Genomic DNA, 72,089 nt, shown 5'->3' with positions numbered 1-72,089 from the left:
CCAATTCTTGCTGCAAATTCAGTTTCATCCTTGCATGCCGCAAATTCAGCTTACCAAAGCACTAGAATATGCTTTTAGGGGAATCAATTAACCAAAATACTTTTGATATCCCCTTAAAAGTGTCAAGGTAAAGCATTTTTAGGATCTCAAGGTGTGTTCATCACATTCAACCCATACGACAGGATCATTATACCATGATGATCATGTGAGCCCAAAAAAATTAAGTCCAATAATCAGGTGGGCTACATATGAATTTGAAGGTCTTTGGGTGGTTTAGGCCAATCTTTTATTCCATTCCAATTCAATAAATATTAGATTTAGCAGACGAGGTGGACAAATATTTGACACTTCAGGTGATTAATAGGCCATTCACCAGGGAATCATGAACCCTGTATCATCGTCAGGGCTGTAAACGAACCGGGCTAGCCCGGTTAACTTGCTCGACTCGGCCCGAAAAAGCTCCACTTAGCCTGACCCGGAACCGAGTTCGGGTTGGGACGGGCCATTTTCTTCAGCCCGAAACTGAGTTCAAATAGGTTCCAGTTCGGCCCAACTCGGTCCGAAACCCGACTTGGTCGAGTGGTGTGTGTGTGTGTGTGTGTGTATTTCAAAACCCTACCCGTCCCTTTCTTTCCCCTTTACCCTTTTGAGATCACCCGACCCCAGCAACAGGAAGCCCAACCCCACCAAACCCTACTCCCTCTCTCCCTGCCCGACAGCCCAACCCCACCAAACCTCTCTATTCTCTCTCTCTCTCTCTCTCTCTCTCTCTCTCGTCTAGACGTTGGCTCTCACCTCTTTAATCTCTCTCTCTCTCTCTTATCCGACCAGCGGGCGGACACTGTCCGACCACAGTCCGGCGCCCGACCCCACCAAACCTCTCTAATCTCACTCTCTCGTCCAGATGTTGGCTCCCACCTCTCTCTCTCTCTCATTCGACCAGCGGGCGGACGCTGTCCGACCACAGTCCGGCACCCCCCTCGACGCTCTCCTCTCTAATCTCACTCTCTCTCGTCCGACTAGAGGACGGAAGCCGTCTGACCATGGTATGATTTCTCTCTCTCTCTCTCTTTTAAATACACTGTGATTATCAAGCTATTGGACTGCCACCTCTTCTCTCATCTTTTTATTTTGTAATTTATTGTGTATTTGTGTGTGTGTGGCTTGTAAGTGATAATCATGGGAGAACTTTCTAATTTTGGATTAGTGAGGCCCACTTGAGATTAGGATCTCTCTACTATGCAAATAAATTTGAAGGAATCAGGTCCCACTATATTTCTATGATACTTCCCCTCATGTATTGGATGTCATTCCTCTTTGGGCTCCCTAATTCCATACCTGATCTCATACTAGACATATTTAGGTTATGTTGTTAGCTGGAGTCAATGTTCCTTGCACATTTATGCTGGTCTAATTGTTTTATTTACTCATGATAGTTTGAAATCTTATCATACATGGCTGATCCCTTACATTAAAAACACTTAAATCATTATAGCAAATCATTATATCCATCTCCAATCAAGCATAGAGTCAGAGAGAGTTAACTAATTCAACATTTGGTTCATTAATACGACATCAATAATTTTAATATGCTCTAAGCAAAGAGAGAGTTAACTAATAAAATTTATAATATCTAACCTGAATGGGAAATTGCATGGAAGTCTAATATACTTTTATGAATAAGAAACTTTCGTGAGCATCTACTGAGTCCAATTAGTTTGAGAAACTAAGGAATGAATATGATTTTAGGAAAATGAGGATAATGCAATTAAATGGTTTAAACTAAATGTGAGAGATGAATTTTAATCCATTACTAGTTTATTCACAATTAGAAAGTGAAGCATTGACATCATAACGCATAAAACATATACAACATAAATCACAAGATTAACATTCAGACCTGTGCCGTAAGTGAAATAATGAAATCATTTGGCTCTTCTGCATCTTGATCATTCAAGTATTCTCTATTGGTCATTTCCTGTGTAAGCCAATATACTTTTGAATTTTGTTATCTCATTTCAGTGACATTCTTATAATCTTCATCTCAGTACAAACAATTGTGTACCATGCAAAAAAAAAGAAAAGAAAAAGAGTCAAAACAATTGTACAAACTGCTAAAAAGATTAGATACCTGCATATAGAAAATAGTCTCCAACTGCATCTCTACACGTTTATATAAAAATGGCTACAGTTGAAATTTCTCTATGGTCCACCATGATGTTTATATGTTATCCAGAGTAAGTTTAAAGCTTTTATTTATATCTTGCAATTGTGATTTGAATTGTGATTTATTTATATCTTTCATTGCAATATTTGATAATTGATTTCAGTTTGACTAAATAAATGTGCATATTAAGTAGTCATTTATATTTTTGTAAATGTTGTTAATAGTTAGTTTGATGATAAATGATACTTGCGATTAAGAATGACAATAAGCAACTTTATATATATATATATATATATATATATATATATATATATATATATATATATATATATTTATATATATATATATATATATATATATATGGGGACATGATATTCTTGCAGCCTATGGTATGGTGCCCCAATACTGCTTGTACGTTACTAGTATATAGTACATATTATTAGGTTAATTTATCAAAACAAAATCTGTTTATTCAGTTTAAACATATTTTGTTATTAGTTAGCTAGATGTTGAATGTCAATTACGATTGATTATGAAATTGTTTAAGTATAGGATTATCAGTTGCCAATTATAGAATTGATTTCTTTAGAACAATAGCCCGTTTGGTAGAAGAGGTAATACCTCTAGCCATGCTCTTTGAGCAGTAGCTCCTTTGGAGCTCGCTTTCACGTTGACTCAAGGGTCCTAGCATGGAACTATTAGATCTGCCCATTGATTCTAAAAGAGACACAATGTTTTTTGTTTTAGTCTTAATCTATGCTTATACCAATTGCCTATTGGATATATTTTTATTTTTTTTATTTTTGTTGTAGTATATGATAATCAGTTGCCCATTTGAGGATTTCTATGTTGCCAGACATAGATTGAGTGTGTTCATGGATGCATAGAAATTCTCAAATTGTCTCTTTTTGAACAGTTCAATGTTGGATAGACAGTAATGTTTTCATTTATTCTAATTTAAATGCACATGCTTGTTTCGGTTCGTCTCTCCTAATTCAATCTGAATATATTTATTGCATTTACTTCCTCATCATATATCTACACTTTGTGTGGATAGTTGATGTGTGAATCAAATACAAGATTAATATATTTTAGAGAGATAAGGGGAAATGCTACCGAAATTTTGGCGTGGCATTTAAATTGAATAATGAAAGCATTACTATATATCCAACATTGAATGGGTAATTGATTTAATTATTTTTTATGTTGTTGTTATAGTATAGGATAATCAGTTGCCCATTTGAGGATTTCTATGTTGCTAGACATAAATTGAGTGTGTTCATGAATGCATAGAAATTCTCAAATTGTCTCTTTTTGGACAGTTCAATGTTGGATGGATATTAATGTTTTCATTTATTCTAATTTAAATGCACATGCTTGTTTCGGTTCGTCTCTCCTAATTCTCTCTGGATATATTTCTTGCATTTACTTCCTTATCAAATATACTTCCTCATCAAATATCCACATTTAGTGTGGATAGTTGACGTGTGAATCAAATCCAAGATTAATATATTCTGGAGAGATAAGAGGAGATGCTGCCGAAATTTTGGCGTGACATTTAAATTGAATAATGAAAGCATTACTATCTATTCATCATTGAATGGGTAACTGATTTATCCGCTTATAAAATTCTTTACTAAGGTCTAAGGATAAATGAAATTATTTCATATCTCTAGAGATTGCTAGTGAGGATGATGTCTCAACTACCCCTAGTGCCGGTGCGTCAGCCACATCACCATTTGTTGTTGAGGGAGAGGAGTCTTCAGCTGCAAATAAAGGAAAGAAACGGTCAGCTGTCTAGGATGATTTTGAAGAAGTAGTAGTTAAGAATGTCACCAAGGTCAGATGTCTGCACTGCAAAAGTCTATACACCAAAAGTGTTAGGGGGTCGACGTCTCATTTAAACAGACATAGACAAAGTTGTGTAAGGAGACCTAGACTTTCACCTTTAGGCCAACAATTGCTATTGTTTACAAAGTCCGAAAGATCTGCTTCTGAAGGTACACTTACCACTCATAAGTTTGAAAAATGGAAGCTGAATGAGTGATTTGTAAAGCTTATTATCATTGATGAGTAGCCATTTAAAATGGTAGAGAGTGGAATATTTATGGGATATAGTAAATTCCTTAATCCTCAGTTTGAGGTCTCTTGTGTTACTGTGAAGAGGGAGTGCATGAAGATGTATGCGAGTGAGAAAATGAAGCTGAAAGTAGTTTTACATTCGGTTTCAAGGGTAAGTTTGACGTCTAATATGTGGACGGCGCAAAATCAAAGAAAGGGTTACATTTCATTGACTGCACACTATGTTGATGAAAATTGAAAACTCTGCAAGAGAATATTAAACTTTCGCCACCTTCCACCTTCCCATTCCGGTTTGGTTATTTCAGATTGCATTTACAATTATCTACGAGATTGGGGCATTGAAAAAAGTCAATTTATTAACTTTAGATAATGCTTCGACAAATGACAGTGTAATATCATTTTTACGTAACCTGTTCAAGGCCAATCCAAATTACAACATAAGAACTATGTAAACTTGGATAATTCAATCCTTCCTGTATTAGAGAAACAAATTTAATCATCTTGACTAGTTCAAGTTTAGTGATGAAAAATACTTGCAAGACATTCACACGATGGTCCTCGTCATCAATTGAAAGCTTCTTTTATTAAAATAAGCGATGATACTAATTTTATGAAATCAATAGAAAACATAACAAGAGTATTGGCCAGCTTGAAATACATTTTTGTCTAGACCTGTTTCTTCTTTGTTGTCCAATTTTAATTGGATCTGATATCCGATTGTCATTGGAGCAATGGATCTAAAAATCGAACCATTGTGCTTGCATACCTGAATCCTGTGCACTTATACCTTATGCACATGAAGTAGTTAGTAATTGTCATCTGCAAACCTGTTTATGTTTTGGCATGTTGTCAATTCAATTGCTAGTCATTGCAAGTGAATTTGTGTCAGAGCAACCTAAATAACCAGATAAATGATGAGCATGTCTATTAGGATTCCCATAACATACACCAATCCTACCAAATCCAATAGAGTAACAAATTACCGGTTTTTGAAAGAAAACAAATCACAATAGGAAAAAAGAAAGAAAAAAAAGAGTACCTTTTATATTATTTGATTCAAGAAAATGAGAGTAAAACCAGCTTTTGAGGCATTACCCGACATCTTACGCTGTGCTTGGCTTGTAAGGCGTGCTTGCAAACCCATTTGCTGCATTCCCATCTCACCCTACATGACATTCCCATTCATGATGACTATTGGCAAGAGTAGGATTTCATTTCCTATCCACTCCATTCATTGAACTAATGGGCTATACCATCTAGAGTTGTGGCTCAGATATGAGGCTCATGTCTATGAAAGAAATGAACGACTAATTTTTTTTACAAACTATCAACATTTGCTATATGCATTCAGTAAACTTGACCATTGTACCAGTCCGATTTTGTCCACAATACATAAAAAATGCATTCAGGAACATAATCGATAAAAAAAAAAAAAAAACCTATTGATTTCTTTCCTCAATAGAAAAAAGCATAATCCTAGATAGTGAGAGAGAAGATATATATCATTCCACCTAAGCTGTCCAGAAAAGTGAGAGAGAAGCATTGTAACTTCATCTCAACACTTACATTTTCACGTCTTAGGTGATGAAGTTACAATCCTGGATTTGAATTCTTAAGCAAGAATCCATCTCCATGGTACTCAAAGCTCAAGCTACATGAGTCTACATCTCAATCATTTGCAATGTAATGTAATCGACATTCCAAGGAGTACAAAATTGGCCTTTCTTAATATTGACAATTTTAAGAATGGCCAATTTTGTGCTCCTTGTGGAAAGTGTTAGGACATGGGCCACATTTCTTTTAACCATTGGCACTAAATCTTGATGGAGACGGTTCAAATTCAACATCTCTGAGGGTGAAGCTTTTGGTTGAAGCTCCAGTTCTGCCATGGGGCTCCTTCTTGGATAATTGGGGTTCAAAACTATGATTTTCTGGCAAACCAAAGGGGCTTGGAGCTCAAGAGTCATTGGGGCAGAGTAGACTAGCCTATTGTCAAAGGTAAGAAGCAGATATTGTCATTTATGCTGCATAAGAAAGAAACAACGAAGGACAAAATAGCATGGAGGGTTTTGAATGTAAACAGTGAAAACAGAGAGAAGACAATATGTTTTCTTGTATTTGAGACAACCCTAAGGGGTTGAATATATAGAGATCTACAGTCATCTATACAAGGTAAATGATAAAATTAGAATCCTCTATCTATGGAAATGAACTGTGTAAGTATACTAGCTATATAAGGTATACAAGGCATGTGGCCTGTCTAACATCCCCCCTTAAACTAATGCTGGTCATCGACAAGTAATAGTTTTCCAACTAGAAATGAGTGACATGTAGAAGTGAGGGACTTTGTGAGAATGTCTGCAAGTTGATCATGGGATGCGACATGTGGAAGAGAAATAAGCCCAGACTGAAACTTCTCGCGGATGAAGTGACGGTCAACCTCAATATGCTTTGTCCGTTCATAAAAAATCGAGTTAGAGATAATCTGAATGACATTGAGATTATCTACATAGAGTGGAGTAGGATTCTGTAGATGAACGCCCAAGTCGAAAAGAAGTCCATGTAACCAGACTTGCTCACTACAAGCAGCTGGCATTGCTCGATACTCTGCTTCCGTGCTTGATTTCGAAACAGTGGCCTGCTTCTTACACTTCCAAGAGATGAGAGAAGTGCCGAGAAAAACATAGTAGCCAGTGGTAGATCTTCGTGTGAGAGCGCAACTAGTCCAATTAACATTCGAATAAGTACGAAGGTCCAGAGATGTCGTGGAGGAGAAAAATAGTAATCGATCTAAAGTTCCACATAGGTACCATAGGATGCGCAATACCGCCGTCATATGAAGAGTCTGAGGAGCAGATACAAGCTGGCTAACTACTTGGACAGCGTAGGCAATATCAGGGTGAGTCATTGTTAAGTAAACCAACTCTCAACCAAACGACGGTATAATGTGGGTTGCGAAGGAGATCACCATCGTCACAGCTATATTGAACATTAAGTTCTAAGGGAGTCTGAACTGTCTTCTGATCCGTTAATGAGGCCAAGGCGAGAAGGTCCTTGGTATATTTACGCTGGTTGACCAGGATCCCACGTTGAGAACGTGAAAATTCAAGTCCAAGAAAGTATGTCAAATGGCCGAGGTCCTTCATCTTGAAGGATGATTTCAGAACATCCTTTAATGCCGAGATGCTAGTAGCATCGCTACCAGTCAGGAGTAGGTCGTCAACATATACGAGAAGAATGACAATTCCATGATCAGTGGTGCTCGAAATAAGGATAGGTTATAACCACTTTGAGTAAAGCTAACACCCGTAACAACATCGTGAAAGCATTGGAACCATACTCGAGGTACCTATTTGAGGTCATACAGAGCTTTTTTTAGGCGACATACATTATTGGCAGGGATTAAAGAGCCAGGAGGAGGTTTCAAATATACTGTTTCTTGGAGGTCTCCATGAAGAAAGATATTTTTCACATTCATCTGAGTGAGTGTCTAAGAGCGAATAGATGATATTGCTAGAAGAGTATGAACAATTTTCATCTTGGCCACATGAGCGAATGTCCCATCATATATAATCAATTCCGTGTTCCTATTTGTATCCCTGAGTGACAAGTCGAGCCTTGTATCGATCCAATGATCCATCAGACTTGAGCTTTACAGAATAAATCCATTCACTACCAATTAATTGTTGGTCAGTGGGTCGAGTGACAATGTCCCACATATGATTATCATCCAATGCTGCAAGTTTTTCTACCATTGCTTTTTTCCAATAATAATGAGTGACTGCCTGAGAGTATGAAGTAGGAATATAGACAATATCCAGGGTAGCAGTCACGACAGACATAGAGTATATCAAGCAATCAAGTTGTCGATGTACACGAACGGAACGACGTATCAAGATGGGTTCTAGATCAGCAACAGGTACAGTAGGGGAGTAATAGGAGGTGGATCTGTACATGTTCATCATGAGTAAACCTGTAACGGACGAGGGAGTGTACTCGAGGCAAAAAGAATGTTAGAAAAAGCGGTAAGACCAGGAGATTTGGTGCAGGCAAAGGAGGAACAGATGAATGAAAGGCAATATGATCAAGAAAAACAACATGTCGTGATACCCGAACACGACGAGAGATCGAATCATAACATCGAAAACTCTTATGAGTTTCTCCAAATCTCAAGTACATACATTTGACTGATTTTGGGGAGAGTTTGTTACGTTCACGTGATGCCAAATGAACATAACATACACAACCAAAAACAAGAAATGTGGAATATATAGGAAGGAAGCCGGTGAGAACAAAGAAGGGAGATTTACTTTTCAGAACTTTGGTTGGCATCCGGTTAATCGAGTAGATGGAATGCAATATAGCTTCTGCCTAGAAAGAACGAGGAACACTCATAGCTGTCATTAAGGTGTTGGTAGTTTCAACAATATGACAATTTTTCTGCTCAGCCACCCCATTCTGTTGTGGAGTATCAGAATAGGTGGTCTGATGAATAATCCCATTACCCTGAAGATACATACGAAAATTTGTTGAAAAATATTCTCCCCCTGAGTCAGAACGGAGAGTTTGAATTTTTACCTGAAATTGAGTGTCCACCATAGAATGAAATATCTTAAATTTTTCAAAAACATGTGACTTAGAGTGTAGAAAGTAAATCCAGGTCTAACGTGTGAAATCATCAATGAATATAACATAGTATCTTAATCCAGAAAGTGACATAATTGGTGAAGGACCCCAGACATCCGTATGCACTAGTTCAAACATAGATGATGATTTGGTAGTACTTAAAGGAAAGAGAATACACTTACTTTTTGAAAGACAACAGGAAGAACAAGAATAATCCAAACTACTTTTATTAAAAGAAATATTTCCTAACATGCCAGAAAAAAATAACTGAATCAACCGACCTGAATGTGGATGACCCAGGCGACAGTGTCAGGTTTCCACATTTTATTTACAAAACAAATATCTGAAGAAGATAGAGAAAAGAAACGAGTCAAAGTCACAGATGGGTCAAAATCCAGCATGTACAGACGACCATGCCGCTCCCAAGTACCTTCCTCATTGCCAAATCCTGCACAAAACAACAGTTTGGAAAAAATACGATCAAGCAGTTATTGGTTGTAAGTTGACCAATAGAAATTAAATTTGAGGAGAGTTTAGGGACATGAAACACATCATGAAGGGTGAACTGGCGATGGGCTGAGGGAGAGAAAGTCAATGAACTAACGGACTGAATGGGTAGTCTAATGTCATCCATAATAGAAATAGCCTGATTTCCAGTGTAAGGACAAATGTTATGAAGATGTGATACGTCACCAGTCATATGATTAGATGCACCCGAATCGAAGAACCATGTAGAAGATGAGGATATACCTGACATACTGGCAGTAGAAAGGGCCTCCACGATCTGTTGGAGCATCGTAGGAGTCAAAGGTGAGGAAGGCTCTTTAGCAGAAGCGGGAGATGCAGTATCACTAACAGAAGGCTCGAAAGAAGTAGTGGTAGAAGTAGTAGAAAGAGCATGACCACGGCACGACTTGGACCAACATGTCCACGGCCGAAAGAGGAAGCATAGGCACGTGAACGACAATCCTGAATACCATGACCAGTCCATCGACAATAAGCGCACTAATCTTAATTTGCACTGAGCGATGACATGTCTCACTTTGTTGCAACTGCGACAAGTTAAAGGAATAGAACCACGATTTTGTATAGATGTGGATACAATGAGTACCAGATCAGATGGTCTCTGAGTTGGGACGTGGGAGAGAGAACTGGTAGTCATTGTTCATCAACTAATAAATCATTAATAACCAAATTCAAGGAAGGAGTTGGGCTACAGTTCAGGAGAGAAGCCCTGCAATGCTCAAATTTCAGACACAGCTTCATAAGAAACTATTGAACTTACGCATTATCATGAATTGTGTAGAATATCTTAAAGTCATGGGGAAATTCCGGATCCATCATAGCCATTTATGTCTAGATTGCAACAATTGTAGAGTAGAATGATTGAATACTTTTGTCACCCTGAGTAAGGTGAACCAGATCTTGTTCCAGGAGGTATAACCGAGCCACATTACTTTGTTAATAAATTGTCTGAAGATGATCCCACATTGCCTTAACAGTACGATGTGGTGTGAGGCCAACAGCTATTGACCAATCGACTGAATCGAGAATCCAAGTAATAATCTGTCCATTTTTAATTTCTCACTCAGCCATTTTTTCGGCATATGTGGAAGTGGGGACAGTAACAGATCCATCAATTAGTCCCCACAAACCACGACCCTTGAGGAAACTCTAAAAGTGGATGGCCCATAGATTGTAGTTGGTACCATTAAAACTACATCGTGGGGCATCTTTGTCCATGGATTTGAAATGATGTAAACCAAACCAAACAAGGAGATACCTTGCAGCAGAAGGGCTAGTCGCAGCTACAGCAATAGAGCAACAACAGTAGGGATGGCCGGACACAGCAACAGGGGTGGCCGGACGTAGCAGCAGGGACGACCAGAGTAGCAGAAGTGGCCGGACGCAGCAGCAGGGTCGGCCGGAGCAGCAGAGGTAGCCGGACGCAGTAGTAGGGGTGGCCGGACACAGCAGGGTGGTTGGACGGGATGTGTGACACGACAGGGGAGATCGGATGGGGCTGTGCGACACAGCAGAGCTTAGATCTATCAGGAGGTAGTGCCAATAACAAAGGGGGTGCCGGATTTGAATCGGTATGGCTCTGATAACATAAAAACAGTGAAAATATAGAGAAGACAATTAGTTTTCTTATATTTAAAACAACCCTAAGGGGATGAATATATAGAGATCTACAGTCATTTATACAAGGTAAATGATAAAATCAGAATCCTCTATCTATGGAAATGAACTATATAAGGTATACAAGGCATGTGGCATGTCTAACATTGAATACCCATGTAACGAATGCAATAATAAGACAGTTGAGACAAGTGGAGGAAGCAAATTACAAGGAAGCTTATCCAAATCAGTGATAGATGATGGTATTTAAATTTTGTGACCAAAGGCATTCAAAACATCAATGGCTAAAACAGTAGTGAAAATATTTGTCCTTTAAATTCAACAGCTCTATCAGGATGCAAGTAATCCAAAGTGCTTTCAAGAGCTAGTATCGGTCAAATACCTCATGAGAAGCTGGCGCCCGGTTTTAGTTAGCACCGGCAAAGGGTCAAAGGTTTGGATTTTTCAAATAATCTGATCTTGGGATTGTGACTTCGCGACAGTGGTTGCACAATTTAGAAGGTTTTATTTGAGTTTCTGGATGCCTGCGTATCATGTGTCATACACAACCTAAGTATCATATACCTCATCGAGTTATGTTTATCTCTGGGTGAAAAGAGTACACATAGACTTCAGGACACCCTTCCATGTGAAACAATAAAATACATTTCAACATGGAGTTGTAGGTAGTAGAAACCATAAGCAGAGTTGTACATTACATGCTTTACTTCAGAACCCCACCTGAGTTCTTCATAGCAGAATAAAGCAGTTTAACCATGAGCCTCACATGTAGAAGCTGAGAGATAAAGCATATTATACGTTTTATGGTCTCAGATCAAGGACCAATACATTCCTCTAAAAATAGCAGTACCTGTGTTTTCATGGGTGTAGAACAAAGTTCAGGAGAGCAAGTTCTTTGTGTCCATTCAAACATCTCACTATCGAAAATATCTGTAGCTTTGATTTACTGCCAGCTTCCCCCTTCACAAAGTAAATAAAAGACACAAGTACCTTGCATCTAGGTGGGCGTGGATTTAACAAACCTGTTATTGCTAAGATAAGTTTGGTCATGGCCAAACTCAACCCAACATAGATCTAAGTCAATCATAGTTCTTTTAACTATTGATCTAGGACTAGAAACAACAAAAAAATAACAGCATGTGTCTGCAGGTAAAAAACCATGGCTAAAGGCCCATTTTCTTATAGTGGCAGCATGTGTCTACAGGTAACACTCATTCAATTCCCACCAACTCTATATCAATGCAAGCTGATAAAAGGAGTCACTTACCACACAACATGTTAGTTCCTCATGACAAGGATCTGCTACTGTAGTTGTGGTCTGCAAATGGAAAATTAGTCCCTTGCATTCAATACATTACTCATATTCCTACAATGCAGCAGAAATGCGTAATTCCAAGGTTCAGACACCACCTAGCAACATGAAATAAAGTGGAAGATAAAAGTGATAATGGCACAAACTGGAGGTTGCTAATAAGGCCCCTAGAGAATGCAAATTACACAAATGTCTGCAAGAGAAGGTATAAGCATGGGTCATTCACAGCCACAACCTATGCTTATACACCATTGAGTACCATTCAGCCAAAATATGGCCTTTTGATTTATTTCTCTTCTTGACCATCTATTGTATACTACAAATGGAAGGATGAGGATTGTCCTCTCCAAGAGATTGTCAATGCATAAACCTTCCATGATCACACGCAATAGACTAATGGTCTGAGCCATCGGAACACAGGCCCAACTTGTCAGAACTGAAAGCCAAAGTATAAATGTGCATAGCCCAGGGGTTGAACGATCCTATAAATCCTCCTAGAAAAAAATCACAGAGAAACAAAAGAAAACAACCATCAAATGCATGTACATGTATAGAAATGGCTCAAGAAAGTAAAAAGTCACAGGTTTTTCCCAAGGCTACAACATTGTACAAGGACAGGTGATTTCCATGAATTGGCCCCGCAATAGAGAGAAGCAGAATTCACGTTGAATGTTGAATAAATCATATCATAGATCATCTTGCCACTAATCTATAGTATAGCCTTCTTATTTGATACTTCTCCCTTTTCTTATATCTGCTGATCTAGTCCTTGTATTGATAATTAGAAATCAGAAATCTATATTCTTGTATCAGAGAGAAGAATACAAACTCTGTTGATGTTCTTGGTGGTTTTGGGTATTTCATTCTACTTCATTATCTATTGTGAGATGAAGTTTCATATGGTCGACAATACATAATTCGCTAGCAATTCTACTTGCATATAGTTTCAGATGTTTTTAAAATGCAGTGTTATCTGATAGATTAGTATGCTAAGATTCTCACTGGGTAAAGTTGAGGGAAGACAATGTGCAGGGAAAATGCTTCTGATATGAACCTGTTAAAACTAATGCATAGAAATCAAAATGTCATAGGTAAATTAGCTGCATAATACTAACCAATGTATAGATGTGGACAATTTTACAGCACGGTTTGACCAGATGGAGTGGTTTGTCCCAATTCTCTATTTTAAAAGTGTAGATAATGTGATGACTAGAAACAATAAAGGCCTTCTAATTAGACCTGATCCAGCATATTTATTCACATGGAAGAAATTTTACAACATGGTATGAGCACAAAACCAAATGCATAAACATAACATTTGATAATCTCCACAAACCTTGATAGGTGAGTCGCCAGCATAACCATTGCTAAGAAGACGTTGAGAGTGCCAACCCCGCATAGCACGAGCTATAGCATCCCTTCTAATCCTAACTGGCCCTATAGCTTGACTTCTCCCCACCTGAAAGGATCAACTTCATGAGGATCATGGACCAAGAGTTAAAACCATTATCTTGGAAGCTCATTGCATATCCTGTCAATGATTTTGTGTGCCTCGAATGGGCCATGTTCTGAAAACTACATTGATTGGAATCTGGGAAGGATCTTATCACCAGCCTTAAAGAGGGGGAGGCTAAACGAGAATGATGAGTAACAGGCCACATTCAATAGGGAAAACTCATGAATGTACATGTTTTTGGCCTAGTGCCAAACTATGTGGTGACCCACCAGATATACTGCCCCAATTACTATATATCCAATGCATGTTGTACTACATTCATGTAAAGCCTTATTAATCTCTAATATAAAAGATTAATAAGGCTTTACGTGAATGTCTTCTGCTACACCTCATTGTTAGATTAGATGAAAACCATTGTTTACAAACAAGAAACTAACATTTGACATTTTGCAACTAAAAATCACAAAATAAATAAATAAATAATCAGAGTACCAAGTTTCAATCAGTTACTTGTCCCATGGAAGGGCGCATTTCTAGCCTTCTCCTAACACAAAAGTACGTTGTCCTAGCCATATGGTACAGTTCGTATGTGTCGTAGGATTTTCCAATATGAGGATTAATCAGTTCATGTAATGCAAGCTTTTCGATCAGCACTTCTGCCTAAAATATAAGTAAAAGTGTAGATATATTTGTCGAAATCAGGACACAGAAATTCATAAGGCCCAATTAATTTAGCAATATCTGACATCCATATGTAACCAACATCTGCAATGCATTCCATAGTAAAAGAGGGATTGAGAATAAGGAATGCTGTCTCTGGACATCCATCTTGAAGCAAACAACACAAACGCCCCCACATGTGCTGACATGGCATGTGCTAGAACCATATTGTTCATAGGGTGATCCCAAAAAGTCTGTTCCATAGCCCAAGAATCAGCTGGTCCTTTCATCAGATGAGCCAAAAGTACATGAAATGAGCAGTTAGAAAAAGAGAACCAGCAACCTACATTCAATATACATTTTGCCACTTGTTGATTCAACTGGCCTGATTTTTAGGATAGGACACTGACTCTTAGTGGACCAACTGATGAATCTCAGGGATCTTACAGATATATGCCATGATAAAGAGTGTGGGGCATTTCTCTTTCACAACTTAATTAAAAAGAGTTTGTGACCAACGGATATCACAAATTTCATACCCATTGAAGTAGAGACTGGCTTTGCTCTTCTTGATTTTCATCGATCACATTGCATCCTGATATCAGTTGCAACATAACAATTCCAAATGAATAAACATCTGTCCTTACATAAACTATGCCATTCTCTGCACACTCAGGTGCAAGGTATCTGCACAAGATAAATGCCGATAGCTCAGTTAAAAATTCCCACCAAAACCCAACCCAGAATCCATTACTCTCTCACCCAATCGACTCAGTTAAAAATTCATCAAGTCTAACTAGACTCATTTAACTGTAAATGTGCCAAGCTCCACTGACCCTTTTACAGATTGGACATACATGCATTCTTAAACCTGATCTCGTAGGTTGAACATGAATTCCAACATTCAACCTGATCTACCAAGATAGAAAGAACCATAAAACAAACCCCATTACATCATCGCACAGTCCATTTTTGGAAACGAGTCCAAGACTTAGAGAGCAATTTGGCATCATCCTCCAAGGAATAGACGCTTTGGAATTTTCCATTAAACAGTAACACCGCATGGCAAGAAAATACCTGATTACATCATCATAGTCCATTTTTGGTAAATATAATGCATTTAAGATCCTCTAATCCCCTTGTTTTACTAATGCAGTTAACTTTAAAGAAAAGAAAAGAAAAAGGAAAGTATTTGAGATAGTGAAGAGTGAAGAATTTACAGATTCTCCCAGGTCAAACTATCTTTTGCTAATTTTAGACAAATTTATATAGGAGTGTGGGTAACAAATGCAGATATGAATGGTATACTCAGTCCCTTGAGGTTCTAAATAATGATTAGGCATTTTCTTTTTATGAGTTGTTTCTTCTTTCTTTTTTTTGGCCAATCCAATTTATGATTTGATCCGTTCATTTTAATTGGATGATCGTGAACTTAAGGAATGATCTTTTAAGTTTTATGTTTGAAGCTATCTGTGGCCCACAATTATATTATTGTTGTGCGTTATTCTAAACTTTTTTTTCTCCTACGTGGTCTATTTATGGTGAGTTTTGCCCTTAAACTTGGGCCGGCGATATGAAATTAAAACTCCGTACATATGGACGGGATGAATTTACTTCTAAACAACCCAGTGGGCTCTACATAAGATATACATAGGTTCAAAATGTGGGGTCCATCTGCATGAGGGCCATTTGGCAATTTCTTTCTTTCTTGGTTTTTTCGCAAGAGATAAGGATGGTGTTTTTGGCTCCCTTCTTCCTTTTTCCTTCATTGGTCTCCGTTATAGTTATTTTTTAGTTTTTTTTTTTTTTTTGTATGAATGTTGAGAGTTTGTAAAAGAGAATAGGACATGGAATAATAATGTAATGGATGACTTCTTATAATGAAATGATTTGTAATGGATAAATTTTGTAATAGAAAAATGTTGTAATGCATGAATTTTTATAATGGACAAATGTTATAATGGATGAATGTAATGAATGTTAGATTAGATAATTGTTGTAATTGATGAATTTTTGTAATGGAAGAATGTTAAGATGAAAGTATGTTGTAATAAATAAATATTGTATAGTGGATCATCAATATTTACTGTGAATCGCCTAAATTCACTATGGATCATCGATATTTTCATGGTAGATCGCCAATATTCAATGTAGATCATCGATATTTACTATGGACCACTGATATTAAAAGTGGATTAATGATTTTTACTGTGGAACGCAATATTAGGAGCGTACCGCTGATATTTCACTATGATTGCCGATATTCACTGTGGCATACACATCCGATGAAAACAAAAATAACTCCCTTGTTATACATTTGATTTACGTGATTTTATGATCATTGGAAATGTAATTTAATAAAATTTCAAATGAATTAAGAATCAGTTCATTTGGACAGCATTTGATTTTCCAAAAGTAGGGCCAAAGTTCATCAAGATCTCTATGGATTGTTGATATTCACTACGGGTACTAGTCCAACGAAAATGACTATAACTCCCTCGTTAAATATCCGCTTTAGGTGATCTTATGCTCTTTGAAAAGGTAATTTGATTAAATTTCAAATGAATTTGAAATTATTTCATTTGGACATCATTTGACTGCTAAAAAGTGAGCCCAAATGTAGGCCTCAATGAATATCAAAAATTCAAAATAAATGATGAACTTCGGGCCCACTTTTGAACAATAAAATAGTATCAAAATGAGATGATTCTAAATTTATTAAAAATTTAATCAAATTGCATTTTCAACGAGTGCAAAATCACCGAAATCGAACATGTAATTAGTGAATTATGACCGTTTTTGTCATATTGATGGTCCACAATAATTTTAATAAATTTTAGGCTCACTTTTTGGCAATCAAATGGGGTCCAAATGAGATGATTCTAAATTCATTTGAAAGCTTATTAAATTACATTTCCAACGAACATAAAATCATCCAAATCGAGCAAGTAATAAGGGAAATAGTCGTTTTCGTTGGACTAGTACCCCATAGTGAGTATCAACAGTTCACAATGATCTTAATGAATTTTTGGCCTAATTTTGGGCAATCAAATGGTATCTAAATGATCTGATTCTAAAAATATTTGAGATTTCATCAAATTACATTTACAACGAGCATAAGATCAATCAAATAGAACATGTAACGAGGGAGTTATGACCATTTGTCAGACATGTACACATAGTCAATATTTGTGATCAGAATGAAAAATCAGCGGTACACTCTACGGTCTACGGTGAATATCAGCGGTCCATAGTAAATATCAGTAATTTACACTGAATATTGGCGATCCACAGTGAAAATATCGACGATCCATGGTGAACATAGGCGATTCACAGTAAATATCGATGATACATCATACATCATACTCTCATCTTAGTATTCTTCTATTACGAAAATTCATCAATTACAATATTCATCCATTCCAACGTTCATCACATTCATCAATTACAACATTATTCCATTTTTTTTATTACAAAATTTATCCATTACAACATACATCTATTATAAAAAGCCATCAATTATAGTATTCTTTCACACCATTTTCTCTTTCACAAACTTGCACAACTCATACTAAATTTATTTAAAAAAAAAAAACTTAAAAAATTACTATAAAGGAAACCAATGAAAGAATAAGGAAGAATAAATGGAACCAAAAAATACAATCCTTCCTTCTCGCGAGAAAAACTAAGGAAGAAAGAAGGAAATGGCCAAATGGCCCTCATGCAGAAGGCCCCCACATTTTGAATATATTCACATCTTATGTGGGGCCCATTAGGCTATCTAGAAGCAAATTCATCCCATCACATGTATGGAGTTTTAATTTCATCTCGTCGGCCCAAGTTTGAGGGCCAAACTCATCACAGATGGACAACATATGAGAAAATAGTTTAGAATTAACGTACAATGTTAGTATAGTTGTGGGCCACAAATATCTTCAAACATAAAATTGAAAAAACCCTTTTGTAAGATCACGACTGCCTAATTAAAATGAATAGATCAAATCATCCAATGGGTGGGCCGGATTTCAATTTTGAATGGGGCACACGTCCCTTTTTAAAATGACCTTTCACTTCCCAAAATGAGAGTCTGCCATACCAAGAGCAGTGTGGGCAGAGGGGCACTTTCATTATCTGGAAAATGAAAAATTAGTTTTGGGCTTGAATTCATCGGTCTGTAAAGATTCGTAAAGAGCTCCTGGCACAACCACGTCATCTTACAAAGCCACCTGGACCAAAAACCCAATAAAATTATTACCCTGGTACTACCCTCACCAGGACCTAGCTATAGATGGGCAGTCCTATCAGGGGCTCATGGGGCCTACTGTGATTCTTTTGGCGAATCATTTTAAGGCATGAACTACAAATGAAGGTAGATCAAAGGCTCAAGTGGAGCACACCACATAAATTAATGAGGATTGAAAGACTTCTTCAGGTCACATAAGTTTTGGATGAAGCTGGTATTTATGTTTTCCCTTCATCAAGGTCCACGTGACCTTAACAACATCCAGGTCTATGAGACCTTAACAATAGGTTTGATGGCAAATAAACATCACAGTGGGCTTATTTACTAAATGGTGTTGGCCATACATCATACACATGGCATTCACGTAAGGAGATCTGGATCGTTCAATATGAGGCTGTCGGGACCTTATCTACTGAACACGGGTCTTTTTAAGTTATCCAGACCGTTTCTATAATGGGCCTCATCCCTGAATGGGCATGCCCAAAAACATTGTAGTGAAATATTTCAACCTTGGATTATTCAGAGGCTAAGAAGGCCGGCCAGAGCGTATTCAAAGAAAAGGAGTCAAATGATCCAACAGATGAAATATTCCTATCTGATTTTATCTTTTTATTATTTCTCAAGCATCCAAGGTGAGGACAGTTGTACCAACGGTCTTGATCATTGAAAGATGAACCCACATCCAAAGGCCAGAGCGCTGGAATATTGTGTCACACGTGATCCAGATTTTGAAAATCTGAATATAATTTATCAAAAAATAGGTAAAATATTACTTTTGTGATATTTTAAAAAGAGAAATTTACAAATAACTATCATATTAATATAACATTTACATCCCAATACCTTCTTCAAAAAAGTTTTCAATAAGATACCTCATTAATTTAAGTAATTGTCAAATCCAAACCGTTCATCATGTACGACACCTCCATGTGCATACCCTAGCCAAAAGATCAGGTGGTTCACTGATCATGTGGCGGTAGTTTTATATTGCAAATGGACATCCAAAAGAAAAGGAAATGAGGTTTTTGCAGATTCCCACATCAATATACCAGGATATTTGCGAATACACAATATATATATATATATATATATATATATATATATATATATATATATATATATATATATATATGTGTGTGTGTGTGTGTGTGTGTGTGTGTGTGTGTGTGTGTGTGTGTGATTTGTAGCTAACCACATTGTTATTTCACTTTTATTGGTTTTCAACTAACCAAAATCTCCATATTCCATTACTTTAAAAAAATAATAATAAATAAAATAAAAACTAAAATTGTAGCAAAAGTTAGGCCCGTGGATTTGGAATACCCGGATTGGAAATCCATTGATTTTAGAATACCTTAGATTATGAATTCTTCAATTGTGTTTGGCATCCTGGATTCGAAATCTCTTGTAATCCAAAAGTAGCCATGCACTTAAATTAAATAGCATATTTAAAAGAGTGTAAATTTAATTAATAAATCAACTTTAATATTGGTAATTAGTGTATGTATGTGATGTTTGACACAATGAATGTAATAAGCGCATTCAAATATATACTATGGCAAAAAAAAAAAAAAATGATGAAATTCCATGCCTTAGATGGGCCATGAGCATGGGATCACAACCGAGTGACTAACCAATGATTTTTAACCGTTGATTTACATGGACAATGTTTGGACTGTTGAGATCATTCTATTAAAATAATTTTAGTGATGCAGATGATAGTCCTATTGTTTTGGAATATCATTACTGGGTCATGTGCACAATAGATTAATAGCCTAGTGAAACATATGTTGCATGTGCAACTCTTCGTTTTTTTTTTTATTAAAAAAAAAAAAAAAAAGAAGAAGAAAAGAAGAAGAAGAAGAAGAAATCCAAGCAAAGGGAGGGATTGTAAAACTCACCAAAAGCAAAGATTTGAAATCCCTTGGATTTGGAATACCCTCTAATCCATCCTGCCTAACAACCAAAGAATTTCGAATACCCTCAAATCCCCTCAAATTTGTGGTGCCAAATGACCCTTTAGAAAATGAGAAAAATGCCCATATGGAATAAATATTTAAATCTTCCTCCATATGAAACATAAGTGGAAAAAAAATAGTAATTTTAATTAGAGTTTTTTGAACTATAGAGAGGTTTTGGTATAGTAGTTTCATCATTTTCTAAAAATATGAAAATAAAATAAAATAATCATAACCACTATGAAAAATCGATATTTAAAATAACCATAGATTAACAATGCAATTATCGGTATTTACAAATACCCAATAATTTCGATAGTTATTTGAAAAACCCTAAAGAAATTAACAACATCTAAGCTGCGTATTTGCATTCTAATGTGGCGGTCCATCTGATGATCAGCACAAGTTTGATTTTTGCCCAAAATCATCTGCAAGGTGGGACCCATATGATGGATGGGCTTGGAGGTTGCACCCATGTGCTACATCAATGCATGTGGCTGCGCGTAGACTACCTTACACGTGTACCAGGCGAGCAAACCTCGCCAATTCATAAAAGAGGTTTCAATTCTAACCAGTTGGACACAAGTTGGTAAAAATCAGCCACATGAAAGGTTGAATGGATTGGATGCTGCACACACATGAAAGATTGGTAGTTATCCGCTAGCTGGACCGTAACATGTGGTCCAAACGGTTGGACCTGAGACCTCATATATAAAAATAGAGATTACATAGATTTTAGATATCCACTCACAACACCAAAAATCAGTTTCCATTTTTTATAGAGATTAATACATACATCAAGAAACAAAGCAGCTAAATAAAGCCACTGTCAGTCTAATACTCTTATCAAAGCACACATCAAACAAACAAATCCACATATATATATATATACAGAGCTAATGTACCATATGAAGCTCAGCCCAACATGGTTGGATGGGACCCACCTTTGGCTTGGACACACCATGGGATGGAATACTACCCAAAATCTCCCCCCATCAAATGATCCTAGCCATCTGATGAAAACAGACTTTAAAGCCAATGGTCCACATTCAACACTGACCAAATTGGACGATTAGGATAACTTAAGTCGATACGTCCCTTCCACCGTGCGGCCCACAGTATGAATGGTTTGCGTCGCCTGGAGGGAGCATTTTAATTTACAATGCCAACACTCATGTAACTAAAACATTATAAAAGAAAATGGATTGGGATCTCAACCCAACCTCAGATTGAGCCTGACAACAGCTCGGCCTCCTTACTCTTCTGCTTGATCTGAATCAGCTTGTCGTAGATGCACCATGGGAAACTGATGAAGTGGTCTCGTTTCAGCCCTTCATTGTATGTGCCAAAGTAGTCAGGATGATACGTTACATGGTACCATGCAGATGCCTTTGCGTATGCTTCATTGTCTGTGGGTGGGTCCACCTCGCTGCCCTTTTCATAGAACCACCCCCTCACTTCCTTCTTCAAGGACTGCACAGCCAGGCTTATCACCTTGACATTGTCTTCCTTTTTGTTCATGAAGGATTTTTCCAGCTTCGTGATACTGCCACTGATGATCTCTGCCTCTGTTGTAATCCCGTAATGCTCCATCAGATTACCGAGCTTGAAGTCGTACTGTTCCTTGTGCCAGCACGCCTCATCGAGGTAGTCCTCGAAGCCATCGACTTCCATGTCAGGGTCATATGACTGCTGGGCAACCTCCCTAGTGAAGGATTTGATTTGACTAGATTGCGGGGCGATGTCCTTTATTGCCCGGAAGAGCTTCCCAAGCACTCCGGTTGATTCATAGGTGCACTTGTTGGGCTTCTCCATGAAGTCGGGGTATTCCTTGACATGGAGATAGGGTGGGATTTCAGCCAGGATGCCGGTCTTGGAGAAATCGATTGCAATCGAGAAAAGTTTCGCGAGCTTGATGCACGGCTTGCTGTTGGCCTTGAGTGGCTCCTTGTCGGCAAATACAGTGTGGGTGTTCGCAATGACACGGAAGTTGTCATTGACCATGTAGTCTGTGAAGTACTCCTCGACTTCCTGCATGGGGAGAACAAATGCCATTCATGGACAGTAAAAACATAATTAAAGGGTCCAGATTCAATAAGCAAACTTCCATTAATCAGAGGTCATGATTTTCCAACTGATCTGATTTTTCGGGGATATGACAAATCTATGGTCAATCTGATTACTTGGGTGATTTGGATTTTAGTGCCTGTTTGGATAGTTGTAATTGACTGTATTGTAATGTAAAAGCGCCATTATTACGATTTTACAGTGATTGTTTAAACAGGTAAATTGGCACGTAATTCAATGGTCAAATGTAGATAAAAGATAGGCAAAGGAATTTGTAATTATTACAAAGTTACAATACCTTACAATAGAAATCGCTTATCCAAACATCAGATTAATTGTATTTTTTCCATTGATTTGACATCTCAATAATATAAAAGTATCATCATTGCACTTTTACCATGCCTATCCCAACATGGGAATTCTTGATATTGTTGACTAGGAGACATGTATTGTAATTTGTAATCATTACACTTTTACAATTCATTACAACTATGGCACAAGTACGGTAGGGGAGCTACCCCAACACTTAATTGAGGTATGGTGCCCAGCCCCCTATCGCTCGTGTCAGGACCAAGGACCGAAGTTTTAGGATTTTTCGTTTTCTAAAGGGGATCAAATGTGCTACATCGTTTTCTCTGCCCAGATGCTCTATGACCCACCTAACATTATCCAGATGGGAATTTGGAGCAGGAAAGCACCTATTTTTCTGGAGGAAAGTGGTGGCAAAATGGCAGGCATTGATAGTATGTCTATTTATGTAACCCCATGCACCGATAGCAATGTCATTAAGTCTCACAGCAGACCATAATATTCATTTTCTGTGTATATAGTTCTTTTTTCTTTTTTTCTTTTTTTTATACCAATTACAGTGCACATTACAATAAAAAAAAAAAAATGCATCAATCATTGAGTTTCTCCCAAATAATAAAACATTTGTAGTAAATTTATGAATTTAGGATGTGTTTCGATGTCCAAGTGAATGGAATTGTGAACATTCAGTTAATTAAAGGATGCGGGAACTATTAATTACCATTCCCATTATTCTTAATGAAGAAGTTACCCTTCAAATTACAGAAACATAACTTCATTTTGGAGCCTGTAACCTCGATACATAACAGCAATTCAATTCATTAGCATATCCAAATGCACCATCAATCCACAGAAGAGAAGCAGTTCAATCACAACAACTAACAAATTGGCACAAGTCCATATGATTTTAACAAGAGAAACTCATAAAAATGATTAAAAAATGGCTCAGATGACATTGCCAACTCAATGAAAAATGAGCATCAAAACATGAATGGAATAGAAATGAATTGCATATTTGTTAGGAAAGATTGCAGTATGGAAGACTTGTACCTCAATTTCAACATCGTGATCCAGCAAAACAGGCGGTTTGGCAATGTATTCCATGGGTGGGATTTGACGAGGTGGAATAAGTTTGTCATCCCAGCTTACAAAGTACACGTCTCCATCCAAATCGCTTCCCGAGCATTCATTTGGGTGTGGTCTAAAATAATAAATCGACAGACATTTATAAGCATTTTGAGATGACAAAATGTATGTGCACCAAAAGAAGCAAACAGTAGCAATGCAAAAGGTTGAGAAAATTTCTCTCGCGCATGTACTGGACTTATCTCGTGTGCTGATGTGTTAGATTCAAGCCAATCATTTCTCGTCTTGAGCTTAACATAAGGGCCTTTATGGGGAATTATTTGATACTCCAGCTGTGTATGACGCTTGATATGCAGGCCCTCAGAAATCATGCACGAGGCATATATTAACTCAAATTAAGCCCACTAAACTGTTACTCATTGTAGCAAAACCACAGTAGAGAAATCTGGTTGGTCGAACAATCCTAACCTCTTACACTTGTTCATTGAAATAGGAATGTCAGATATTTAACCGTCCAATAAATGTCCACCAATCTGATAGCAGATGATTGCATAAGTGTAATTTCGGTTCATGCTGTGTACAAACTGGGAGCCATAATTTGGATAGTTCAGTTTGATTTACTATATCGCATATGCAATTTCTAGGTAATATCTAAGTGCCTGAGTATGATCTCTCACACTCTGCTCATGACACTGGGAGGAATGATCCGAAGAGGATCTTTAGTGGTCGTGGGCAGGTTACTCTTCACCCCTACACAACCTGATTTGTGCCGGGTGTGGGCTTGGGCCTACTGTGCGAGGCCCGTGCCGGACATGGGCCAGACTTGAGCCTGGGCCTGTTGTAGCCCGGCCCAAACATGGTCCATTGACAGCCTAAATTGCAAACCAGAGAGCCAGAGGTGAGTTTGAGGACGAGGTGGTAGGGATCCAATGGGGGAGGGGACCCATTTTAGCTGCAAATCATATGGAGAGGTGTTCCATCTGAGTTGGGGGGATTAGAAACAAAGGCTTGGATATCGGAAAATGAACCATAGGTTGTTATTGGTGAAGAGATGGTTGAGGAAATTCAACATTTCCAAAAGGTTGTTCGAATGGAAGAATGAAAATTGAATTCTTTGAAGAGGGCTATCAATGCTAGTCTAGCTGGTTGGGTTGCTTGGGTATAGTTGAGATGGAAGACATTATTTCCATGGAAGCTGGATCAAAACAAGATTCTATTTCTAGTCCATTCAGCCAGGGAGAGGATAAGGATTGGCAAATCAGAAACAGGTCTTTCCCTTAGCTCACTGTTTTATCTCTTTCTGTAGGGTGTTTGGGCATTCATGGGCTGCTGCACGTGATGGACTTGGCTCACCGGTATCCCTCCCAATCCTTGGGAGATGGAGACCTTGGAATCCATAGCAGTGATGGCAATCATGGGGCTATAACTGGATATTTGTACCAACAACAACAACAATAAATAGGATCACTTTATGCTAGCAAAACTATATCTATTTATTTATTTTTTATGACAACAGGGTGTCCCTGCCTGCCCCTTTAAGGCGAGAATATTCACCTGCCAACCACCTGCATCGAGTAATTCACAGGGAGGAGATGGAAACTTGCATAGAGAGACTTAAAGAGATTACATGGAAATACTAATAGAGATTCGAGTAGTTATATTGGAAGACTAGTAGAGGATTACAAAACTAGAAATTCTCACACAAAATTTTCACTAAAAAATTCACAAGGTACTTAGAAGAAAATACTCAAAAGAAAACACTCAAACACATATATAACACTAGATCTCTCAATTTTGAGTGACACTCAAGATTTGAGACTTTTCTCTGATTATATGAAGGAAGAAAGGTGCTTTAATCATCTAGCCTTCCTGTAGAGAGATGTCATCGTACCATAATAATGTTTCCTTTCCTATAGAGAGATCCCATAGAACTCCAATAATGTTGCTTTTACTATTGAGGGATACTTGGAATTTACTTTTGCAAATGACGACACTTTACTTTTTAGAAAAGGAATCTACTATTTAGCAATTGATAGAAAATTAGCTATCTATCCTAGATGAGGTGGAGTTGGTACAGCTTCATCAAAAAAAAAAAAAAGAAACCACTTTGTCCTTTAGTAATAGGGAGCCTTGATAGTGAATCATCATGCTGCCTTTTGAAGATGCTAATTCGACTGAGGAATTCTAAGGCCGCTGTGAGAGTTCTTAATCAAGAGTAATGTTGATTTTTTCTTTTTAATCAATCTTCCCCTTCTCTCCCTTGGAGCATTGAGGTTACCGATGCTGGAGATATAACTAGATCAAGATTAAGACAATCGTCTTCCTTATCATTTCCATGGGATGCTTCTAAAAGATCCTTAGGAATTTTGGGGATACCAAGATCCATATTGACTTCCTTTAAGAGGGCATCTCCAAGTTTATCAAATAATTCGACTTTTTATCATTCTGGATTTCAAATTAAAATCCTCTATTTAAGACTTTCTCAAAGTGAATTTTTCACGGTAAGGGATTTTGAGGATACAGAAACTATCTTTTAGCAAATACTCAAATTTGAATTTGTCCCACTACTTAAGGTCAATATGCCTTTCAAGAATAGGCAGAAAGGATTAGGAATTAAATGTGAATTCCCATCTTAGAATCCAAGGAACGAAATTACCAATAAACAAATATAAAGAATTCAATCGCAATAAGATGGAGAAGAATTTAGTTTTCAATTATTTGAGCTTGTAATAAAGGGCTGAGAGAAGAAGTTGTGCAGTTACTCCAAGATTTTCCCACCATGAGAAAAACCAAACAGAGAAGCTAGAGTTGAAAGAAGAATCAAACCGAAGAAACCAAGAGTTTTTAAACTGTCAATTTTGATAATAATAATAATAATAATAATAATAATAATAATAATAACTCATTGTCCCAAGCCTTTTACATAGCCCCAGTAGTTGTAATAAACATAACTATCATAAGGAAATTTTATTTTTTAGGGCTTGTAAAGTTTATTGATTCCCCATTTAGGGGGAGGGAGAAATGATATTGGAAATTGTGAATAGGTAATTTCCGAGGCATTTTCTCCATAAAAGTGTTTGATTTGAACACTTTCTAAGTCTTGAAGGACTTTAGAATAGTATTCCTGAGTTTTACCACGTGATGGGGCTATAAGGTATTTACCTTCTAGAGGAATGCATTTTGCTACTATTTGATGAATTGGATACGAAGTATCGTTGGGTTCTATGGGTATTACGTAGAATCTGACCCGAGATGTATGGACTTAGGTTATTAACCCCTCATTTAACTATTGAGAATAAGCTTAAATTCTTATTATAGGAGACCGTCATCAACATTACTCTTAATCAAGAATCTCAAAGAGGCCTTAGAATTCCTTAGGCGAATTCGCATCTTTAAAAGGTAGCATAATGATTCACTATCAATAGTCCTCATCACTAAAGGACAAAGTGATCTCTCTCTGACGAAGCCAGACTAACTCCACCTCATCCAGGACATGTCACTAATTTTTCATCAATCACTAAAAAGCATATTCATTTTCTAAAAAGTAAAAGCATCGTCATTCACAAAAGTAGATTCCAAGCATTCATCAACAATAAAAACAACATCTTTGGAGTATTATGGAATCTCTCTATACAATAAAAGTAACATTATTATGGTACGATGGCATCTCTTTATAAGAAGGCTAAATCATTGAAGTGCCTTTCCTCCACATAATCAAAGAGAAGCCTCAAAGCTTGAGCATCATTGAAGCATAGAGATTAATTGTGGTAAATTTGTTTTTGAATGTTTTCTTCTAAGTATTTTCTTTTGAGCGTCTTTGAAATCTTTGAGTGAGAATTCTCTGTGAGAATTTCTAGTTTTGTAATCCTCTACAAGTCTTCCAACAAAACTGTTTGAATCTCTGTAAATATTTCTGTGTAATCTCTTTCAGTGTCTCTATGTAAGTTTCCATCTATATATAGTTTTGTTGGCATAAGTAGTAACTAGATACTAGTGCCGCAAGCAAGGAGGATTACTCAAGGGCATGGGCGGAAAGTTGGTTGAAGCAAGAGGAGAAGATTCTCAAATAAGCGGATCAAGTAGAAGAAAATTATTTAAGGTATTTGATATGAAATATCATGAAATTTCACATTATTTGGTGCAACCAAACACACCCTTAGCAAAGAAGGTGACTCTAAAAAGACTGGTGCAACTAGAAAGAAGGTTTTGAATATCAATATTGGAGGGTGTATCAACAATGCTGGAAAACAATACAAATAGATTGCCTATAAGCTTCACTACTTTGCTACTCCTTCGCATATCATGTGTTCATATTTTATTGTACTGATGTCTAAATATTTGAATCATGTTGGTTTTCAATGTATTTCCTAAATCCAAAATACTACTATAGCCGAAATCTCTTCGAAGACAATTCGCTTAAGAGGCTTGTATATGAAGTGTACGCCACTTATTCCTCGACTATCCGGGGAAAGGCACATTTGGTATTGAGGTAAATATATTCGGCACTTACATTCTCCATATCTACATCTCAACTATTTCATACTTACCTTTGCTACTATATGCCATCAACATATTGTTAAATTCTGCGACACAGTTGGAAATTTGGAATATTTAGCTACCAAGCCCCGATGAGGTCGAGGAGCATCATGATGCCATGTGAGTTGGTACATTTAAAGTTAGTTTTCATATTATTTTATCAAAATTGAAACTTATTAAATAAGTTTAAAATTCACAGGCGAATGGCGGGCCATGTACAGGACTAACTACAAGATTTTATAACAATTGGCTGTTTGTGTGCTCGCGCAGATGGTCTCCTACTCACCATGTGAAAGAAATTTGAGCACATTTTCCCTCATCCACACAAATAAGTGCAACAGACTGGGGTACGATAGGCTTTAGAAGTTAGTGTATTATCACTACAATATGAAGATAGGAGAGGGGCTGATCCGAGGCGAAAAAAGAACAAAAGCTTAAGAGACCCATTAGACTTGATGGTGGTCGGACATCATGCATTTATTGAGTCCGAGGAAGAGGATCCAGTTTGCTCGTGGGTTAGGTTGGATGACTTGGATACTTCGGATGAACAACCAAAGCCACATGTAACGTTAAGGAGCAACAAAAATCTTCAGATAAGGCATTCGACCCATTGACGAGGAGTCTAGATGGCAGCCCGTGACAATCACTATCACATGGGACATGTGGCGAGCAAACATTATCTGAAACCGAGACTCAGAAAAAAGAGTGATGCTGGCGATGGTAGTGATGACAGCGATGATGATGACAGTGATGGTGACTCTGATGATAGTAGCGGTGATGGTGATGATGGTGACGAGGATGGTGGCGGCAAGAGAGAGTCTCAAATGCCTTTTAGCCCATTCATCAGGGAGAGAAATTTTGATCATGCCACTTAGGACACTGACCATGGTTCTCGTCCAAATGAACCACGGCCCCGTCTTGTCATTAACAAGGCATATACTTGTAAGAAGTTATTGGAGAAGAAGAAGACCACACAACTAACATAATTAGAGGAGTGATTATTGGGCATATCCATGAAGGACACAGACGGTTGTGGGAGTATTAGAGACTCTAGACTGGGATCACGGAGGATAGAGGGGAGCTTGAGTTCTAGGCCACAACATGATTATGGATCACAGACACAGAAGAGCAGCTCAAGCTCTTTGCCACAATATAGGTATGGATATGGAGCTAGTGGATATGCAAAGAGTGACTTCACTTCCGCATATGGGCAGGGAAATGGGTAACAATATGGATATTGAGAGCAGTATGGATACCCATGAGTTCCATCTATGCCCATACCAGATCCATATCAGCCATAAACTCTGACTATTACACAGTACCCACGGATGGGCATATTGGTTCAGTTCGGAGAGGATAAGTACCAACATTATGTCAAGTATCTTAGCTGGTATCATTCTATTATGACTTGGGCACAGTACTGTCGATTTGTGGAGCAACAGTATTATTCCTAGCCCCGTCAAAATGGAGACGATGATTACAAGCCACCGTGCAACTCTATGTGGGTCTAAGCCATAGCCAGTCACATCATTGATAGGTATGTTTCTCAATTTTTACTTCTTTTCTTGCTTTTGAATGAATTAATTGTGTTTTCATACATGTCTTGATACATTTATAAATGTTATGCATTCAATTTGAATATAGTTGCATTAATTCAATCAAACAGCGCATAGCCTAGGACCCTATGCAAAGGAAACCTATTATGTGCACTTCTTTTTTGAGATGTTATGATTTAAAAGTATGCATTAAGGTATTTTTTAACAATCCCGAAAGTTTCATTGAAAAATTCAACCATTTTCCCAATGTTTCCCCATGTTTCCCAAATAGTGCAATAAGTTACCCAATACAAATGATATATCCCATGCGATAACCGATCATATATGCATCCCAAGGGTGCCATACGTAGCATGATACTGATATTTCGAACACTAGATAGCCCTTAACAAAGTTTCACAGCCGAGCAATTACATGAGTTCCACTAAAGCTCAAAAGCAAGGAATTCACTCACATTCACATACTCAAAACATTAAACAGGTTATTAGGACAAAAGAACATGTAACTACCACTTACAACCAATAAGATTCTGCACAAGCATATAATATATTGTTATTAGCATCCACAGCAAGGTTATGGTGAACTCAATAATATCCGTAATAGAAGGGTTAACACAAAACCATAGAAGCATCTGATATTTTGAAATTAAATTTTAAATGTAAGTTGCAAGAATGTCTGACCTTTTTCCTTTTTGTGGAAAAACCACGCAGTCAACCATATGGTGTAAAGCTGGGACATTGACGGCCCGCAAGACACGCACGTCACCTGGGTGGAGACATGGGCATTTAGCAACAAGTACTCTACCCTCGAGCACAGTAGACCTCTTATCAGAGTCATCTCTTCTGAATGTAAACAGTTCATTATCATAAAGCTGCTTACTCCCAACGCAAGATATTTGAACAAACACCTGCCCATATTCTAGAGTCCTAGTTTCATCAAGGCATCCCAACATTGATCTTCCATTTGGAACAAAAATCCGTGTCTTAGTCCTCATTTCCAACAGCTTTGATGCCCGAAAAGTTTGCAGCATCATTGAGAGGAATGGCTCAGCATCAGGCTTATAACCACACGTCAGCATTTCTCTAAGGACCCGATTGTGTTCTCCCGGAGACATGTCCTCGAGTGCCTCCTGTGCTCTTATCGGATCCGTTAAAATCATGTCCAGTTGTTTTACAGCTTCTTTTTGCTTAATTTCAAACACACGATCTCTAACTCCAAGCGTTGACAGAAGAGTGATCAACTGTCGATTGAGGAAAAAAGGCTGATATTTGCTCCACCCCAAAACATCCAGTTTTGTGTTGTCCGATTCATACTTGAGCATGCTTTTTCTCAAGGACAACTTAGATGGAGACGTGGGATCCACAGCTACAACACCTTTGTACCCACCATATCTAATTTGGAATGCCGATGGAGTCAAACCTCCAATGTCACACTTTATAGCCACGCTTTTAGCAAAATCAGCTGAAATTTTTCCAATTCCATCCGAGAAATTATATTTATTGTTTTTAATCTCTATATCAGGAATATGTTCAATTTCATGCCTATCGATGCTCAACGTTTCTTTCGATGACCCAAACGATTGACCCAATCGGGCCGCATATTTTGCCACGTTCCTTATCTTACTAAAGTCTCCCATCCACTTCCTTATACCAGCTGCATTGAGTCCACACCTTGCTGCAAACATCCATGCAGAATTCTCCTTTAATTGACTTGAAGAGAATGCGAGAAATTCAAACTTCTTATCACCAATAACTATGCCATTTCTCAAAGTGGAGAGTATCCTTCTATAAACATCAGTGTGCTGTTCACCATTTGCCAGAACTGCCCGCAGTACCAAATCCGTCGACCGTATTTTTTCCGAATCCTCATCAACGAAAGTAACACGAAGGAAGTTATCTATATCTTCAGCATACTCGCGTAATACACGATTCGAGATGCTGACCTCAGGCCTGCAAAAGTACACTTTCGTGGGGGTGATTTGAACCCTGTGGACATAGACCAAACCTGGATTCAATGAAATGGTGGTGGATTTTGGAGGATGGCGGGATGCACAGTAGTTTCCATACTGCTCGTGAAGCCATTTTGCAGGTTCGAAGCAGGAATCTTTTAGATGTGATAGACTCTCCAGGGCATGTTCCACATAGTGAATAGATACCAGACGAGGATCGAGCAACCTAAAGAAATCGTCATCGAGTGTGGGCCCTATGATGATCCCATTCTGAACCAAACTGTTTACCTTGAACAGAATTGTATATGGTAATTGAATCCTCTGGTGAGGCCCAACAATGGGGACAAGATTCAAACCATGAGAGAAGGAAAAACCGCTCTCCAAGACAAATTGGCCTTCAATTTCTTTAAAACATACAAAGTTCTCATGGATATCAGGAAGCCTGCAGCCGTATGGAATTTCCAAACACAATGCAGAAGATTGGCCGATTGCAGATGACGGAGAGAAATCGGTTGCTCTGACCCAATGATTGCTTGATATGTCCTTGAAGTAGTTTAAATTAGGATCTTCATATATAGATTGACTGATCAGAGGCTTCTTGTAAATCCGCAGAGCAGCTTGCAACTACAAATTAGGAAAACATATCAAACATTACCATTTAAATTTCTGCTGCAAGAAACAACAGAAAACATTGAAGAGGTTGCTGTTTGGTGCGCTGTGCATCTGCAAGTCTTATTGTGAGCAACTGCAATAATTTGGACACGTGGTACAACAGTTAATTACCCAGACCAGCCATTGGGTGGGTCCCACCATGCATCAGCATGGTAGAAAAACCTCACTGATCGGATGATCTTAACCATGCAATCAGTGACTGTCAAATGGACACTAGAAAATAATGCTGGCAATGGTCAAAACTGAACAGGAAAAGGTCTCAGTCATCAGATAGGTCCATCCAATCAATGCAATTTGGGATTTGGTCCATCCAGTCTGCAATCCACCCATTGAACTGATCAGATCACAGATTTGATCTCCCAACATTAGTAAAAAGCCAAACTTAGAAATAGGATAAAACGGCTGCTGAAACAAACATGGTCAGAATGAGGAAGGTACCAGACCTTCGGAAAGGAGACAGAATACTTGTTTGTTCTAGTATGGCTAAATGGTACAGGGATTAAAAGAAGGCTCATTTCCAAACAAGAAGAGAACCAGAAAAAAAAAACTCACTTTCCTTGCTAGGATATAAGCCCATTAAAGAAACACCATTGAAATGTTGGTTATTGTAATTGAGAAGCAAATCCATATTCATGAATTAAGGGCTGGTACAAAGCTATTTTAATTGTTTATACCGTAGTTTAAAAACTTGACATGTCAACTCAAAACTCAACTGAGTTGACTTGACTCAACTAGAATTCAAGACTCTCGACAGAAACTCAATTCATTTGATGAGTTCTAACCAAGTCTCCTTCAAGTTCTTTTTCACCTTCTCTCCTAGACTTTCTAGATTTTTCCTAAGATTGTCTAGGTTTTTCCTAGATTATAATAGATTAAACATTTAAAATATACCCCCACAACAAAAATGTGAGCAGCATTTGGCCAATTTTATCTCCGCAATTAGTCATTGAAAGGATTTTAAGACAAAAGAATATTGATGTGTTCAACCAGGGGTATTTCTCTCATTTATGATGAAAGTAGGCTGCGACCTAACCTTTTCTATCTTCTATTGGTGTAGCCCACACACATCGCAAAAACTTATGAGACAATGCAACAAAAAGCTTTTTGGGGCCGACCATGATGTCTTTGTGACATCCACTCATCCATCAGCTACGGCGGTTCATCATATGATTGGAGGCCAAAACCAAAGGCATATTTAAAACTCAAGTAGGCCAAATCACTGGAAACATTGGGATAGTGATGGCACACCTGGCCACTCCCTTCCCCTCCGATCCCTCTCCCTCTCTCGACGTGCATCCCATGTGCCACCCCCTAGTGTATGTAACTAATTATTTAATTCCGACTATTTTTGAGTTGTCCATTAAGTATTCAGTACCTCCCAACACGATGGACTTCTAAATCAAGTTGCATTTTCAAGTTTTAAAACCACATTTTATACCATTATGAAAGCATTTTCCCCCTTTGTATGAGTATGCTTTGTCTAGTCAGAAACTCAACAGAAGTAATAGAAAATAGCAAATCTCTGCTAGCAAAAACCAAGTACTTTTGTGTCTGAATACGAATTAATGCAACCAGGCCACTCAATCTCCTAGAGGGGCCTAGATATGGCAATGTGTGATCTCATCTACTTAAGATGGCAAAAGCATAATAATAGCAAAAGCAAATCTAGGAAATAATCCTCAAAATTTTCAATCACATCTTCAAATAAACCTCATATCATCCATCACATCCTCCCATATCTCCCCCAAATCTATAAATTAGTAGCTCAACATCAACACATATTGGGCCCTATGGTGGGTCATGGGCTTAGGTAGGCTGTGGGCCTGCATCAGCAGTTAAGGATACAACATGTCACCATAGGATGAGTGTAGCTGAAATGAGGATGTTGAGATGGATGAGTGGCAAGAAAAGGATAAAATTACAAATGAATGCATTCGAAGAAATATAGAACTAGAACCAATAGGCAATGAGATGAAGGAATGTAGACTTCGATGGTTTGGTCATGTGAAATGGAGACCAAGAACTGTACTGGCAAGAAAGAGTGAGTTGGTACAAATTGAATGCTCTAAAACGGCAGGGAGAAGGCCCAAAATGACATGGGTAGAGGTAGTAAGAAAAGACTTGATGACCCATGGTCTGACTGAAGTTATGGCCCTTGATAGAGTGGAATGGAGGAAAATGATTCATGGAGCTGACCCCAGTTAGTTTGGATAAGGTTAGATGATGATGGTGATGGTCAATCAATTATATGATTTTTTCCCCCAAAAATACAGAGTTTAACCTGAGTTTTGCAAACAAAGGTTCTAGCAGAGAAGTGAAGTTTTTTAAGCCACGTGCATGCGAGAGAGCCCGTTTACACACCATCATGTGTCAAAGTGTCACTTGCTGTGCAATCTAGTCAATCCATTGGGTGGGCCTGACCATGTAAATTATCTTATTTGTCCCAAAACCAACTCAAAGCCTAGCCTGGATCTAAAAACCCAATGAATGCCTGATGGGTACCTGAACCCCAGTTAACCCAGGTACGGGCACTATTGTTTACCCAACCTGAACCAAACCCATTGACAGCCCCACTAACTAAGAGTAATTACTTATTCAGCACATAAAACATAGATAATCATGCCTAAAAGAGAAATTATTGATCTCGGAATCCAGAAAAAATAAAATAGATCATGGTTTGGCAGTTCATACCTGTATCAAGAGAAACTTAGCAGCTTGTCCATGTGAGTGGCGCAGCTGGATTTGCCAAATGTTGCCATAAAAGAGTTCAAGCTTGTACTGGACACTGTGACAAGTCAGTAAGAACTTCAATTTTTGCAGATGGAAATCAAAGTTAACTTCAACGTTGCTGACACTCCAAAGAGCAGAAAAACTTTCGTCCGTAATCTGACAGCCGAAATGCAGAGTCGCAGGTTCGAACTTAAACATTGTGGTCCTTGGCTTCGGCACGATATCACGTGCCGCATCTCGGGTTTTAAGAACAGAACCCTCATACGACAGCTGCCGCTGATTAGCCATAGCGGTTATATCTTTGGCACAACTACTCGTTGTGAATTGAATGATCACGAATGTGCTTGATCTTGGGCTGATGGCCTTGGGTGGTCTAACCTTAAGTGCATAAACAGTCCCCTCACCCGTGTATCTCTCAAAAAACTCCTTCACATTTTCCGCACTCACATTCGAAGGGAAACCCAAAACCTGAATTGTCCCACCTCCCATGTTGTGAGAGTTGATCAAATATAGCTGGGGTTGAGATGGTATAGCTCAATTGGACGGTTCTTCGTGCTGCAATCACGAGGCCACGGCTCTGACCCTCGCTTCAATTGCAACAAAAAATCTACAGCAGCAAGACACATGTTAGCAAGTCAATGTCTGCTAGAATGTAAACTTCAAGTATTTGCGAGATTTAGAACAATCATTAGTACACACAAAACTCAAACTCATGCAATGGTATAGGTTTGTGTTTGGTTGCACTAAATATCAAGGAATTTCATGATACTTGATGATTAATCAGTCTAAAGGTTAGTTTGGTAGCATGGATTTTAAATCCTGTAGAATTCAGTGGACTTTGCAAATCCGCTTTGGGGTGGGAATGCCAAAAAGGGCTCTTTGGGGGGATTTTGATTCCTCAAAAATCCAAATCCCTCCCATTCCATTGTATGAAACAACCAAAAAAAAAAGAGACAACAAATCCCCACAAATCCTTCCCATTCCCTACTGCCAAACGAGCCCTAATTTCATGCAACCTAAATCACCGATAAAGATAATCAAGCCTTAAAAGAGTTCCTCAACCAAGTTACTAGATATCATATAGATAAGGACCTGTTCGGAATGTCCCCAAATTCAGATGGAAGCGTGCAGCCACTGTCCCCATTGAGAATGTGATCATAACAACCTTGTTTTCAGCTCATTCTCATTCAAGGTGGATTTCTTGGATGGGAGCGTTAAGCACATCCCGTCCAGGTGAATCGCCTCAAATCGGCTCCTTTTCTGCAAAATGCATATCAGTTGGCTCTCGTACATCCAAAGAGGCCCTAAGATGGTCATTCATTTCTACCCAAATACAGTATCGATTGATGAGGTTTGAAATATCCACCATCCCAATTCAGAAATGGGAAGATAATGGCTCAAGCATGCTTTTACTGCATCTCATTTTAGTAGCTTTTGCAGTTTGCATTTTGAGAGAGATGTCTCTGCTTCTCAAAATGCACATGGGTCAGGCAACGTTCCAATCCATTATCATTCAGAGTGCCATCCAAACAGACTCTCAGACAGATTCAAGACAAAGAACAACACAATCTCGTCGAAGTTATCTTCTTTCGCTCTTTCCACCAAAGCTACAAGTTCGAGTTGTAAAATCCCCTTCACAATTCAGAAGATAAGCATCCCTACGGAATAAAAAAGGAAGCAGTCTTCAAGCAAGACACTGGAAGATCCGAGTGGGCGAGGGACCATCTACTCAGCAAGCTTCGAAACCCATCGTTAATGGCGGATTCATCAGGTATGCATTGATTCAACGGATAGGAATTAAATCTCCTTCGTTTACATGTGGTATGAGAGCTGTGAGAATGAATGAGGAAGCAGAAGAAGATGGCTTTAATGGCGGTTTCTATTGCAGGCATCCCTCTTGAGAATTGTGTGTGGAAACAGCAATGTCGAGTACCACCGACGACAGCTGCTGCAATTCGTTCATCGTTATTACTGCCGGAGACAGGGACCTCTCTATGCCCTAGATCCTGGCACAATGCCCTCAATTCCAGCGCTGTGAAATCCATCTCCGGCCGGAATCGTTGGCAGCCGTTATGTATAACGACGGGGGTATCTGTGCAGAGGGGTTTATGTGGGAATACAAAAAGGGGTATCTGTGTAGAGGGGTTTGTGTGGGAATACAAAACGGGCGGGAGCGTATTAGGGTAGTGGACTCATTAGCTTTTTAAGTACCGAGGAAACTCTGTAGGGCCCACCGTCGATGTATGTGTCTAATCCACACTGTCCATCGGTTGCAGTTGGGGACTACCACACACCAGTACCTAGATAGAGACGGACGGTCCCTGACGCGGAATAGCTACTGAACCCGACGGTAGCGAGTTGTCTACCGAGGTGACGTCATCACATTCTTTGGTCCACGATGTATTTGTTGTATCCACATCTTAGGTCCATTTGGAAAGATCATGTTAGCGTACGAGCCAAAGGGTGAGGAAGCGGACACACCAGCTATATAGCTGATGTATTAACGTCAGCAAATTCTGTAGGTCCCATTATAAAGTATGTGTTATATCCAAACCGTCCATCCATCTATTTGGCCAGATCGTATTAAGGCTTGAACCTAAAAAAAGAAAGATCTAAAGATAAAGTGGACCACACTGTGGGGGATTGAACGTCTACCATTGAAACCCTTATGGGGTCACAGAAGTTTCGGATGAATATGAAATTTGTTTATCCTCTTCATCCAGGTATTTGTAACCTTATGAACGGATTGGATGGAAAATAAACATTATTGTGGGCCCTATGATTTTTTAGCGGTGAAAATAATTATTCCCACTGATATTTTTGGTGCGGTCCGTTTGAACTTTAGATATGATTCTTATTGTCTAAAGTTATAAAATGATCTCAAAAAATTGATAAACGGCGTGGATATAATAAATAAATCAGTGTAGGATTCATGTAAATTTGATCTCATTTGAACCATTTGGGCCACCAAAGCATGAGCTAGATCCAAAGTTCTTATTGTCTAAAGTTATAAAATGATCTCAAAATATTGATAAACGGTGTGGATATAATAAATAAATCAGTGTAGGATTCATGTAAATTTGATCTCACTTGAACCATTTGGGCCACCAAAGAATGAGCTAGATCCAAAGTAAAGCCGCCCCCCCCCCCCCCCAGCGGCAATTGAACCTTTCTGGTCTCCCTGTTATGTTTATTTGAGATCAAAACTTGTTTTATAAGTTAATTCAGACTTTGAATAAGGGAAGGGATACATATTAGCTTGATCGTAAACTTTGGTGCCCCATTTTTTTTATTTTTTTTTTAATGGTAGGCGTTCAATCCCCTCTGTGGTAGGGTCCACTTGAGCTTTGGATCTTTCTTATTCTTTTGTTTATGCCCTAAAATGATCTCTCCAAATGGATGAATGGTATGGATACAACACATACATCATGGTGGGTCCCACAAAAGTGGTGACATCACTTTAGTAGCCTACTGTCCAGCTAAGTAGGTAATCCGCCTCCATTCATCCAATTTTTTTAAAATAGTTTTTAAGGGACGAGCTTGAAAATTAAGCACATTGAATGCTGAAATTAGAGCATGACATTGATCATCCAAACCTTCTCGGGGTTAGTTGTCATCCCACTGTTGATAAAGGCCTGCTTGATTTTCCATGATGATGTTAAGTTTTTACTTTTTAACCTGTTTGAAGATGAGTGAGTAATTCCACCTAGAAAATTGGTCCCAAAATGTTTGAATTAAATCTTTGGCCCCACTGTGATGTATATGATATATCCGTGTCGTCCATCTCTTTTATTAGAATATTTTAAAGCATGAGCTGAAAAATGAAAAAGATACAATGCTCAATTGGCCAACATGAAAGAAAATAATGGATTTAATTTGTCTGCCGTTAAAAATTGATTCATTTATTGGGCCCACATTGAGGTTAATTCACCATCTAACCTGTTCACATGGATAAGTGAAAAACATAAATATAAACTTGATCTAAAACTTTCAAGGGCCCCAAAAAGTTTTTAATGGTAGGCATTTGATTTTCACAATTTCGTATAGTGTGGTCCACTTGAGCTTTGGATCTACCTAATTTTTGGGCTCATTCCTTAAATTCAATTGAAATAATGAATGGACGGTGTGGATAAGCCACACACATTACAGTGGGCCCCATATTTATTTTGCAAATTTCTCCATTTAAGTGTTTGAAAAGTAACTGGTAAAGTCGGCACTAGGAAAGATGCAGTTGATTAATCATTTGCAAGGTAATTACAATTGAGCCATAAAATCAAACAGGCCCTAAGATTACACAGACATAGACAAAGGATACACAAATATCAGCTTGACCCGGTAGAAGTTTTCAACAGCAGGTGTTCAATTCACCCTGTTTTCTTTGATATGGTACGTTTGAACTTAGTTTTCAATGGTAGGTGTTCATTTTACACTATTTTCTTTGATATGGTCCATTTGAACTTTTGATACGATTGAATTCTGGTACTAGCTCTAAAAATAAGTTCGTAGAGGAGATGGAAGGCAGGGACAAGACACATCATGGCGTGTCTCATGTTTAGTTATGTAAAAGTGTACTTATTTACTAGGTACCCAATCCCCTTCTATCCATTGAGTGGATGCGGATTGGGAAGCGACCCTATTACTAGGAAGCTTTTAATAGTGGACATCTAATCACTATTGTTTTACTAAGAGTGGTTCACCTCAGATTTATATTTCCTTTTTTTTTTTTTTTGTGTGGAGCTCACAGAGATGTCCGTGTCAAATCCACTCCATCCATAAGTTTTGTAGGACCATGATAGTATAGAAATACAAAAATCAAGTAGATCCAAAACTCATGTAGACCACACCACATGAAATAATGGGAATGAAAACATCAACTGTTGAAACCTTAATGGAGCCAACCATGATCTTTATATACTATCCAAACCGCTCACAGGGTTATTACCACTCAGTAAACTGTAGGCACAGATATCATCCTGATACAAAACTTATGTATACCCACAAAAATTTTCAATGGTGGACATTCAAACCCCGCTCTTTTGTATGGTGTGGCCCACATGAGTTTTGGATCTGCCTGATTTTAGACTCCTGTATATTGTGGTCTTCGACCGAGTGGATTTGCAATGGTCATCTCTCTGGCCCACAAAAGCTTCTGACTAACTTTTCTGGGCTAATCGGTGTATATAGGCCCAGCTGATCACCAACTAGTCGTCCGTATGTAGTCAATGGATAAGGTATGATCACCGATCACCGCTGTCCAAATCCTCAAAGTGAATTGTGCTCAATCTCTAAACCAGGCCCACTTAATCTATGCTTGAGATTCATGATCCAGATTTATTCAGGTGAGGATTGGGTGTTCCACACTACCTAGCTAGAGATGGACGGTCATGTTAGAAGCTCCATGAGGCCCACTCTAATCTACATATATAATTTTTTTTATCCACGTTGTCCATATATCTTGAAAGATTATTTTAAGATATGATCCCAAAGATGAGGTAGATCAAAGGCTCAAATAACCACACCATATGAAGCCGTGGGGATTGAACTTTTATTGTCTAAAACTTCTTAGACCCCACCATAATATTTTTCTCATATGAGAAAACATAAACATAATCATTAGATTGTCACGAAGCTTATGTGGCCTCCAACAAGTTTTGGACACTAGCTTTAAATCTCCACTTCTTCATGTGGTGGGGTGGTCTACTTGAGCTTTTGAAATGCGTCCATCTTGATCTTGATCTCATGCTATAAGATGATCTTTCAAAAGAGATGAACGGCAGTAGAGCAATTCTGCCGGCCGCAATAGCGTTCAATGTCATAGTGAAATTTTATACTTGATAAAAGTTATAATTTATCGCTATGAATTCTTAAACTTTGCTTTTCAACTTCTAACTTTCTTCTATTTCTTTCTCTTTTTATATCAAAGCAGGCCCCACATGACCAGCAGTCCACATTAAGGGTGCGAGTCCATGCAATGGATGGTCCACATCAAAAGCAGACCCCATTTTAATGGTATTGACTTAGCCATCTTTAATCAGGGAATGAGTTTATGTAATTTATTAATATTATTAGGAAAATAAGACTACCTTGTTTATGGCATCTTCATTCTAAGATCCAAAATAAAAAACCAAAGAAACTTAGAAAGCATGTTGATTAAGATTCTAATATTCAAGAGGGGACCCATCCAAAGGTGGGAAGATATGGAATGAATTCCAAGCCTAGAAAAATCCTATAAAAATAGCCGAAGCTCGATCAAGCTTTTGTTCTGCACCGTAAACTGTACATGCAGGTCCCACATGTGGTGCGCCCCATGCTAGATTAATCATAGTACTAAACGTCCAATACGGTCCATATTAAATGTGGATCATTGGTTGTAAGAGTCCATTTTGATTGGATGGCAAGGATCATCTTATAGGGGTATATTAAGCCATAGCCCTACCCATCACAGGGCCCACCATACCAATGGCCTACGTCACGTAAAGTAGACCACTCATACCATTTTTGAGTCGGACGGAATAAATGTCATATAATGCCTTTAATACTATTCTCTGCCTTGTACTTTCAGCTCCAACAATTATAAGTTATGGAATTCACATTTTCAAACAAACATAGAATTATTAATAAAAATAAAATCCAAGTTAACATCCTATCAAGTCATTGACTGAAAAAGCGTTGACTACAATTCTACGAAATACCAAGCTTGCAAGAATGCTGCTCAAAAACAGTGGTGACTCATCCACTGTACACGTGGCATGCGTGTACTACAATCCCAACCATCTAAATCAGCGGCCCATTGTGGATGGATCAAAATAGACTGAATGTCATACCAATCAAGCAACTACGCTCATCTGATTCGGTTGTTGAAGTTAGACCCAACATGTAATACAATCCAGACCGTCCAAATACGCAATCTCATTGTGGATGGATCAAATTAGCGTAAAAAATCACACAGATCAAACAGCCCCCACCATCTGATTCCAGCTGTTGAGTGGTCTAACTTCAACGGCCGGCATCAAATGGTTACGGTTGTTTGATCTAGGTGACTTCGAGGCCATGCTCCATTCACAACCGGCTCCACATTTTGGACAGTTAGGATCCATGCCACGTGTACAGTGAACAAACCACCACCATTATGAAAATCACTGCCGTCTGTCACCATAATCATCCCCAACCTCCCAACATGTCCAGTTTGAACATTTTCCATAAATAAATAAATAAAAATCCATTTTTATGAAATGCAATTCAATGAAAAATCAAAATTTCATACCTTTCTACAATCATCTCTAATACCCAATAATAATAAAAACAATGCTACGAACAATCATAAGAACTTCCACTAAATTCCAGCAGCAATGCCAGTTCAATTTCTAAAGAAATGAAGAACACCACCATTGAAAAAACATCTACAATCTCTCAGAAATCCTTCGAAAAAGAGAGAAAGAACAAAGAATCTCAAATGGGTATTGAAAGAAATCAAATCCACATCAAAATCAATCATTAGTCTCACCTTAAACTTGAGAAATTCGATTTAGACAGAGAGAGTATTGGAAGTACTTTCCCGGGCATTGTATGATTCTCAGTGCAGAGTCTCTATTTATAGAGCATCATCCTCATTCATCCGAGGATTTGAACAATATACTCAGGTTTTCAGTTCTGATAAGTGGGGTCCATGAATCTGTAATCTTGATCGTTCATTTATTTGTTTTTCATCATGGTTGGACTGTAATCCAGAGTACTCACAAATTGGAGGATGCTAGCTACAAATGTGGACTATGAACTCTGGTGGACCGTCTATTTCTAGGCTACTAATTCAAGGGTTGGGATGTGGGGTCACCGAGATTTCTGGGAATAGTCCATCCACGGTGGGGTCTATGAATTCAACCGCGTGGATCATTGAATATTTAGAATGCGGGTCCCACTTCCCATGTCTTAAAGCCGAAGTATGGTACAGTGCAAACAGTGGATCGAGGATCGTATGGTCTATACGCGGGAGAATGAGAGAAAATGAGAAACGTGTAGTCGAGAAAGGGAGATCGATGCGGTGGAGCTGGATGAACCAGTAGATTTATCTCTCTCTGCCTTACACGTGGAAACGTAATGTGAAAATCAGGTCCGTGAACATGTGGGGCCTTGTCATGGATTTTAATATTACAGTGAAAAAAATATATAATGGTCAGATAAACTGTAGAAAACGTAATGGATAAGATTACCTCCTTGGTTTTCTTTTTACAACGTGGGCATCCGTCCTGGTACCCAGATGCATTTTCATCCATCCATCCATACCGTCCAATGCACAATTGACCTATTGGACAAGAGATTAATCCAAAACTCACACCAATTGGATGGCCCTGACTTCCTATCAATGGACTTTTTGTGGGCCCTTATCAAGCATCCAAAAGTTCTACAAAAGGATCGAACGGTTGCGACAATCGAGTAGGTTTGATTCTTAAGTCCTTCTCTTCTATCTATCAGATCGATGGTCCAGATCCAATGCTCATACAAGCTTTTGAGGAGAAACAGCATGTTGCGGCTTCGGAATGTGATTAATCCAGACCGTTCAATAGATTCCATGTCATGTGGATGGGCCACCTCTAAAAATCAGATCAATATGGTCTCCCTAATTACCAAATCCGTAAAATTTCTATATCAAATGATAATACTGATAAAAATTAGGTAGCACTTTGGATGGTTGGGATCATTCGTTCAGCCAGTTATCCCTGCTAGTGTCAATCCAAGAGGTGTCCCATCTATCAAACGGTCACGATTAGCAGAAATGCTCACTGATTTGTCCAATGGATGGGCGATGGATCAGAAATCTCCTTTACTGGAAGATACCAGCCATCCAGTCCGTAGATTTTCTCCCGTCAACAGGAGAGTGACTTTCAGCCATTGATCAAAGGATTAGGATTGCTCTGTCCATCCATCCACGACAGGGCCCATCATATCAACGGCTTGAATAACCAAACCCTGGACCAATTACCCAAACTTGAGCAGCAAGTCAAAGAAGCTGATACGAAAAACACTCGACTGCACCACCAAAATCAGTACATCCTGCTCCCATTCGTGGAAACGATGCAAGGCTTGGTGGGACCCACTCATGCGCGTGATGGACCGTAGCCCTCATTTGATTTGATTTTAATGGACGGTTAAAATTTCGGAAATGGAAAATGAAAAGTTCAGGTGTAATGGAAGGTCTAATGTCCAACCTGTTGGACCATTAGTTACCGTTCATGCAGAAGATAAATTATAACTTGTCGTGTGCGCGTGACATCCAAACCGTCCAATTAGTTGGCCCCACCCCGATGATAATCTTATACCGAATTCAACCCCATCCACTGATCAAGTGGGCCACACAATATAAAATGACATATATCCACTAATTAATAACAAAATACCCACCTAATGAGTGGAGCAGGCTGATTTTTTCACATGGCGGTGCCAATGGTGGGGCCCACCTATTTAAAGGTTGGAAGATATCTACTCGGTGGATGATAATATATGGTCCAACGAGCTGGATCTGAGACCGTCTTTGGTTTAACTCAGTTTTACCTCAAAACAAAGAGTGAGAGAATAAATGCATCAACATTGTATACAAACAATATTAAAATACTAAACTGCAATTACAAATAGTTTTTAATGGCTTTAATTTTCCAATAATCCATATATAGACCGATCATTTCCTGTAAGTCTCATATATAAATATATATATATATATATATATATATATATATATATATATATATCTGTATATATAGGGAAAAGGTACTATGCGCTCGAGCTTATGGGAACGTCCCATGATGTAGAGCTGTGTGGGCCCCACTGTGATGCATTTCGAACATATACCCCATCAGTCAGATGCACCATTCCATCGTGGGCCTAGGTCTCAAAAATCAAGTCAATTCGTGACTTGTGTGGGCCACACCACATATAGAAGTGGGAAGGGGCCGTGCACCATTAAAACATTCATAATCATTTTTTGGGCCCACCGAGATGTGGTTTGCAAATCCAGCCCATCCATTATGTGTGTCCCACTTGGATGAGGGTTCAGACCAAGTTTCAACAGCATTCAAAACTCAGGTGGGCCCCACCAAGTGCTTTTATATGTTTTTGGCATGTCTTCACATGATTTTAGATGGTATGACCCACCTGAGTTCCATATACGGCTGATTTTTGGGTATCCCATAATTTAGAGGGGACCCATCAAATGCACGGTGTTGATGGTTGACACACATCACGGTGGGGCCCACACAGCTCGACCTCATGGGAGCTTATCGTCACACACACACACACACACACACACACAAACACACACATATATATATATATATATATATATATATATATATATATATATATACTTAAAAAGACCCATTTGGTAGGGAAGTGGATTGTGTTTGGAGGAGCTCTGTGGGGCCCACTATGATGCATGGGTTTTATCCACACCGGTTGTCCATTTTGCCGTATCATTTTAGTATAAGAACTAAAAAACAAAGAAGATTTAAAGCTAAAGTGGACCACACCATAGGAAGTAGTAGGAAGCACTCGTGATAATGATGCCCACTGTTGGAACCTTTCTAGGGCTCACCATTATGTGTATTTGCCAGCCAACATGTTCATGGGATTAAAAAAACACATGGATTGCTGAAAGCAAAAATATTAACTTGATCCAAAACTTGTGTCCCCAATAAATTTTCAAAAGAATTCAATCCCGGTTGTGTGGTCCACTTGAACATTAGATTTACCTTCTTTTCTTCTTTTTTTTTTTTTCTAACTCAGTCCTTAAAATGATTTTTAAAAAATTGTATGAGCAGTGTAGAAATCCATGCATCACATCATGGCGGGCCCTACAGATCTCTTGCATGAACCAATTCCATCAAAGTAGGGGGCGGGAAGCAATCCACTTCCATTTGGTAGAAACAATGAGTTAATCTTATTTTATTTAACGTTAATTATATATTAATAATCTTTATATGTGATAAATGATCAACTATCTTAAAATTATTTATGTGAGGTTTGATGGGTCTATAAATAAAATAAAATAAAATAAAATAAAGATATGTAGGAACTTTAGCCAGTAGATTTGGATTTTTCTCAATGATCCAGATCGTTTATTTGATAGGCATATGCTTGAATGTAAGATGGTTAAAAAGTAATAATTTAGGATTGAATGTTTAAACCTTTTGATTATATCGTGACCGTTTATATTTAAAGCGAAAGAATCAAATTATTAAAATGTTTAAATGATATACTGGAGAGCTTTTAATAGTTGTCTTTCCACCTTACAAAGCCACACTCATCCTACAGGCGGTTCGGATCATTCAAATGCTAAATGCCCGACGGATATTATTGCAATAAAGAGAATATATTCGTCTCTACGGTTGTCAGCATTAGTTGGAGGTGGGATCAGTCACCTTAGGTGGTCCTTTGGACTATCAATTGTAATATTGTTTATTTGTGCTATTATTTATTTATTTTTCTTTTTTCGCATTACATATTCAAATACCATGTTTAATCGAAGTCATCTCCATCGTCACACCTTTCCACGTGGATTTTCCGGAATGTGAATAATTTGGTAGGCCGCGGGCTATAAATAAATGTTAGTCATCATTAGTGTTGATTGCTTACTACAGAAGTAAATTATGCGAGGCCCACCATGATGTGTTTATCTTATCCACGCCGTCCATCTGTTATCTCAGATCATTGTAGGGCATGATATAAAAAATGAAGCATATCCGTATCTCAAGTGATCCACACCACAGGAAAAAGTGGGATGATGACGTCCACCATTGAAACCTTCTTAGGGCCCACATTGATGTTTATTTGTTATCTAAACTATTTATAAGGTAGCACAAATATGAAAGAAGGAAAAACACAAATATCAACTTAATCCAAAATTTGTGTTGCTCCTAATAAGTTTTCAACAATGAGCATTCAATTTTCCTGGTTTCCTATAAGTGCTCATTATGTTTCAATTTTTGGGCTCATGCTCTAAAATAAACTAAAAGCTTAGTACATAAGTAAACTATGTGGGGCCCACAAGATGTATGTCTTATCCACTTTGTCCATCTATTTTTTCAAATCATTTTAGGTGAGATCCCAAAACTGAAGCATATCTAAATCTCAAGTGGACCATACCGCACGAAACAGTTGCGATGATGACATCCACCGGTGAAACCTTGTTATGGCCCATAGTAATCTTTATTTGTCACATAACAATCAATTCTTATCATTTCCTATAGTGTGGTCCACTTGAGCTTTTGATATGTTTTAATTTTGGGCTCACGGCCTAAAAAAAGAGCTGAAAAATGGACGTATTAGATAAGATACATATATCACAATGGCCCCCACAAAGTTTAATCAGCACGCCGTCGTGCTGAGTTACTTGGTATGCAATCCGTGTCCAGTCCTCATATTCTCTCAGCAATGGGCCCATCATTGTCCCTTTGTGTAAGTGGGGCTGAGTTACTTGGTATGCAATCCGGGTCCAGTCCTCATAGCCTCTCAGAAATGGGCCCATCCTTGTCCCTTTGTGTAAGTGGGTCCCATCCTTCATTCGTTGGTGGCTCATCGTTAATTACTGTTTTTAGCTTGTTACAAGTGCTGCCCTGTTACATTGCCCAAACCGTTGATGCATCAAAAATCTCCCTCGTGGGAAAATCTCAACCCTTCAATCGGTGGCCAGTCGTAAGGTATAAAAATTTATCACTGATAATTCTACCCAAAAAGCCAAGTATTGGACGGCTAGGATCTTCCAATCTGGCAGACATGCACGTGGTTGCTTATGACGTTATCGACTTCAGAAATACAATTAATGCTTACGATCACGGACTCAAAAGTATTTTTCGGTTATGCTACATTCTGTGGGCCCCACAGATTGGAGAGTGATGTATGCCATCCTTTTCAGTTATGCAGCTTATGCTATATTCGGTGGGCCCCGCGGCTAAGGGTCTTCTAAAGTCTCACCGCTGTACGGAATACCCGTTCGAAAGTTGAGAACGGATTGGCTACTCCACCTGCCACCGTCCCCGTGGCTGATGGTCGGTCCTCTGTGGGCCCCTACCATAACATTATATAGAAAAATAGATGGACAGCATTGATGAAATACATACATCATGGTGGGTCCCACAGAGCACCAACCATCAGCCATTGGCCGGTGGCAGTCGCAGTAGCCAATCCGTTTCTTCGAAAGTTTTCATCCTTTCCTTTGAAGGGAGCACATTCGATCCTAGCTAGGAAAGTGCTGCGTAGTGCCTTTCTTTGAAAATGCAAAAAGCTATTGAAATGCCTCGAGCTCCGAGGTGATGCAAGGGGTGGGGCCCACGTCAGTGGGATCGAAACATCTAGATCTGATGGTCTACAAAGCGTTGTGGGGCCCATCAGGCACCCAGGTGAGAAGTCCAGGCATTCAACTTTTGGCACTTTATGTTCAACGTGTACGGTTGATGTATTTCATCTTAACCGTCTATTTACCGTCCGCTGTTAGAATATATTTGGACTGTTCAATGTGCAAGAACTTTTCGGGTCCTTGTAAACGTGGAGGCGCATCAGATCAACGGACCGGATCACCCGTCCATGACACATGGGCCAAATTCACACAAAGCTATATGACATGGGCATAATCGGCTCGATGATTATATATCTGACGGCAGATTGCTAATCCCTGCTCAGAGAGAAGGATGGCCGTCCATCAACATATCAGTTTGGGTTACTCGTCCTATTATGGTTGGTGGAAAAAAGTGGACCCTAGCGATCCTGACCATCAATTGTACAATTAAGGTTAAGATGCTCAGTCGTCCAATTTAATTATCTGAATCAGATGGTTAAGGTCGTATGATCGTATCAATTTCAGGTTCTTATCCATCCTCAATGGGATTCGATGACACTTATGCATCCACCGTGATGGATGGGACCCCACAATTCAAAATGGCGATTGTGCAGCACACGGCACCATTCCCATCAATGAACGGGGTTGATGAAACACGTACATTATAATGGTGGGGCCACCATGATATTTGTGAGAAATTTCTTCTGTCCATCCGTTTTTCCAAATCATATTAGGATATGGCCCAAAAAATGTGATCGGTCCAAAACTCAACTGAGCCCCACGGTGAGAAATAGCATTTGCTATTGAAACATTCATGGGCTAGAGAAGTTTTGAATCAAGCTAATATTTTTGTATTTTTAGTTGGATTCCACGTAAATTATTTGGCACTATGGAATTGGGATGATTTGAGGGGATTTCAAATCCCTTGTTGTTTGGCACCATAAGGCAAAAACTCCTTCCGATGGTTGCATGTGTAACTAGGGGTGTACATCGAGCTGAACCGAGTCGAGCTGGCCTTAGCTCGGCTTGGTCACCAACCAGCTCAAACTCGGCTCGGCTCGATCACCAGGCACACCGGCTCAAACTCGGCTCGGCGACCGAGCCAACATCTCCAGCTCGAACTCGGCTCGGCCAGCAATCGGACCAGTTCAAGCTGAGTTTGAGCCGAGTTCAAGCGAGTTTCGATCTTCGAGCTTCAAGCTTTGGAGCCAATTTCGAGCTGAGAGAGAGAGAGAGAGAGAGAGAGAGAGAGATGCTTACGTGAGGAGTGGGGTGTGAGATGTGGAGATAAGGAAGAGAGAGAGAAGATAGATGTTTCGAAGGGTGTGAGAGAGGATTTGCTGTTGGGTTTTGGTGGAGAGAAAAAGATTCAAATGCGTGCGCTTGAACAGAAACGGATTGGCGATGATTTAGGCTTCTCAAATCCAACTATGAAATAATACACTTATAGATCACCATCCACCATACACGTGGCATGAACACGCATTAAATCCAGGCCGTCCCAATTTGTAGGGCCATTTATGGGACGAGCAGGTGAGAGAGAGTAGAGAGAGAGAGATTAGAGAGGTGAGAGAGAGTAGAGAGAGACATTAGAGAGGTGAGACTTGCAGGGAGAGAGACGAGAGAGAGAGAGAGAGAGAGAGAGAGAGAGAGAGAGAGAGAGAGAGAGAAGGTGACTAGGGATTTAAGGTTTTGATTTTTGAAAATTTGGGGTCAGGCAGGGAGAGAGGTAAGGGAGAGAGGGCTTTGAAAATTTGGGGTCAGGCAGCGTGTTTAAAAAAGGGTAAAGGGATTAGGGTGTGTGTGTGTGTGTGTGTGTGTGTGTGTATACACACGCACACACCCAACACGAGTGAGTGGGGCCGAGTCGAGCCGAGTTTCGATTCGAGTCGAGTCGAGCTGGGGTCAACTCGAGATCGGCTCGAAATCATTTTTGAGATGTACAAAACGGCCTTACTCGGATTGAACTCAGTTTCGAGTCAGGTCGAGTCGAGCAAGCTAACCGAGCTAGCTCGGTTCGTGTACACCCCTATGTGTAACATGTATGTCACCCGAATATTATTCTATTGGGCACATGGCCCACTAATGATGTCCCAAAATAGTTAGATTATCAATTACATCATTATAATTACTTTAATATGATGATCAGCACCGTCCAAACATCGTCCATGTAAATCAACGGTTAAAATTCGTTGGTTAGTCACTCCAACATGATTTTGTGCCTGTGTTCCATCCCATACTTGAAATTTTATCATTTCCTGGCAAAGCATATATTTCAGCGGGCTTATTACAACTATTGTGTCAAACATTAAATAAATTCATATTAAAGTTAATTTAGTAATTAAATTAAAGCCTAGGTAAATATACCACCTACTTTGGTATTGAAGTTGATTCCTAATTCAGGGTACCAAACACAATAGGAGGATTTCAAATAGCGGGGATTCAAATCCAGGGTGTTTTCAATTCAGTGGGTTTCAAATCCACCCTCCCATACGGGCCCTAATGAATAGTATGGATGGGACATAGACTTTACTGTTGACCCAAAAAGGCTACAGCCGTCGACATTTCCCTGCCCACTTTTTCATACGTGCTCACTTAAGCTTTGAATCTGCCTCATTTTTTGGCCCATGTACCATCATGATCCGGAAAAACGGATGGTTGTGATGAATTTTTAGCCTATGTCCCATCGTGATCCTCAAAACGGATGGTTGTGGTGAATTTCTCATAGACCATAGTTGGCCCCACTTCCTAGAAGTTTCTATGAAAGGTTTTTTCATGCAATCCGCGTTCTGCACCGACATTAGTGCTGTATGATCTACTAAGCAATTGGAGTCCTCTCTCCTATTTCCACCGTACATTGTACAAGGAGGTGTGGGACCCACAATTTTTAGTCTAGGAAATAGCAATCATCCAAGCTGACCCACGTAAAGGCAAGCAAAAATGTAAGAGGAAAGCATGCTTACCAAGAAACGAGGGCTGATTGGATCATTGTTTTAAAACAGCGTACAGGTGGACCCACCATTCAAAGGATACACTTTTTAAGGTGGTCCCTCTGTGTTTCCTTCATAAAGAGGTCGTCATGTGGTCCAAGTCCTGTCTCGGTCTCGCTTTCGTCCAGGGTGCTTGTTACGGACGCCGATTGGGTACTACTCCACCTGTCCCAAACTTTGTACAGGCAGGGATTCTGAGGGGCCACCATGATGTATGGATTTTATCCACACTGTCCATTTAATTTTTCATATTATTTTAAGGTATAAGACAAAAAATGAGGCAGATCCAAGGCTCAAGTGGGCCACACAGTGGGGATTAATGCTTACCCATGAAAATTTCTAGGGGCCAAGAAGTTTTGGATCATGCTGATGTTTGTGTTTTTCCATTCATCAAGCGAAGTATGGCCACGGTGAAATCCACTCTGTCCATCTGTTTTTCTATATCATGTTAAGACACGGCCCCAAATGTGAGATAGATCCAAAATTCAAGTGGGCCACACAACAGGATAAAATGAGTAGGGAAATGTTCACCGTTAAGACTTCCCTGGGGTCCACTTTGATGTTTATATTGAATGATAGCATATAACCATTTTCTAAATGGTGTTGGCCATAAGCCATAAACATGACATGCATGTAAGGAGATATGGATCATTCAATATATATAATATGGGGCGGTTGGGACTTTATCTGTTGGACATGGGTTTCTTTCGGTAATCCAAGCCGTTTATATAATGGGCCTCACCCTGGATAGCTTTACCAAAACAATTGCATCGAAATATTTTAAACTTTGGATTATTCAAAGGTTAAGGAGGTTGTTTTTGTTCAAAGAAATGAGTCAATTAATGATCCAAGGGGTGAAATATTCCTATCCTTTTTTTATCTTTTCATTATTTCCCAAACCTTTAATAACCAATTTGGGACATCGCAATAGAGTGGATTAGGAAGGATGGTATAAGATTTAAGGTTATGATGGCAGTTGAAAAGGGCGAGCTCCAAGTCCTTGAGGGGGTAAATAGGACTGTCAAATAAAAAATAAAATGCGAAAAATAAACTCAAATAGCAGAAATTTAAAGCAACCTCAAATGCACAAGTATTGAGAGGTTGATACAAACGTTGTTCTAAGGATAACCTTACATCAAAAACCAACGGCTTATGGTAGGACAACCTGATTTTTAGAACATTGGTGAATATCAAAAACTCAAACCGATACAAAGGAAAAAGAAATAAATCTGGCTATTACAATAATCATCATAAAAGTATAAAATAGATTACAACATTCACACACATAACCAGATACAATCATTCACCACAACTCCAAGAATTATAGTGGTTCGGTGTGTACACCAACTGTTCGCAAATAGCCATACCTACTCCACTCCCAATAACCACAGCCCACCTGGTATTAGCTTTCACTAAGAAAGAAGGTTTTCTAAGGTTCACCTTAAAACCTTTACACTTGTGTTTTCAATGGGCTACTACAATTAAAAACCTCACACACTGAGATTTTCTGGCTATCTCAATCAAAACCAAAATGAAAGATTTTCTGGCAATCTTACAAACCACAATATAATAAATGAAATATACTTATCTGAGGATTCTTCTTCGATGTAGCCCGGTAGAACCAATCCTTTATAGGCGTAGATGTTCAATATTCAATCTCACAAATGAAAGGGTTCTAGGTCTAGATGTATTTTAAATTAAATCCAACCTTAGGCTACTTGGATTCAATTTATTAGATCTCAAAAATGGTTAAAACAAAATCCCTTTTATATCAAGTAGAATGGAATCACAAGAAATTAAGAAATTAAGAAACCAAAAGCTATTTAAAATAAATTTTAAATACCTCACAATAGCTTCACAATAGTGGGGACTAATCTCTCAGAGTGGTGGCTTGAATTGGCTTGGAATGAATGAATAAATCTTATAAATGTCCTCTATTTATAAGCTACAATTCGGTTCCCTCGACTGGTCTAAGGTTCGGCTCAACTGGTCCAGACAGAACCACTTTTCAAATTTTCTGGAGCGATCAGATAAAACAGATCATCGACTGGTCGAGCACAATACTCGATTGGTTGAGTGGGCAAAATTCGCATTGCTGGAGTTCGAGTCGAGACCTGCTCGACTGGTCAAGTCAGTCTCTATGACCAGTCGAGCAGGGTACTCGACTGGTCGTAGACCAAACAACCTTATCTGATTTTTTGAGTAAAATCCTGGACTGGTCGAGAAAAACCCTGGGCTGGTCGAGCCAGTGCCTAGACTAGTCGAACAATGACTAGGACTAGTCGAAGCAAAGCCTAAAATAAGCACTATGACCCAATAAATATACAACATTAATGACCTAATCTTAAGGTCTTTCTAGGGTTATGTATACCTTAATTGTGAGTATTGAAATTGTAACATTGGTCGCTTCGGTAGATAGGTTACTTTGAAGATCATGAAGCTTGTCCTCGTATACTTGAACTTGTGTTCTTAAACTTGAGTTGAACTTGAGCTTGAGCTTGAAATGTACTTGAATTTTAACTTGAGCTTGAGCTTGAAATTGAATATGCACACTTAGTTGAAGCAGTCAAAGTGCTTGATGTTGATGTAATGCTTGATGTTGATGTAGATGACACGAAGCTCATCTTCATATGAAGGTAAACTTTCCATCTATTGAACTTGAGGTGAACTTTCCATCTATCAAAACAAGTCAATTACTCCGAAGTGGTTTGACACAACAAAATTTGACTATACAGGGTGCTAGATTTACAACATAGCACTTACAATCTCTCCCTTTGTCAAATTTGTGACAAAACCAACTTATAGAAGATTAATCTATTATAATACACAGATTCACAAAGTTCAACAACTCTTTCATGATGAATCCAACAATCACAACTCCCCCTCAATCAACTCCCCCCGAGTAACTTGTAGAGACCTGTATTAAGATATACATATCCACAAAAAATTTCCATACATGCCAAATGATATGGATTACCATTTCTCTATATTCAAATCATTCATATTCATAACCATATAATAATAATAAACAGTGCATCATGTATACAAAATATACACAAATTCTCCCCCTTTTTATCACAAAATGACAAAGGAAGAAACAAAAAGATATATAAGTGATTATCAAATATGTGAAGAGTATAAGAAAAAGTGTGAAAGTTAGCAGTTAAAACATATAAGAAAGAGTATTAACATCACACACTTATACATGTCCAAAATAAAAAGTCACCAAGTAAGAGTAAAGTTAAGCATTTAACACAAGTCCAACATTAAACATAAAGAAATATAATCAGAACCAGATGAAGAAGGAGGTGAAATGGATGGATCTATCTGGTGTAATCCCTTACTTATGCGTCTAAAATACTTGTGCATATATTTCATTTGATTATCTTGGAATATTTTGAGTCCATCCACATTCTCTTCTAGTGAGCAAAGACGCTCATCAAAGTCAGAAGGCTGAAAATCAGGATCGGCCTCAGGATCATCTTCTTCCAATTCATCAAAAATGTCATCCATCATAGTGTTTATGGGCAATGCATCTTTATAACATCCTGGATTTTCGTTATTTTGGATTTCCAAAAACCCTTGAAAATTTTCATTTTAATTAACTTATATTGTCACTTACTGACCATTAATACTTGATGTTAGCCTAAACGTGAAATCTGATTAATTAATTGTAGGAAGCCAACGGATCCAGTCGATTACTTAAACACCTAGTTTAGCCACACGATTTGCTCACATAGGGTCCAAATCTAGTCGATCTATCACTGACTAATCGAGACAACCGTAACTAAAAAAAGATCTACCCGAAGCCGAGTTAGATAAGTGAAACAGCCTAACAATATATCCTAGAGGGGGGGGTGAATAGGACTATACCAAATTATAATTATAACAGCGGAATAAAATAAAGAAATAGACAAATAAAATAAATCAATTCACAATGCTGAAATAAAATCAACCTCAATAAACAAGTATTGAGAGGTTAATACGAATTCAGTTCCAAGGACAACCTTACACCATAAAAACCAAGGGTTTATGGCAGGACAACCTTATTTCTAGAATGTCATTTGTATCAAAAACTCAATCTGAAGAGAAATAAATAAATAGTAAGGAATTGAAATAAATTGTAAGAATTTAAATCTAAATTATTACAACATTCCACACACTTGCTTGAAATGTAAATTTTATAACATTCACATCCACACATACATCCCACAAACTTGAATGATAAAAGATATAAAACTTAAGCAAGTATTCAAACCACAAGACAAAGAATTATAGTGGTTTGCCTATGTGTACACCAACTGTTTCACAACAGCCATACAGAATGCAACTCCACTCCTAATATCCTCATACAGGGGATATTAGCATTCACTAACAAAATAAGTTTCACAGGTTCACCTAAAACCTTCACAATTGTGTCTTTTTAACTTGGGCTTATACAATCCAAAAATCCACACTTTCTGAGTTTTCTGCCTCTCCTTAGATAACCTCACAATGAGATTTTTCTGGCGAATCTCAAACAAAATCCAAAAGAATAGAAATTTTACATAAACGTAAAATACCTGGATTTCTCCTTTCGTAGCAGCCCGGAAGAACCAATCGGAGTAGAAGTTCAAATCAACGTTTAATGTCCAATACTCACTTAAAATGGTTCTAAGTTCTAATTGATTTTAAATTAAATCAAATGGGCTAGCTCTATTTGATTTTGATTCCAAGAAGAAGGAATTACAGAATTTCCCCTTTTCAAATCAGATTAGAATGTAGATCAAAATCAAATAAAAATAAGCTAACAAAAAGAAATATTAATTATGTACAAAGTAGCTTAAAATGAACGTTAACTTATCTTAGAGTGGAGCCTTGAATTTCTTTGAATTGAGTTATGAAATTCTGAGATTCGTGCTCAATTTATAGAAGTAGAAATCACGTCTACGACTTGTCTTAGGGAAACTTCGACTGGTCATAGCTTCAACAACATTTTGAATTTTTAAGCGCGATCTTTGAAAACCGTTCTACGACTGGTCGTAGAATGTCTATAACTGGTCGTGGACCACCTACGACCGGTCGTAGATGACCCAAGACTGGTCGTAGACCGCATGAGTAGGTCGCTGTAGTTTGAGTCGAGGACCCACGACTGATCGAAGTTCGAGTCGTGAACACACTTACGACCGGTCGAAGGACTTCCAGGACTGGTCGTGGGCTAATAAAAAAATTTCAAAAATCTTCAACAACTTAGGACTGGTCGTGGAATTTCTTGGACTAGTCAAACCAGTGCTAGGACTAGTTGAACAAGGTCCAGGACTAGTCTTAGAACGGACCAAATTCATATATAAACATACAGTTTGAATTATGTATCCGAAATGACCTACCCTAAGGTCAATCTAAGGTCAATCATACCTGGGACATGAAGTATGGACATTGAAACTCCATTCTATCAAATAATTGTTGACCTTTGAACTTTACAAAGCTTGAGATCTCTACTTGATGTAGCTTGATCTTGAGATCTTCGAAAGCTTGACATCAAACTTCAACTTGAGTTGCTCTTGAGTCTTGAAATGTACTTGAGTCTTGTACTCTTTATTGATGTAGCTCTGAACATTGATGTTTACAGTACATGGTTTGACTTGACTTGAAGTCGATCATTGTACTTAACTTGAAGCACTTGTAAAGTAGTGTCTGGAACATATATAACAACATACAAACACAAGACACAAATAGAGTTTTGGCACAACAAAATTTGACAACCAAAGGAGCATGAGACCATAACACTTACAATCTCCCCCTTTGTCAAATTTGTGACAAAATACTCTCAAAGAGAATAAGAGAAGCACAACATGTTCAACAAAGAATCATGCACCAGTTATCATAAACTAGCACACATTCATTTAAAGGCAAGTCTCCTCTATACTCCTCTATACTTAGTACTCCCCCTGAGTAGCACACATAGATATTCAAAATAAAAAAATGCTACTTAATTCATAACTAATTAGCTTCAAAAAGTCTTCTCCCCCCTTTTGTCACAAAATGACAAAGGAAGAACACAACGATAATAATGATAATTATGAGAGCAAAGTAAGCAAGAGATGAAATAAAGTCCATACATCCAAATATCAAAGACCAGTCAGGTCCAAAAACAAATAAAAACAGTTATGAGTTATTACAGACCCGCAAATAAAAACATTTAGTCAGATCCTGAAGAAGGAGCAGGAATAGATGGATCAATTTTGTGTAAACCCTTAGTAACGCGCCGCATATATTTGCGCATATAAGCAAATTGAGAAGTTTGGGTTACACGTATTTCAGCCACCTGTTCCTCAAGAGAACACAATCTCTCATCAAAGCCAGACGGCACAAAGTCAGGATCATTTCCAGAATTAAATTCTATTTTATCAAATATATCATCCATATTAACATCGTCTGGAGGAAGATTATCACCCTCTTCTTCATTCACACCTGCTGCTCCACTTTCTCCAACATCTACTTGGCCCTCAGCCAATCGCAACTTCATTTTGTTTAAGTTGGAGTTGTTGAAAATGAGGTGTTGGATAGGAGCCTCTCTAACAGGCATAGCGACTAGCATGTGAGTAGCTAACACAATCATTAAGTAAGCAAAGGGAAGATCACCATGACTCGGATGGATACGAAACTGAATGATGGAATGACATATCAAAGAGGGCAGACAAACATCTGCACCAATGATGATAGAATACAAGATACGAACCATGAATACAGTCAGTTCTGTTTTGTTACCAGAATGAGGATACAAATTAGAAGTAAAGATACGATGTAAAACTCTGTATCTGGGTACCAAATATTTGGTTGCGTGGGCATTCCCGTTCTGAGTCCATTGAGCATCCATGTTACAAAGTGCTCTAGTATAAATATGTTTTTCAGATTCAGAAACTTTCTCAGCTAGAGTGTTAGGTGGAATACCATCATCATAAACAGGTATATCCATAAGGCCTGAAATTAAATGACGATCAAGAGGAAAAGGCCCTTCTCTAGTAGCAATAGAGAAAGTTAATTGTTCAGTAGAAAATTCAGATATGCATGCAAACATGCTCTGCGCAATGGATTGGTATGCCGCCCCACCCTAACGTAGGATGTTATCCCAACCTACAGATTAGAGAAGAGGAAGGACACCGAAACGAGCGATGTGATCTAAATCAATGGCTTTTTCCACAATGACATTATGCAGACGCAAATCACGCACATAAGATAAATCATCTTCGAGAGAGCGAAGATGGCGTCTTATAATAGGAGTTGATCTATATGACGAGGGACCTCTAGTATTTTTCTTTTTCCCTCTAGAGTCCATATTCTTGAATAAAAACAAGAAATCTCAAAGAAGTAGAGATGGGTTTTTCTAGATCAGCAAATGGAGAAGAAAACCCCAAAAAGCTCAAGGAAAACTTGAAATCAACCACTCTAATAAAGAAATTGAAGAAAATAAACCATGAATCTATAAGAAGGACAAACAGAATGCTCTGATCTGGTTGAATCGAACATTAGGGTTCGACTAGTCGTAGCTCGACTTGTTGGAGAGAAAAGTGAAAATGAGGAAGAAGAGAGATTTTTTCAAATTAAAGAGGTCAGTGCGCTCCACGACCGGTCTTAACTGGTTGAGTACCGGCCAAAAATTACATTTTTTAGCAAATTTAAAAATTTAACCATAAAAATACATAAACATATATACAATACGTTACAATTATGCAAGAATATTCAATATAAATTGCACATAACGAGGTCAAACTTTAATTTATTGAACCTGCTTTTGTCGAGCAGTTTAATGAAAATGTCAGCAAATTGAGTCTCGGTTGAAATGTATTCCATAGATATTATTTTTTCTTCCACTAATTCACGAATGTAATGATACTTAATGTCAATGTGTTTGGTACGTGAATGCTGGATTGGATTTTTAGAAATATTTATTGCACTGGAATTATCACAATATAAAACCATTGAGTCCTGTGCAATTCCATAATCGCTTAACATACGTTTCATCCAAACAAACTGAGTACATGCATTTCCTACTGCGATGTATTCAGCCTCAGTAGTGGAAAGCGATATAGAACTTTGCTTCTTGCTAAATTAAGAAACCAAGCAATTTTTAATATAAAAACAGCCGCCACTAGTTTATTTTCTGTCATCTATATTACCAGCCCAATCAACATCTGAGTACCCAGCCAACTGAACACTAGTATCATATGGATACCAAAGATCCAAATTAGCAGAACTTGCGACGTATCACATAATTCGCTTAACAGTAGTTAAATGAGATTCTTTAGGATTAGACTGATATTTAACACAAATACCAACACTAAAAGCAATATCAGGTCTACTAGCAGTTAAATAAAGTAAACTGTCAATCATGTTACGATACAATTTAGAATCTACATCTTTACATGTAGAGTCTTTTGAGAGTCTTAAAGTTGTACTCATTGGAGTATCAAAATTCTTACCATTCTCAAATCCGAACCTATTAATCAAGTTCAAAACATACTTGGTTTGAGAAATAAAAATTCCATCAGGTTGTTGTTTTACTTGCAACCCTAGGAAATAATTTAATTCCCCAACCATGCTCATCTCGAACTTAGATTTCATTAAATCTGCAAACTCAATAGTCATGTTAGTACAAGTTGATCCATAAATAATATCATCAACATAGATCTGAACCATTAAAATATCATTGTTGTGTTTCTTAACAAAAAGTGTCTTATCGACACTACCTATTTGAAAATTATGACTTAGTAAAAACTTAGTCAATTTCTCATACCATGCCCTGGGAGCTTGTTTTAGACCATAAAGAGCCTTCTTAAGACGGTATACATGATCAGTTAACTTAGGGTCTTTAAACCCTGTAGGTTGTTCAATATATACCTCTTCATGTAAATCGTCATTCAAAAAGGCACTCTTTACATCCATTTGATAAATCTTAAATTTTCTATAGTATGCAATGGATATAAAAAGTCTGATTGATTCAAGGAGAGCAACTGGGGCAAAAGTTTCATCGTAATCAATGCCTTCAATTTGAGTGTACCCTTATACAACCAGTCTTGCCTTGTTTTGAATTATATTTCCAAGTTCATCAAACTTATTTTTGAAAATCCACTTTGTTCTGATAATGTATTTATCTTTAGGTCTAGGAACGAAATACCAGACATCATTACGAACAAATTGATTAAGTTCTTCCTGCATAACAACTATCCAGTTTTCGTCAGAAAGAGCTTCTTTTACGTTATCCGGATCAATTTGGATGCAAAGTGTACATAATTACATCATAATTACATAATTACATCAATTTGGATTGCAAAGTGTACATAATTACATAATCGTCAACATAGATCAGAATTAACTTGATTTGATGAATTATTTGGCATCATTATCTGGACTAGGAGCAGGTATATTCAATTGATCATCAATGACCACATTAATAGACTCTTGAATCACACCGGTCCTGTTGTTCAGTACACGATATGCACGACTGTTTAAAGAGTATCCTAAAAAGATCCCTTCATCACTCTTCGTGTCAAACTTTTTCAAATTTTCACGGTCACATAAAATATAGCACTTGCTGCCAAAAACTCGAAAGTATTTGACAGTAGGCTTCTTATCAAACCAAAGTTCGTAAGCCGTTTTATTATTAGATTTACAAATATAAACCCGGTTAATAATATAGCAGGCGGTATTTACTGCTTCAGCCCAAAGATTTCTAGCGAGCTTCATACTATTTAACATTACGTTTTCCATTTCTTGAAGCACTCTATTTTTTCTTTCCACAATTTCATTTTGTTGTGGTGTTTTAGGCGCAGAGAATTTATGCGATATTCTCTGATCGCTACAGAATTTCTCAAAACTACTATTCTCAAATTCAGATCCATGATCACTACGGATCTTACTGACATGAGAACCTTTTTCAATTTGGATTCGTTTGATGATCTTTTTCACTTGATCAAGGGTTTCTGATTTGTCCCTTAAAAATGTTACCTAAGTGAATCTAGTATAATCATTTACGATAACCAAGATGTATTTTTTACCACCTCGACTCTCCATTCTGGTTGGTCCTACAAGATCCATGTGGAGTAGCTTGAGTGGTCTTGATGTGGCATTGGAGTTCACCTTTTTGTGAGAGCTCCTAGTTTGTTTACCATACTGGCATTCACCACATATTTTGCCTACTTTTTGCAACTTTGGTAGACCTCTAATTAGTTCTCCTTTGCTCAATCTGTATAAATTCTGGTAGTGTATGTCCAAGGTGTTTATGTCATAAATTTGTCTCCTCGGTATGGACCATGTAGCACGATTGATTAGATGAGCTACCATCGCTTATAATATAGCAGTTTTTAGAAGTTCTGCAACCAGTTAATAGAACAGAACCCTTTTTGTTTATTATTTCACAACCTTGATTGGAAAATTTCACACTATGGTTGTTATCGCATATTTGAGATATGCTTAACAGGTTGTGTTTTAGCCCCTCAACATAAAAAACGTTTTTAAATAAAGGGAGGTTATAGAGTTGGACCGTACCTTTGCCAATAATCTTGCAATTGCTACCATCACCAAATGTGACTGACCCATCAGTCATATCTTTTAGATCGGTGAATAAAGCCTTGTCACCTGTCATATGCCTAGAGCATCCACTTTCTAGGTACCACTTTGAATGGCTTGTTGCTTTGAAACCAAGCAGACAACTTTAGGAACCCATTTCAGAACTGTTTTGGGTTTAGGAGTATAGTTGGTCTTCTTCTGTCTGTTGTTGTAAGAATGACCTACTGAGTTAGATTTTAAGAGCTCCTTGAGTAAATCAACTATCTTTTTAGCCAGTGGGTTTCAGTTTTGATTTATAAAGTTGACATAGTTGCTTTTAGGTTTTTGAAAAGTTTTTGTATTTTTAGAAAAACCTTGATAAATACTTTTCCCTTTTGAGTTTAAGGTCTCTCCTTTCACAAACTTAGGAGGAGTATTCTTTTGTTTAGGAGGTATCTTCTTATCATAGCCCAACCCGGATCGATCGCCACATTTTCTTGTTCTGGATAATAGTTTTTCTAACTTTGGATCACCTTGGGCATATCTCCATGTGTCCTTTAAACTCAGAAGAGAAAATACTTCATTTTTAAGTTTCTCATTTTCAGATTTCAGATTTTCAATCAGGGAGGTTTTGAATTCTAAATCGCATTTTGATTTTTCAAAACAATCTGTAATTTGGGATTTTTGTAAAACAAGTGATTCAAAACATTCTTTGAGCTTAAAAAACTTTTCTTTTTGAAGTTTAAGTTTGACAGCAATTTTACAACTTTCCTTGTATAGGGCATTATAAGCATCTTGAAGATCCTCTTCAATTTCACATTCACTGTTCAGACTTTCCTCACTAGTTAAATCATCATGATCTGAAAAAGTGAACTTGGCTAAAGTCATAAGGGCTTTAACTTCATTGCCCGACTTAGTTTCAGAATCTTCTGATTCAGAAGAAGCTTCAGGATCAGACGATTCATCCCAAGTAGCCAACATACCCTTCCTTTTCTTGCTTTTGAAAATCTTGTAAAACTTTTTCGCTAAAAGAGCCATATCGTCTTCAGAAATTTCTAAATCCGAGTTTTCTTGAGAAATACCTTTAAAAGATTTAAAAGCGAAGGATTTACTTTTAGGAGCTTTAAAGTTTAACTCATAGGTTTGTAAAGAACCAACTAGTTCTTCTACCCTCATATTGTCAGTATCACGAAGTTCCTGGATCGCGGTTACTTTAGAGTTGAACCGTTTAGGAAGAGAGTGTAGTATCTTTGCACACACTTTACTTTCTAGGATTTTATCGCCAAGACCCCATAATGAGTTTACAATGTCATTTAATCTTGTGTAAAAGTCCATAAACATTTCATTTTCCTCCATATGAATTTCTTCAAATTTGGTTGTGAGGAGTTCGACTTTAAATTTTTTTACAATTGTAGCATCCTCGTGTGTCATTTCTAATATATCCCAGGCTTTTTTTGCAGTATCATAGTATATGATTCTTTTGAACTCATCCGGTGATAGTGCGCAAGTGATTGCATTTAGTACTTTTGCATTGGCACTACTCTCATTTTTCTGAAGGGTGGTCCAAGAGAAATAAGGAGTTACTCTCATTGATTTTGAACCATCGATTCCAATCACTTCAGTGGTAGGAGATTCCATTCAATCACTGTGGCTTGCCACACACTCTCATCCATTGATTTGAGGAAGATCCTCATCCTGGCTTTCCAATAGGCATAGTTGGAGCCATCAAAGGGTGGAGGCCTAGTGACTGATAGGCTATCAAAATTTGACATCTTTTATATTGCTTAGATCGTTAGCTCAGGAAATAAATCCAAATAAAAAGCAATAAGAGCGAGCTACTAGGCTCTGATACCACTTGAAACGGCCTAGCTATACATCCTAGAGGGGGGGGAGGGGTGAATAGGACTATGCCAAATTAAAATTATAACACCGAAATAAAATAAAGAGATAGCCAAATAAAATAAATTAATTCACAATGCTGAAATAAAATCAACCTCAATAAACAAGTATTGAGAGGTTGATACCAATTTAGTTCTAAGGACAACCTTACACCATAAAAACTAAGGTTTATGGCAGGACAACCTTATTTCTAGAACGTCCTTTGTATCAAAAACTCAATCTGAAGAGAAATAAATAAATAGTAAGGAATTGAAATAAATTGCAGGAATTTAAATCTAAATTATTACAACATTCCACTCACTTACTTGAAATGTAAATTTTACAACATTCACATACACACATACATCCCACAAACTTGAATGATCAAAGATATAAAACTTAAGCAAGCATTCAAACTACAAGACAAAGAATTATAGTGGTTTGCCTGTGTGTACACCAACTGTTTCACAACAGCCACACAGAATGCTACTTCACTGCTAATATCCTCACATAGGGGATATTAGCATTCACTAACAAAATAGTTTCACAGGTTCACCTAAAACCTTCACAATTGTGTCTTTTTAATTTGGGCTTACACAATCCAAAAACTCACACTTTCTGAGTTTTTTGGCCACACAATGAGATTTTTTTGGCAAATCTTAAACAAAAACCAAAACAATAGAAATTTTACATAAACGTAAAATACCTGAATTTCTCCTTTCATAGCAGCCCGGAAGAACCAATCGGAGTAGAAGTTCGAATCAACGTTCAATGTCCAATACTCAATTAAAATGGTTCTAAGCCAAATGGGCTAGCTCTATTTGATTTTGATTCCAAGAAGAAGGAATTACAGAATTTCCCCATCTCAAATCAGATTGGAATGTAGATCAAAATCAAATAAAAATAAACTAACAAAAGGAAATATTAATTATGCACAAAGTAGCTTAAAATGAACACTAACTTATCTCAGAGCAGAGCCTTGAATTTTTTTGAATTGAGTTATGAAATTCTGAGATTCGTGCTCAATTTATAGAAGTAGAAATCACGTCTACAACTGGTCTTAGGGAAACTTGACTGGTCGTAGCTTCAACGGCATTTTGAATTTTTAAGCACGATCTTTGAAAACCGTTCTATGACTGATCGTAGGGTGTCGACGACTGGTCGTGGACCACTTACAACCAGTCGTAGATGACTCAGGACTGGTCGTAGACCACATGAGTAGGTCGTTGTAGTTTGAGTCGAGGACCCACGACTGGTCGAAGTTCAAGTCGTGAACACACCTACGACCGGTCGAAGGACTTCCAGGACTAGTCGTGGGCTAACCAAAAAATTCTGAAAATCTTCAACAACTTAGGACTGGTCATAGAATTTCTTGGACTGGTCGAACCAGTGATAGAACTAGTCGAACAAGGTCCGTGACTAGTCTTAGAACGGACCAAATTCATATATAAACATACAGTTTGAATTATGTATCCGAAATGACCTACCCTAAGGTCAATTTAAGGTCAATCATACCTGGGACATGAAGTATGGACATTGAAACTCCATTCTATCAAATAATTGTTGACCTTTGAACTTTACAAAGCTTAAGATCTCTACTTGATAAGCTTGATCTTGAGATCTTTGAAAGCTTGACATCAAACTTCAACTTGAGTTGCTCTTGAGTCTTGAAATGTACTTGAGTCTTATACTCTTTATTGATGTAGCTCTGAACATTGATGTTTACAGTACATGGCTTGACTTGGCTTGAAGTCGATCATTGTACTTAACTTGAAGAACTTATGAAGCAGTGTTTGAAACATATATAACAACATACAAACACAAGACACAAATCAAGTTTTGGCACAACAAAATTTGATAACCAAAGGAGCTGAGACCATAGCACTTACAATAAGGCCCGGATCTTGACTAATATACCAAATCAACCCTGTTACTCTTTTAGCCTAAAACCGACGGTTTAGAGCAATCATGACCAAATCTCCACTTTCACTAATTATAAATAGGCCACATTATGAACATAGTTAATCCAAACCCTAATCATTGCCCATGAGAAATCTTGATACCCAATTCACTCCAGAAATGGCCCGATTTTCCGACCAAGTTTTAGACCGCTCGTTAGTGGGCCATTAGTTCCGAAACTATAGAATAATGTTCGTCTCACTAGGCTTGACGCCCATTACGAGAGTCAGACTTGGGTAGTATCCAGAACCGCTTAACTTAAGCCGAGGGACGAGTGCGTGAGAATTGCAAATACCCTAAAGGAAGAAGCTGGAACTTAAGTGAATTAGGTTGTCTACTCTTACACACAGTTGAGAATTTTGGACCGTCGATTTATGACCAAACTTCACACCTAGAGTAATGATATTTCTCTACATGTATCCATATAGCCGCGGCCCCGATTGACCATCGGTGATCGTCGAACAGACTTCTAATCATACCTATCGATCAGCGCATCCAAATGATGGGCCGATCATGTCTATGCATAGATCATCACTAGGGCTAACTATCCTACAGTGGGCGTCAACCCCTACACCTTGTAATGGCCCCCAAAGAGTAGAAACACAATCCCCTAAGGCTAGTATAGTAAAAATCCAACCCTTCAGGCCATTTGCACCAAATCTGGTGCTATAAATAGGTCATTTGGGGGCCTCATTTGCTCACATACGAATTTGCAAAGCCAATGAGAGAAAGAAGAGGAGAAGAAGAGAGGAATGAGAGAGATGGTGGGGCCTAGTGCCGAATCGCACATCCAATCCCTGTGCTCACCGGATTCGTGCAAGACCCCATCTCTATTCCCGATCTTATGTCTTCCGCGGATGAAATCCGATGATTTTGGGTTGGATTCTCCACTCACTTACTAGGTAAGAGATTTCCCTACATGTCTTTCCATCTCTTTATTTCATTTCTTTCATTTTTGAGCCATTAGGGTTAGAAACCCCATTTTGTTTCCGTCGATTCTCGCAAATCCTAATATTAGGATTGAGTATGTTGGGCTTTAAGTCACAATTATCAATTAAAGTGGTCTATACTCTTGAGGGACTCGTAATCGGGCTCTATTTCATTACAGTTTCGATTGTACGCCGATTACGAGTCCCGATTTGTTGAACTGAGTTGATGGATCAACTAAATTGATTTAGTTAAGCTATAATTTATTGTTTAATATTTAATTAGGACTAAATCCATGTCATTAATGATAGTCTTATGCCTTAATTTAGATTTGGAGCATTTTCTCCAAATTTCTAACCCTACGAGCTCAAAATCGGAGATTTCTTCTTAAGGTGCTGACAATTATTTCTAGGTTTCCATTTATCGACCCTTAAGGGTCTTAGTTAATGATTAAATGCTTGTAGATGAATTTATGCATGCTAATATGTTGACGTTTTGATTTTTCTCTATAATATATGTTATTGGTTGCATATGGATGTTTACGTGTTTGATAAGATGTCTAGATGATTGAATGTGTTGTTTCATGGATGCTCATATGTTTGATTGAATGCCCAATTAAATATGTTATTTTGTTGATACCTACATGTTTGATAAAATGCCTAAGTAGATGTGTCGTTCCATTGATGCTCACGTGTTCGATGAAATGCTTGAATGGTGGAATGTATTACTTTTTCAATGCTCATGTGCTTGATTTAATACTTAAGTAATTGTATTACTTTATGCATGCTCACATGTTTGATTGAATGCCTTAATAAACGTAGTATCCTATGTATGCTTATATGTTCGATGAAATGCTTATGTGGTTGTGTCGTTGAATCTATGTTGATGGCATGACGAATTGCTAAGTTCGTAGTGATGCTTAGGTTGCTTACAACGTTGGGTCGGTCGGTAAATCACCCAAATCAACGGGTGGCCCGAGTTAGGGCGGCCACCCTAGGCTTATTCGATCGACCTGGGTTGAACATGGACGACCGATAGTAGTTGGACTACATGGGCTGCTTGCACCCAATGCCGGTTGTGTCGTGGTTCTCCCAGGTTAATCAAATCAGTCCACTAGCTGACTGATCATGTATGTTCATAATGTATGACACGATTAAATGGAATCTAGGATACCCCGTTCCCAATAGATGTGTCCATTTATAATTGTTAGTGCGATACGATCTTACTAAGACTCATGAGCCGAGCATGGTGGTATGGGACACCATGTCAGAGCTGTGGGTCTACGCTGGGGCGACGAGCCTCCCCGTAGTGACCAGTAAGCAACTAAGATTCATGAGCAGGGCATGGTGGTATGAGACACCATGTCCGAGCTGTCAGCCTATGCTGGGGTGACAAGCTCACCATAGTGACTAGTGAGCGCTGATGGAGGTGATATATCATTGTTTGAATGACCCCCGTCAAATTATCCGGCCGATGGTTGCATGCTAGAGTACCGTTCGAATGACTCGGGCGTGAATGAAATGAAGTGACGAGCCCTTTTCCTTTATGTGTTTTGGTTTCATGTGACAAGCCCATACCTCGAAACTGAGTGATCATACCCGGTATTGGGTGACGATTCATACCGGCTTATTCCTCATACATTTAGGTATGATACCATATCTTTGGAATGATTGATTTATCATATAAACAAGTGATACCTAAATTCGGATCAAGGGACACTAGTAAGGAGCCATTACGTGCGGTAACAAGCCACGTGATCCAAATAAGGACTCATGATATAACATCGGTATCCTAGCTTCGCCAATATGCTAGATGAATTAAACTTAATAATTACTCGGCTAACATGATCATTCACCACATTGCCATTAACTTAGAATGTGGCGAACAGGCGTGGTTGTCGCGTGATGAGGAAGTGTTGTCATTTGCGAAACGGGTGGTCGGAATCGCATATGAGAGAGTGTTATTTGGAAAGGGCATGCATCATGTCATACTTTCATATGCACATTTAACAAGAGTATTTAGAAAATCTTTGATTTTTTATTTTATCATTACTTGCGCTGATTGTTTCGATAGCATGTGTAACTTAGAACTAATGGAATCACTAAGTTAACTACTCACTCCCACCTGGGATAGTGTTTTAAAACACCAACCAGGCATATCATTGATGCAGGTACTAGTGAATCCTCAAACAGGTAGGGTTATATCGTGTTGGGCCAACGCCGTCACGTTTTCGAGAACTGGAAGTAAACTGAAAGCTTTACACTTTAATAATCTTGGGTATGTATATTGTGGCTTGTATAATCTTATTTTGGATGATCATCACAATTGAAATTGTATTTTTTCTCTTAGCCCTATATTTCTGAATCTATTATTATTTATACCTCGCTTTGGATCCGCCAATTCGAATTGCACTACTTTGATTATCTATGTGTGAAATGAATTTAAATCTGAATAAGGACACATGTATGTTTTCATTTGGTTAACACCTAGAAACTCGGGATAAGAGTCTATGTACTCAGGTGCCGATTTTTGGGGCGTTACAATCTTCCTCTCCAACTTCCTCAACTTTCCCTTCCTTTTGACCAGGAGCTAGCTTCAAATTCATCTTATTGATGTTTGAATTATTGAATGGGAGAAATGCAATAGGTGCTTCAGTAGGTGGCATGACCACATTGTAGTGCAATGCGAGTGCAGTCATCAAATAAGCAAAAGGAACATGGTTATGACCCAGATGAAGTTGAAATTGGATAATGATATAACAAATTAGAGAGGGAAGACATACAGGAGTACCAGATACTACAGAATGAAGAATACGAACCATAAAAGATGTTTACTCAGCTTTATTTCCGAATCTGGGATATACATTGGAAATGAAGATACAATGCAATACTCTGTATTTAGGCGATATTTGGTTGGCCCAGAGTGCATTCTCAGAGTTTCATTCCGAGTCCATATTACATAGTTTGCGAGTCAAAAGCCGGTTTTCTGACTCAGTTATATTCTCGGCTAAGACCGGTATATGTATACCATCGTCATTAACATTCACATCGAGTAGGTCAGCAATAATAAATCGATCAACCTCATATAAACCTTCTCTGAATGTAATTGTGAAGGTTAATTCTTCAATCGAGACATCACTTATACAAGCAAACATGGCCTGTGCAATGAAGCGGTATGTAGGTCCGCCCCAATTCAGAATGTTTTCCCATCATACAGTAACAAGGAGAGGAATAATCTAAAATTGAGCCAGATGGTTAGCATTTATCGGCCGCTCAATAATGACCTCTCTTTGATGGAAATCCCGCATATATTCGAGATCATCACTAGGAGGCCATGTTGAGATGTGGAGCCACATCTAGGGGATGCACGACCGGTCGTGGCCCCTGCTCGATTGGTCGTGGGGTCCACTCGACCAGTCGTGGACTGGCTTGAATCAAAGTCCAACGAGCATCGATTTTTTGGTTTCGAGGTGCTTGATCGGTCATGGCCCATGTTCGACCGGTCGAGGGGTCCGCTCGACAGGTCGTGTAACCTGCATGACCAGTCGAGGTTACACAGATTCGTTTTCGGATTTGATGCAGATTGCAAAAATTTGAGTCGATTTTCGCAAGGGTACGAAAGGGAAGTTACCAAAACTATAAATAGGTGTCCCTAGGGCTTTTTTAGTATATGGAAAATAATTCTAAGGTTTGGGCAAAGGGTTTTCTATGTACTTCCAATGGAGAGGTTAGTATATTGCTTTGTAATCTTTATTTTTCTTCATAGTGGAAGTTTACATCCGTGGTTTTTTACCCTTGTTGGAGTTTTTCCATGTATATCTTGTCTTGTGGTTTGTTTAGAATGCTTTGATTCTTTTTTTCTAGTTTATATTTCTTCTTGTTTATCGTTTGTGGGTGAGACTTGAGATTGGATCTCGGTTCACTGCGTTGTTGGCATACTGCGCAACAACTGGTATCAGAGTTATTGGTTTGGTTCTATTGAGAGTGATGATAGAAGAAGGGAAGACTAGAATTGAGAAGTTTGATGGTTCAAACTTTGCCTTCTGTAAGATGCAGATGGAGGATTATCTGTATTAAAAAGACTTCTATATTCCTCTAGGAGAAAAAGAGAAGAAACCAGAAAAGATGACAAATGATGAATGGTTTTTACTGGATCAAAAGGCTTTAGGAACGATCTGACTCTCTTTGTCTAAGAGCGTCACCTTCAATATATCCAAGATGAAAACTACAAAAGAATTAATGAAAGCCTTAGCCACCATGTATAAAAAATCCTCAGCATCCAACAAGATTCATCTTATGAAACAACTATTTAACATGAAGATGTCAGATGGTGGAAGCGTGGCTGAACATCTAAACGAGTTCAATACAGTCACGAGCCAATTAGAATCTGTTGGCATTATTTTTGAGGATGAGGTCAGGGTGTTATTGATCTTGTCCAGTTTGCCAGACAGTTGGGATGGTTTGGTGATACTGTGAGCAATTCTTCAGAGTCGACAAAGCTGAAATTTGATGATGTGGCCGGTCTAATTCTCAGCGAAAAATCTAGAAGAAAGGCATCAAGAATTTTAAGGGATTTAGGGAATGCTCTAAACATTGAAGAAAGAGGAAGATCGTTGAACAGGGGAGGCAATAAAAACAAGCGTTCTAAGTCGAGGAAGAAGTTCAAGGGACCGAAAGACAAAGACGGGTTTTAATATTGCGGCAAGAAGGGGCATATGAAACGTGAATGCAGGGTGCTCAAAAAATAAGAAGGAAGCTCTCAAGGTGGGAAGGATTCAGTAAATCTATCTGAGGAGAGTGACACAAAGGCGTTGATCTTGTATCTTGATGCAAGGAATGAGTCTTGGGTTATAAACTCGGGTGCTTCGTTTCATGTCACTTCATGTAAGGAAGTTCTGTGAAATTATGTATTAGGTGACTTTGGGAGAGTCTACCTGGGTGAT

The 72,089-nt window shown here is 38.3% G+C and overlaps 2 protein-coding genes across 4 annotated transcripts; both read right to left on the bottom strand.

Annotated features, from left to right (window-relative positions):
* Positions 1-12,342: 12,342 nt before the first annotated feature.
* On the bottom strand, positions 12,343-15,830 carry LOC131227977 (proline-rich receptor-like protein kinase PERK8). 3 transcript variants are annotated; one of them, XM_058223792.1, is made up of 4 exons: positions 14,985-15,830; positions 14,296-14,445; positions 13,666-13,788; positions 12,343-12,823 (listed from the first exon to the last, which is right to left on the bottom strand). In XM_058223792.1, the coding sequence occupies exons 1-4, from the start codon at positions 15,057-15,059 to the stop codon at positions 12,812-12,814; spliced, it is 360 nt and encodes a 119-aa protein (XP_058079775.1). In that variant the 5' UTR covers positions 15,060-15,830; the 3' UTR covers positions 12,343-12,811. The 3 variants fall into 3 exon arrangements, with proteins under 3 accessions (XP_058079775.1, XP_058079776.1, XP_058079774.1); XM_058223793.1 differs by having other exon boundaries at positions 12,343-12,383; XM_058223791.1 differs by lacking the exon at positions 12,343-12,823 and having other exon boundaries at positions 13,540-13,788; positions 14,985-15,331.
* Positions 15,831-21,386: 5,556 nt separating this feature from the next.
* On the bottom strand, positions 21,387-37,670 carry LOC131227392 (probable RNA-dependent RNA polymerase 1). The gene is made up of 5 exons (XM_058223187.1): positions 36,641-37,670; positions 35,510-36,155; positions 30,879-32,770; positions 24,073-24,223; positions 21,387-22,677 (listed from the first exon to the last, which is right to left on the bottom strand). Exons 2-5 carry the CDS (start codon positions 36,035-36,037, stop codon positions 21,871-21,873), a joined length of 3,378 nt encoding a protein of 1,125 aa, XP_058079170.1. The 5' UTR covers positions 36,038-36,155; positions 36,641-37,670; the 3' UTR covers positions 21,387-21,870.
* Between the last annotated feature and the right edge of the window lie 34,419 nt (positions 37,671-72,089).

Source organism: Magnolia sinica, chromosome 15 (genome assembly GCF_029962835.1).
Source record: "Magnolia sinica isolate HGM2019 chromosome 15, MsV1, whole genome shotgun sequence".
Taxonomy (NCBI): Eukaryota; Viridiplantae; Streptophyta; class Magnoliopsida; order Magnoliales; family Magnoliaceae; genus Magnolia; species Magnolia sinica.
The sequence above is the reverse complement of the archived record's forward strand: the minus strand, read 5'-3'. Positions and strand labels throughout refer to the sequence as shown.

What these genes read in the sequence shown, in the direction of transcription:
- LOC131227977 (XM_058223791.1), bottom strand. Translation starts at nt 15,059, where the DNA reads ATGTTGCAACTGATATCAGGATGCAATGTGATCGATGAAAATCAAGAA. An exon ending in GCCAGTCTCTACTTCAATGG is followed by an intron (nt 14,446 to 14,984) that starts GTATGAAATTTG and finishes CTTATATTTTAG; the next exon opens with GCAGAAGTGCTGATCGAAAA. An exon ending in TGCGCCCTTCCATGGGACAA is followed by an intron (nt 13,789 to 14,295) that starts GTAACTGATTGA and finishes TGATCCTTTCAG; the next exon opens with GTGGGGAGAAGTCAAGCTAT.
- LOC131227392 (XM_058223187.1), bottom strand. Translation starts at nt 36,037, where the DNA reads ATGGGAGGTGGGACAATTCAGGTTTTGGGTTTCCCTTCGAATGTGAGT. An exon ending in TTTCCACAAAAAGGAAAAAG is followed by an intron (nt 24,224 to 30,878) that starts GTCAGACATTCT and finishes TTATTATTTTAG; the next exon opens with ACCACACCCAAATGAATGCT. An exon ending in ATCACGATGTTGAAATTGAG is followed by an intron (nt 22,678 to 24,072) that starts GTACAAGTCTTC and finishes CTCCCCATGCAG; the next exon opens with GAAGTCGAGGAGTACTTCAC.